This window comes from Myxocyprinus asiaticus, chromosome 34 (assembly GCF_019703515.2).
Source record: "Myxocyprinus asiaticus isolate MX2 ecotype Aquarium Trade chromosome 34, UBuf_Myxa_2, whole genome shotgun sequence".
NCBI classification, from domain to species: Eukaryota; Metazoa; Chordata; class Actinopteri; order Cypriniformes; family Catostomidae; genus Myxocyprinus; species Myxocyprinus asiaticus.
This window is the reverse complement of record NC_059377.1, coordinates 22030529-22102617: the sequence shown is the minus strand read 5'-3', so window position 1 is coordinate 22102617 and position 72089 is coordinate 22030529. Positions and strand designations below refer to the sequence as shown.

At 38.9% G+C, this 72089-nt stretch overlaps 1 protein-coding gene across 1 annotated transcript; it reads right to left on the bottom strand.

Moving 5' to 3' along the window:
- Nucleotides 1-23807: 23807 nt before the first annotated feature.
- LOC127425330 (neurexophilin-1) lies at nt 23808-69042 on the bottom strand. Its single transcript, XM_051671183.1, has 2 exons — nt 68681-69042; nt 23808-25795 (listed from the first exon to the last, which is right to left on the bottom strand). The coding sequence occupies exons 1-2, from the start codon at nt 68732-68734 to the stop codon at nt 25031-25033; spliced, it is 819 nt and encodes a 272-aa protein (XP_051527143.1). The 5' UTR covers nt 68735-69042; the 3' UTR covers nt 23808-25030.
- Between the last annotated feature and the right edge of the window lie 3047 nt (nt 69043-72089).

Below are 72089 nucleotides of genomic sequence, written 5' to 3'. Positions count from 1 at the left end.
TTTGTTTCTCCTGGAAAACAGATTGCATGGAAAGTAAATAAACACCAGAACTACCTCTTGGCCTCCTTTGGTCAGATGACAAGCAGATTGGGCACCTAAGTTTGTCTCTCTTGTGACTGGACCAGCGTTGTCTATGACTGGTAAGGTTGATGCTAGTGACGTGCACAGACCTTAGCAGGGACAGGGATGGAAGGAAGAAAAAGGGCACTGATTTATTTATTTATTTATTTTGAATGAGTAGTAATTATACTGTGTATACTTAAATCATTTCTTTGCTTTTTTTAGCATTTTTCTTGTATTATGTACTGTACATAATTTTTCTTTTTTTTTCCCTTTATCACAAGTAATAGCCATTTTCTGTTATATTTCTCACAAAAAGCACCACAGTATTGCACTTTATTTATTTATTTCCAGACATGGTCTGTGATAACGCCATGTTTATGACACATGTCATAGTAAAACCATGGTATTTGTTTAATTACCTTGGATGACGGTATCATCAATGAATCATTCAGTACAATGGTATTACCCTGGTAATGGCACAGTGTCTTTCTTTTTGTTATAGGGCTCTAATGTTTTTCTTGTCTCATCACTCTTTTCAATTTCTCTCATCTCTGCTCTCTCACTTCATCCAGTCATCATAACTGACACTTCTTATATTACTTTCTCTTTATTTCTTTTAATATTCATATAATGTTATTTTACTGTATTCTGTCATTAATATTTATACATATACAGGAACTTACAGCAATAATATGGCGGAACCATGGTACAGTGATGGTGTCAAGATGGTACCATGGCTTTGAATGGTTATCATGGAAGACTACATGTCTAAAAAATAGTAATCCCATGGTATTTTTCTGAAAGTGATAAGTCGAATGGCTTATTAGTTTCAACAAAAAACAAACTGGCTTTGGGTGAACCAGACAGCTCCTTCAGTTAATGGCAGTATTCTATAAAAGACTAATTTAATTTCTATCACTGAAAGCGACGTGACCATTTATAATCCCATTATAATTGCAGGTGCGCGATGTCGGAAATGTGGTAGCAATCGAGTATTATTCTTTTGAAGAACTTACAGCACAATACATGGAGTGGACTTTTTATCTGACCTGTTACTCATCTGAGGTAACGGCACTTCGATGCTCCTGGGTGAATTCCAAACTGCATTTTTTGCTCTCTGGAAGGGCACTGCTGAGGGAGGGGATGCCGCTCGAAAACTCATTCAAAATGAAAGTGAGAAAATTAATCTTTTCTCAAAGTGCCCTTCCACAAGACTGTTAGCGAAGGGTACATTCATACAGTAATGCCATGTTTCCTTCAGAGTACCCCCTTCAAGGGCTTTGCACTTCAGAGTGAGTATAGGGCATAGGGAGGATCACTTGCGATGGTGTCTGCCCCCAATCTGCTATTGCGTGCAAGGTTTAAGAGTGTTTAGTTTGAACTATTTAATTTTAATTTGTTAAAATGTTGTCCCTTTTTCTGGATGACCAAAAGGGGCACCTTTAGATTTGTGAATGAAAAGGGCAGGGGCTTGCACCCCAGCTGCCCCCGTTCTGTGCACATCACAGGATGATGCAGTACCTGCCACAACATGCAAACCTTGTGTTGTTTCATGGATGTTTTGGCACATTGCTTTTTTGTGGCTGCTCCTTTTGTCCTCAGCTTGGCAGAAGTTCCTGCTTACCCCTTTGTCATCTGTTATCTGTTGATACTTCCATGCTCTCTCTCACCAAACAGGATAATTGGGGGGTGTTGCGCTTAGCAGTATTTAGTCAGTGCCACACAGGTTGATACAGCTGGTAATGTATCACATCAGAGCATGCATGCATTACAAATTACTACAGAATTCATTAACAAAAGATTTTTCATACATGACAAAGGACGTCTTCTCTGATAAACCTTTTTCAAATTATTATTTCTTAAATTAACCTTACAGGTAGCCCCAAACTACATCAGTCCTGACTGATCTCCTTAAGCCACTAATAAACTAATAATATATTGATGACACTTTATACTTCCATTTGCCATTAACAAACATATCCTGTAGGTAGGCCTAATTCTTAACATATTAGTAGCTTTCAAATCAAACTTTCATGACATTCATAATTACATTAATGTATTTTCAGTTTTAACGGTCTATTAAGATTTGTTTAATGAATTAATGTCTAATGGGATATTCATGAAATTTATACAATGTTAATATATTTTATATGACATAAACTACCACAAAGAAGCAATTCTGTGTCTGTATATGCTGTTTTATTATTATTATTATTATTATTATTATTATTGTTGTTGTTGTTGTTGTTGTTGTTTTTCTATGAAAATATGCACCAGACCAATGGCTCCCAACCTTTTTACCTTGAAGCTCCCTCACCGCCATGGATGCACACTCTCTTCTAATGCTCTGCGTGTTTGCTCATGTACGCATGTGAGAGAGCACTATCATCGATGGCCGTGGGAAATGCAAAATTATGATTATAATATAATGATTTTTGGGAACGTGCATTGCCATAGATTTAGCATAACCATGATAGACATGATAATTGATACATTTCTAGCGGCTGACATTTCTACTGGTCTATTACACATTGACGCAGAGCTATGCAGCTGCTTGATGGTCTCATTATAAAGCATCAACAAGGTATGCCGTTTTAAGAGGTTTTTACACTCTTGCAGTGTGTGGTTATGATGTCATGACCATTGAAGATCCAAGAAAAAGAAACCCACAAGCACTTGTCAATGCGATAGCCAACGCACCTGCGTAGGAAGCAGAATACTGTGCATTTGGTATGTGTCATCCTCACACAGTTGTGCAAAGAGGCTGTTATTGGTAGAGTGAAATTTCATGATTTGTTTTATTTTTTTTAATGTTTGAGATTTTGCTTATCACGTTGAGTTAGACGAGGACGCTGACATGCTGTTTGCTGTTATTGCGCATATTATGGATTCGCACATTTTAATTTGACTCGCTATTTTTCTCAGAATCTTGCGTGTGAGCACGAGATTAATCTGTCATTATTCAAAATGCTGTCTGTAATTTTGACACATAAAAAACAAGCAAGAAACCCTGCTTAAACCATCTTCAAGTGGTATATCTCTCCCTCGGTTTCTACGTGTGCATGAAAGAAAGAGAGGGAGGGAGAGGACAGCCCTCGCGCTTTTAATGCAAAAATAACTAAAGCTCCTCTTTTAAAAGTATTTGGTATATGAGGGAAGAGACATTAGGGAGTTTAATTCTGATGGTAAGCTGCAATAATAAGTTAATAACTTTGGCCGTTAGATCAGCTGTCACTCACGCCATGTGCCCAAATAATTTTCTGCATTTGCAAGCCGTAATTTTCACTCGCAAATGCAAGTAAAACGCTCTCACTGTAGAGCCCTGATTATTGAAAATAATTCACTAAATTTACTGTATCCTAAATGTGTAAGTGAAATAGAATTTGTCATTATTATGTTTACTAAAATGCAAATATTTAATACAATATTTGGGCCCCCCCTTATAGTAGAGTCCCTCCCTCCAGCCCCACCCCCTCAATTCGAGCACTGCTTATGAAATAGAACTATTTAGTTTTTTTTTATGCACCTTTTATCTTAAATTAATATACTGCTTACCAATAAGAGGACTATAATAGGTCATATATATTGCATTGTATCTAATTATATGTTATCACTTTTCATGCCAAACAAAATACATAATCTACTTTTAGTACAGCTGGAGATTATGCAGAATTGCACAAAGTGCACAAAGCAGTATGTGGCTCTCCATGTAGGCATTATAATTAAAATTAGACAACAATAAAACAAATCAATTTATCTTTAATTGAATCTTATTAAGTGCATTGGTCCCTTTGCCTCCTGCACCCAAAACAGAGGTAGAGATTTGATTAATTTGAGTGGTGTCACTGAAGGAGCCGGAAACAGACACCGGGAACATAGGGAATATTAGCATTTATAGGGTTTGCTCAACACCTGGCTCTAATAAGCAACTTATGCTGTCCCATTCTTTTTGTTTTTATTTGCGTATGATGGAGAAATTAGTTCCTGTCCATCAAACCCAATGGAGCTGTCACAACCAATGAAGTAGTCCATTTGTTATTGGACATTCTTGCATACTGCATTCTACAGCACTACTAAAACAGGAGGGGGTGAGGTGGACCACAAATCAATATACATTGGACACAGTCCACTTCCCGCCTCACCAGAACAGAGTAGTATTTTGTGAAATCAACCGATGGGGAAAAAGTCAAAACAACCCAAAATAAGTTGCTGGATGTGTTTTAGCATAAAAAGGTCCTTCATCTGTCATTACACTGAAATGATTGACAGGTCAACTCAAATCCGTTCTTAAGGGAATAGTTCACCCAAAAATGAAAAATCTTTCATCATTTACTCACCCTCATGCCATCCCAGATGGGTATGACTTTCTTTCTTCTGCTGCACACAAAAGAAGATTTTTAGAAAAAATATCTCAGCACTGCAGGTCCATACAATGCTGTCAGAGAGCGAGACAGAGACCCAAGAGCAGAGGAACAGTTCAAAGGATTTATTCACAATAAATATAAATTTAGGCAGATTTGTGAAGAATTCTCCATTAACGTGTAGAGGGTGCAGAGGACAAGCGTACAGCAGGCTGGAAGGTAACCACTCTCCCAACATGTGGGCAGAGACGGGTAACCAAACAGATACACGAGACAGGACCAACTAGGCAGAGAGAGTGAGGTAAGTTACTTCAAACCAAACAGCTTTTTCATCATTACACACCATTCGGCTGCCTGTTAAATTTTGTATTAATTTTACAATTCTGTTAACTACATTCAAAGCTTTGAATGGTCTAGCTTCACAGTACTTAAGTGATTTTCTGACATGCTATATTCCGTCACGTTCATTACGATCACAAAACTCTGGCTTGTTAATAATTCCAAGAATATCAAAATCCATAAAAGGAGGTAGATCCTTTTCCTGTTTGGCTCCTAAACTATGGAATAGTCTCCCTAACATGGTTTGGGATGCAGACACACTCACTCAGTTTAAGTCTAGACTAAAGACGCATCTATTTAGCCAGGCACACACCTAATTTATCAATCAACTCACAATTAGGCTGCTTTAGTTAGTTCTGCTGGAACCAGAAACATCTATCATGATCTACAAATCTGCCTAAAATCGAATGGCATCTACGCTAATACTATTCTATTTGTTTCCATGTCTCAACCTCAGGATTCATATCCCGAAGTTACCAGAGCCGGCCAGATCCAGCTCCATTCCTGCTTTGTGTCAGACTCCACTGCTATGCGTCTCTGAGTGATGATGACTAAATGCAGCCAGTGCTAGCCAGACATCACTTCAGTCTTTTACGACGGACTTCAGAGGATGAACTGATGCCAACTCCAACTGTAAGACATCGGATACTTCATATGCCACTGCCTGAACCTTGGATTTAGGATGGACCCCACCGAACCTCACCTAAATGACCTGCCGGTTGAACTGCAATGCACCTTATTGATCTCTGCCTGCATCAGCTTTGTCTATTGATGGACTACACTCTTGAAATGGAATACATAGACTATCATTTAACTGCCAACAAAAGCCTTCATCAGCCAACTAACAAAGGACAATGCATCTATATGAACTTCTGCAGTTAATCCAGGATGGACTTCAAAGACATTAGTCATTAATCCTACAGTTCATAAAAAAAATATTTACTGGACCTTAACACTTACTTAGTTTACACATTTTTAACTATGACTTGCACTGCACACAAATAACTAATATTGGCATTATGTTCATATTGTTTAGCCAGAGGGGAACTGGCCCCCACAGTGAGCCTGGTTTCTCCCTAGGTTAATTTTCACCATTAACCAGCATCTTATAGAGTTTTGTGTTCCTTGCCACAGTCACCTTCAGCTTGCTCACAGGGGTTCTAAATACAATTATTATTTAATTATTTCATTTTTATACACAATTTACAATCATATTTAATCAAACTACATCATAATTACTCTAAGACTTTACAGATATTACAATTTAATTTTTTATTAATGCATGATTTTCTGTAAAGCTGCTTTGAAAATGTGTGTACTGTGAAAAGCACTATACAAATAAAAATGACTTGACTTTTTATAATGATAACACATAACAATCACTACAGACTACATTCAAATACATTCAATAATCCAGCAAAGAACATAACACACAAGGGGATTAAAATAGGCAGGAACAAACAAAGGACAGGTGCTGCACGCCAGCTGAAAGTTGGCATGATCAGTGTTCCCATGGAAACAATCAGGGTTCCCACGAAAATGCTGATTCCGTGTGCCAGCGGCACCTGAAACACATGAGGGAGAAACTTCAAAAGAATTAGACTAAAACAAACAGAACATGGAGCATGAGTGTCCGGATCCCTGACACAGACCGAAACCGAACCACACAGGAAGTCAGGATCCAGACACCATGCTCTGGACATGAGACAAGACCGACCTAAGAGCGCACAGCGGTAACTCACAACCAGACCCGTGCACTCACACAAAGAACGTACGCAAAACAAAAGACATGGGATGATGATGTCATGGTCCCGTCAGACAAAACCCCAACCTGACAGAGTGAAAGGACCGTGACATTATCGAAGAGTGCACGGCAGTAACTCACACCCAGACCCGTGCACTCAACACAAAGGGAGGACACGAAGCACAAGACAGAACATGGGGTGATGATGTCACGGTCCCGTCAAACAAAAACCCAACCTGACAAAGTGACAGGACTGTGATAAATGCAACTGAATGATAGCCAGATCTTTGAAGGTCAAAAACAGCATATAAAGGCAGCATTAAAGTAATCCATATGACTCTAGTGGTTAAATCGATATCTTCAGAAGCGATTTGATAGGTGTGGGTGAGAAACAGATCAATATTTAAATCCTTATATATATATATATATATATATATATATATATATAAATCTCAACTTTCAATTTCACTTTCACATTCTTCTTATTTAATTTTTGGTGATTTATTCTTTGTGCATATCACCACCTACTGGGCCGGGAGGAGAAATTATAGTAAAAAAAGTCTTAAATATTGATCTACTTCTCACCTATATCTACTTATATAGCTTCTGAAGACATGGATTTAACCACTGGATTCTTGTGGATGACTTTTATGCTTTCTTTATGTGCTTTTTGGATCTTCAAAGTTCTGGTCACCATTCACTTGCATTGTATGGAAATTCTTCTAAAAATATTTGTTTGTGTTCTGCAGAAGAAAGAAAGTCATACACATCTGGGATGGCATGAGGGTGAGTAAATGTAAAACTGTATTTTTTGGTGAACTATCAAAAATGAAAATTCTGGAACACAAAAGGAGATTTTATGCAGACTTTTTGCCTCAGTCACCATTCACTTTTATTCCAATTTCATTTCAAACATAAAAATAATCAAATTTAACATGGAAATACATACAAGTAGGCCTACTGTATGTAAATAATTCAGAAGAAGATGTTTTCTCTTATATCAGTTAATATAATGTGAGATGTGGCTTATTAAAATGTTCACAGTGGCTAAACAGATATGAATATTCAGCCCAGCAGTGATTCAGTCTGACTTAACTCCTGTTGATTGGAAAGTCATCACGAGACACTGCAGATCACCTATGATAATCAGACCACCAGCAAAAGCCATGCTATCATTTCCTCTCTTTACATCAAAGGCTCACTTGTCAAAGGTGTGATTTGATCAGAGGAACATCATCTTACCCTGACACTCTGTCTCATCCAATCCTCTCTTTCTCTTTCTTTCTCTCGTTTACTGCCTTCCTTACCTCTGAACTGCTGACTTAGACTAAGGTGAAAAATATAGAGCCATATTTCACCTCATTGAGTATCTTTTTCCCCCCAGTCAAAAGACATCTAATTGCTAATCTATAATCCTTTTAATATGCTCTTGCATTTTTTTCGATTGATCCTCTGCCAGGCGGAACAGCATGACTGGGGGCTGCATTAATCTTATTAAGGGTGGGTTTGGGATGGTGCGCTGCAAATCCAAACAGTTATTTTACCCATACTATATTGCATGTCCCTCTCTCTTCCTTTCTCTCTTTCTTTCTTTACCTATCCTCAATACATCTCAATGCCAGACTCACCTTGCTTTGCTTATCAGTGACAAACTTGACAAGCCCAGTTACAAAAGGGCTTTGTTGAGTGATGTTTTTTTTTATTTTTTATTAATATTTATCTGTACTTATGGCGATGGAGGAATATGATTACTGGGACAGTTTTATCTCTCTCTTTATATCATTCAGACACACATCATAATACATCTCTTTTTTTATTTATTTGATTCAGAGGGCCCTCTAACTCAACCATGACTGAGGACCCATTACTCCCTGGGATGAATATAGAGGTCAAGTCACACTCAAATAAGGTTATATAAAGTGTATCATTGGTGTTTGGTTGAGACTGTAAACTTTGTGTCATGAAATTTACTTTTGTGTAATAAAAATACAACAAAGACACTATACATGTGGTCACAATTTCCATTTTAACATATGCAAGAAGTATAATATTGTCCAAATTTCCATAACATAATGCTTGTGTAAATGTTTGACAACATTAAGGATGTTCCCTTACATTCATTTCAGTAATACACTGTAAATTATGGTTATGTGGAACTGTTCCCCTCCAAAGCTATTTCTATATTTACATTTACATTTATTCATTTGGCAGATACTTTTATTCAAAGTGACTGACAAATAAGTAAACAACAGAAGCGATTCATCCTAAGGAGTCAGTAATACGAGATTTGCTCAGAGAAGAACAAGTAGAGAGGAAGGTGAGAAACAGTGGAAAAAGAATAGATTGAGATTGATGAAAGAAAAAAGAATTAGATTGACTCTCAGCCTGACTCTTAATCATTACATTTATGGTGTAACCAACCAAAAGTAGTCAGGTTCATTCAGTCAAAATCAATTATATTCTTTTATTTCACTGCTTTAAGAATATCTTTAAGGCAACTTGACAAAACAATGTCATTTTGAAAAGACAAGGACAGCCTACTGTACTCTACCTAATATATTAGACATATAAACATGTAACTCTGTCCTTGTAACCTTGCCAAATAAATATACAGGGAAAAAATACAGAAACTCCATATATTTTTCTCTGTGATCAGAATGGTGTTCTATTAACAAAGTTTGGGTGGAGCAAGTTCATTTAATCCGACCAATCAGCCAGAGTAAAAGTATATAAACAGCTGCTTACCTCTGCGTAGCATTGAGAGTTTCTGGCATCCCACCACCTCCCCATCTCCTCCTATCTATTCCATCAATACTAATCCAGTCTGGGGGGACATTTGAGCTCAGGTCAAGTCTCGAGCCTCGAGCCCTCTGCCAGGGACAGCAAGCCACATATGTTCACACTATCTTCACTGCAGGATTACATTAACTTGCAAACTACTGAAATGTAGTTTGGGAAAATATTGGCCTTTCCTCCCTGGACCACTTCATTAACTCTAATCCAGAGAATGAATTGTGGAAAAGACAAGTGCAGCCATGTAGCAAAGACACAAAAGGCTAATTTGTGCATAATGGATCAGCAATTCACTTTACATGCTCAAAATATTGCTTCTGTAAAGGTTTGTTTTATAGCACTTTGTTCGTATGTGGTCACTGATGGTTTAACATCAGCACAGTAATATTTTGATGTCTTCAAAACTAATGCCATAAATAGTTTTCATTTATCAATTAACGTCATACAAAGTCCAGTAAACATAAAAAAAGCTAGATCAATATTTGGTGTGACCAACTTTGCCTTCAAAACAGCACCAATTCTCCTAGGTACACCTGGACACAGTTTTTCTTGGTTGTTGGCAGATAGGATATTCCAAGCTTCTTGGAGAATTCGCCACAGTTCTTCTATCTATTTAGGCTGTCTCAGTTGCTTCTGTCTTTTCACGTAATCTCAGACTGACTCAATGTTCAGTGGGGGGATCTGTGGGCAGGGTTGGGAGGGTTACTTTTGAAATGTATTCCACTACAGATTACAGAATAAATGCTGTAAAATGTAATTTGTAACGTATTCCGTTATTAAATGAAACAAATGACAATAAAATGCAAAGTAATCTCTTCAGTAATCAAATACTTCTTGAATGTAACTGTATTCTAATTACCAATGATTTTAATTGTAACTGTAGTGGAATACAGTTACTTATATTTTGTATTTTAAATACGTAATCCCGTTACATGTATTTCGTTACTCCCCAACCCTGTCTGTGGGGGTCATGCCATATGTTGCAGGGCTCCCTGTTCTTCTGTTCTATTCTATTATATTTGCAAAATGAATGTTTGGGAGTCTAAAATTTATATTAACTAATGACACACTAAAGCTGAAGATATAAATAACTATTTTAAGACAAATGGTTTTTTTTTTCAAATCTTATGTGTCTAAGACTTTGCACAGTACTGTACATATAACTAATATAAAAAAATAATAATAATTTAATTCATTTTAAATTTAATTTCATTACCCAAATAGATATGTCCTTAAAAGCAGGTAAAATGTGTTGAAAACAAGTTGGAATGAAATAGTTAGGTTAAAGCCAAAAAGATCCATATGAAAGTAAATGACTTTCTTTAATGTCATATATTCTGTAATAGTAGTAGTAGTAATAATAATAATAATAATAATAATAATAAAAATAATAAATTTATTTGTATAGCACCTTTTTGCAAACTAGCACAAAGTGCTTCACAAAACATAAAATTAAAACACGCTCAGTAAAATAAGCACAAAGTGCTTCACAATATATAAAATCAAAATACACTCAGTAAAACACAAAGTAAAAACAAAAATTTGCAAAGTAGTAAAAGCAAGTCTATACAAATGACTTTTTAAATGAGATTTAAAAACAGACACAGCAGATCAAATATCACAGAGCAGGCTGTTCCGTAATTGTGGGGCCTTCACTACACTCTAAAAAAGATGGTTCTTCAAAGGTTCTTTATTGACCTTAATAGTTCTATCTAGAACCATAGCTTCCTGAATAACCCTTTTGTGCTGAAATGGTTCTTTGTGTTGGGCATTAGGGGTTCTTTTTTCCAGCCCTTTTGGTTTTTATATGTAATTGTCAATAAATTATTTCAAAGCCACCGCGTCATATGTTCACTCTGAGCACTGGAGTCCTGGCAGCTCAGCGAACAATTTCATTGACTGTCAACACTCTGAAAAAGGTAAACTTGAGATCTTTTTTATTTTTTTATTTAACTATTAGTAGCTTTAGCAAGAAAGTTATCAGGGATTGCAAATCTCATCAGCACAGTTAAATGGGAGTAAGCATTTGCTTATTTTTCTTTCACTTCACTAGATGTTTTTGAAAGTTTTTGAAACCATAGCGAATTTAAATATTACAGTTTATTGTAAATGTGCTGTTTGGGAGCAAGAGGTTGGCTAAATCTGAAATCATGATTTTTAACACTTTTGTAACCGCTATGGCTGTAACTATTCATGTTGGGGAGATCACATTTTCTCAGCTCATTCATGTCATAAAAATTCTAGAAGAATATACAGTAAACTGTATGGCGGAACTTCCCACAAGCTGTTACTATTTTAAGCATTAATATTAAAATTATTTTTCTCGTTGCAACATTATCCTTTACGCATTTAGTAATTTTAAATTGTTTTACTCTTCTTCACCTTTAGATTTAGAAATGTAGCCACATAGTTCAAATAAAACCTACATCCAGTTATTTTTTGCAAATATATTTAATAATCCTGATGAGAATTCATGAAGATAGAAACAAGAGCTCATGACATCTGTTTTTCTCTCTCTGAGGGCATGAGACTGATGGACAAACTTTAGTGCTTATAATAACCTCTAATTAATAATCATAGAATAAATGAAACTATGCCTATTATCAGACAACAGACGGTTTTGTCACTGCTTGATAAAGACAGCACAGCACATGGGTATGTTTTTGCAAAATGCTGAGCAAGTCCATATTAAGCACTTTAAATTTTAACCTTTACAAAGTAAAACTTTCTGTAACTGGTGGTTTCCTAGCCATAAGATTGTCTTTTTTTATTTTATAGATCTCTACCAGAACACGCAAGTGTGACCATGTCAAGAGGTGAGCTGTCATTTTGTCATTTTGTTTAAAATACTGACATTATGTTCGGAAAAAAGGAGGTAATTTTGAATTTGTATTGTGATTTCAGGTATCCATCCCACTGGCGGTATGAGCTGTCTGCTCTGAAAACTGCATAGGCTATGCCTGGCTTAAAGCTATCAGATTATGTGAGTTTTAATTAGCCCTTTTTATCTCTCTTTCCTTTTTATATCTATTTTTTTTATTTTTTTTATTTTTTTGCCATTAATTTAAACACTATAATTATTTAATACAATGTAATTTCTTTGTGTCATAAGTTTACAGTTAAAATGCAGCCACACTATGTCTTCCAGCTGGGTTCGGTGAGGATACTTCTCTCCGCTTCTCCATTAAGCATGTGAGGGATAAAGACTGCATTGTGATCATATAGAATTTTGGAATGTTTCAATTATTTACTTGGGTTTATGCATAAACATTTTCCCCTGTCACACTTTATTTCACTTTTTCTTTTTCACATTGTGAAGGGCTCACATATATTGTCCACATTTACTGAAAGACTGACTCTGAAACTAATAATGTATTTCTACACAGACAGAATCGACCCCACAACCTCTTTACCTGCAGAGAGGGGCTGCCACTCAGTTACACCAAAATACACAGTGATGGATGGTGAAGACATCATAGAGGATTGTGCAGATATTTTAGTGAAATTTAGCATTCATTGCATCAAATTTTGTGTTTTCATGGGACTTTGCTCTTCCTTGAACGATTTGTTGTCAGTATGGAAATAAAATGCTCTCTATAAAAAGATAAAAGAATGTACATATTTCTGTCCCAGCCTTAATGTGTGGAGCAATGTGTGTCTGCTAATTCATATGAATATGCATTTATTGACTCTTTTCACATGCATTTGGAATTATCACAAAAATGTATTTAATCACAATCATTTACTAATGTATTCAGCTAATAATTGCTGTAAAAACATTATTTTTACTAAAACATTTCATTTAAATAGAAAATAAAAGTACTTAATTGACACATGCCTTTTATTTATGTATTTGTTTGTTTGTGTTTATATTTAAAATAAAACCATAATTGAGGCTATAATGTTTTATAGGAGCAGAAATATAGAGCATCAAAAAGGTTCTTTATAGCACTATTGAGGTTCTATATAACACTTTCAAAGGAAGTTTCTTTATGGAACCTTTAAAAAAGGTTTTTCTATTTTTTTCTATTTGGTACTGTTTAGAACCATTTTTCTTAAGAGTGTACAAGAGCTTTATCACCTTTAGTTTTGTATTTGGATCTTGGAACAGCCAATAGTTCACAACAAGAAGATCTAAGAGGTCTAACTGTTTCATAAGGTCATTTTGCACTGATTGTAGCCATGCTAAAGTGCATTAATTTAAAGTTGAAAACAGGGCATTACAATAATCAAGGTGAGATGAAATAAAAGCATGTATTAGCTTCTCTGTATCACTAAAACTCAAAACATGTCTCACCTTGAAAATCTTCCCTTACTGAAAAAAAAAACACACAAAAAAAAAAAAAAAAAAAAAGACTGAACTAACGTCCTGATTTGATATTTAAAATTTTAATTAGTATCAAAATAGACATTAAATATTTCACCACCTACTGAATATTTGGGACCTCCTGTTTAACTGCTGACTCAATCTGACTTTTTAAAAAACCATGACTGATAATAACAACCTCTGTTTTATCAGTATTTAACTGAAGAAAATTACATTCCATCAAATTTTTTATATCTGCTATACACACAAGAAGAACATTTAAATTAGTCAGATCATTGGGATTTAACGACAAATACAGCTGTAGGTCATCTGCACAGCAATGAAAATGTATGTTGTATTTACAAATCACAGAACCAAGCAGTAACATATATAGAGAAAACAAAATTGGCCCTAACAGGGATCCTTGCAGAACACCACAATTTATTGTTGAAGAGGATGACATCTCATCTCCAACAGACACCACACATTTCCTATTTGACAAGTAGGAAACAAAACAGTCTAAAGTCACCTCAGATATTCCCACTCACTCAATGTATCAATTAAAACTGAATGATCAACTGTATCAAATGCTGCAGTTAAATCAAGCAACACTAAAATGGAGCACTCTCCAGCATCCTCCACCATCAATTAGCCATTTGTCACCCTAAGGTCAGTTTCTGTACTGTGGTTATCTTTCACTACCTCTAACAGTGATTAATGATTACTTTTATATATTAATAGCATTTATCAAAGTCGTCAAATGTCCAACAAGCAGAAGGTGACTAAAACAATGCTGGAGATACCAGTGTTGTTGGAAATGCTGTATTTGTCTCAAATTACACCTTCATGCATAATGCCTAATGTGGCGTGCTAACCTTCTGGCTGTTGGAGAGGGAGATGAATCCAGACAGCATGCAGAAATGGTAATGGAGGTGCTTCAGCAAAGGTTACCATCTCTCCACAGACCCTGCCTGGGCTGCTCTCCCACCTTCTTGTGTAAAAATCAAAGGAAATGTTACATCTGAATAAGCTGTAAAAGCACACCAAGTTCATGTAGATGACCCGCAGTGCTGCAATGAAAGTGTGGAGTGCATTTCGGTATGCACCTTGAATGTGCTTTCAGCCACAAAATGTAGGTTTTGATTCATCATTAGGAGTGTGGAGACTCATAAATTGTACTCACAAATGTTTTATCTATACAGGCTAGAGTATTCTTCAATTTCTATGTAAGACACCTATAGCCTATTACAAGTATAAATTCCATCCTTATATCCCAATTTTCATGTTCTCTCCTTATAACTCATATTTCACTAACATTAAGAGCAACATCACATTTGAAAAATACCTGATTCCAGCACTGTCCTGAAATGACAGTGCTGGAATCAGGAAACTTGGCCATCACTGTGGTGGCAAACGTTTAGGAAACGATGAGTAACAATTAAAAGGAGGAGCCATAATGATGCGCTCACTCTCACAGTAGCGAAGATTCAGGAGTGATTAATGAAAACAAATTTTTCATGGCAATTAAAATTATTAAAGCCGGAGGGCCTTTTCCGCTGTTACCCTGAATTGCTTCAGGAACAAGGCAGTAACAAAGCTGCAAACTAAAATTGCATTAGTAGTGGAGGAGAACTATATTAAAATGCAAATGTACAGCTGTTAATAGTTCTTCAAAAACCAATAATCCCCCATAGTCAGTCATGTGTCAGAATGGTTAATGGAAAAATATCCCAGAGGCACACAGGGTCTTTTTCCAGTCCGCTTCTGATTAAAACAGAAATTCTGCAGAGGCAAACTCTGAGCTCAGAGTGGGATGGGATCGGCTGGGATGTATGGCTTAATGTCAGGCAGGAGACCAAAACCCATTGTTCAGTATTTCCCTGACTTTAAGGCATGCTTTGTCCCTCCTGGGATGGCTGAAAAGTGCTAAGCAGGGAAAGAAATCTGCTAAATCTGATCTGGAGGTATTAAAGCTATTTATCATCAAGGTGTTTAACGCATAATCTGTATTAAGCAACATCTGAATTAAATGTGCATGATAGTTAGGCCCCTTTTTGCAGAGGAAGCAAGCTCAGCTGAAGGAGGTGGCAGGCGGCTTTATAATTGAATAAATACTCTGCTTGGTTATTCTGTCACTTAATTATGAATCTGCGTCAGGTTATGATATTGCGATCGAAGTGTTCTTACCCACCAGAGGGAGAAATGCAGTTCTGTCTGTCATTTCTGCAGAGTGTTAATAGTTTTTTTTTTTTTTTTTTTTTGCATAAAACAATGGCTTACTTTTAGCTTTTGATGGATTCAGATTTGATTATTCAGAAAAGGTTCATAAGTAGATGCCCTACTTAACACATAAGAACTTTTCACACTACTGCCACTGTCCAGTATCACTTTAATAATTAAATTGTATGTACATTCACTGAACACTTTATTGGGAACACTATGGTCCTAATAAAGTGCCAGACATGGTCTTCTGCTGTTGTAGCCCATCTGCCTCATGGTTCGATGTGTTGTGCATTCTGAGATGCTATTCTGCTCACTACAATTGTACAGAAACGTTATCTGAGTTACCATAGCCTTTCTGTCAGCTCAAACCAGTCTGGCCATTCTCTGTTGACCTCTCTCATCAAGGCGTTTCCGTCCACAGAACTGGATGTTTTTCTGTTTTTGGCACCATTCTGAGTAAACTCTAGTCTAAAGACTGTTGTGCATGAAAATCCTGATCCGTATATGCATGATTTCATGCATGCACTGCTGCCACACGATTAGATAATTGCATGAATAAGTAAGTTTACAGATCTTCCTAATAAAGTGCTCAGTGAATGTGTGAACGGCTTGTAACACAACTTAAAAAATGAACCCTTCCCGGACTTCCTAGGTTGCCTATTAAAGCCTGCACACTGATTTTCATGCAAAGGGAGCAGGTCGCTTTTGCCGGGAAAATCCAAAGGATGTGACATTTATGCGCGCTTCCGAGAGCCTTGCCTCAGACAGTAATAGCTTCTCTTCCGCTATTCAACAGCGACAACAAACTGCAACACTAGGTAACGTTATCTTAGAGATGGAATCCAGCAAACATCCGGCTCCCAGCACAACACCGACTCCTACATAAACTCAGAGTAAGCCAAAAAAATAAAAAATGTATCTACTGAATCCAGTCTGGCTAAGCGGGAACGTGATCATGGTCTAGCGAAAACAAGAGTGAACATCGGCAGGGCATTTGATTCCTGGAGGGACCTTTGTTCAGTTTTGGGGATCAAAACCGACCCTGAATTGGCATTCTTCTTATTGGACAGGTAAGCTTACATAACTGCAAATCATTTGAAATATAGTGCCATAAGGATTGATCTGTGTAATTTTAGCTAACTTGATCTTGCCTGCTAACCCTGACGAATTGCAAGCTACCTTGCTTCGTAACTTTCAAATAATTTCAACAATCTTCTCTTTATACTAAATGTCAGGTATATAGGATAAATTTAAGTAAATATGCTGGTTTCTTATTCGTAGTACAACATATGACATACAAAACATACAATAGTGCAACATAACAGTGCAGTGCAACAGTAAACTCTCTGGTATAGTTTGGTAGTATGTAGCTGTATGTGTGTATCAGTATGCTATGTTAGTTGATAAGTAGTTTTAGTTTAGTCTCAAAGTTTGTAATAAAACAATCATAACTTCGTAATTTTAATTATGCTACCTCATCTGTCAGCATGATGAGAACAGAAGGTCTACTGTGGCACAAGTCACAGAAAATTGTAATGATGGTTATGGGAGGAATGTGTCACAACACACAGTGCATTGCACCCTCCTGCGTATGGGGCTGCGTAGCTGTAGACAGGTCAGAGTGCCCATGATGACCCCTGTCCACCATCAAATGTGCCTACAATGGGCACGTGAGCGTCGGAACTGGACCTTGGAGCAGTGTAAGAAGGTCCCCTGGTCCAATGATTCCCATTTTCTTTTACATCATGTGGACAGCTGTGTACGTATGCACAGTTTACCTGGGGAAGTGATGGCACCAGGATGCACTGTGGGAAGATGACAAGTCAGTGGAGGGATTGTGATTCTCTGGGCAATGTTCTGCTGGCAATGACCCTCATGAATGCCTATGTGCCGAAAAGCATTGGTTTGTGTTATTTATTTAAAGTCCAATAAAGTTTATCACTGCAAGTGTTGCTGGACTACTCTGCTCCATCAATGTTCTGCTGGGAAACCCTGGGTCCGGCCATTCATGTGGACATCAATTTGACATGTGCCACCTACTTAAACATCATTGCAGATCAGGTACATCCCTTCATGGAAATGGTAATCTTTCAGCAGGATAATGCACCCTGCCACACTGCACACATTGTTCAGGAATGGTTTGAGGAACATGATGAAGAGTTCAAGGTGTTGCCCTGGCCTCTAAATTACCAAGCTCTTAATCCGATTGAGCATCTGTTGGATGTGCTGGACCAACAAGTCCGATCCACGGCAGCTCCACCTCACAACTTACAGGACTTGAAGAATCTGCTGCTAATGTTTTGGTGCCAGATACCACAGGACACCTTCAGGGGTCTTGTAGAGTCCATGTCTCGGCGGGTCATGCTGTTTTGTTGGCACTTAGTGGACAAACTGCATATTAGGCAGGTGGTCATAATGTTATGGCTCATCAGTGTATAGATGTGAATGTGATACAGAGGAAAACTGCTCATGTTGGACACCAGAAAAGAAAGGCTTAACTCTGAAAGAACTACATATTAAAAATATATTTTAGGATGTCCTATCAATTAGAATCTATTGAATCTTTAGCTAATTTATTTGAGTTCAACTTGATCTAAATCATATGATTAGAGTGTGTGTGGTGAAGTGGGCATGGCTGAGCGATGTCTGTGGAGAGCAAGGCTGGGAGAGGAAGAATGGTAAGGATTGACACATGTGGGAAATCATCACTAACAGCTGTTCTGTGTTGCATTGAGAGTTGGAGAAGGATAAAAGAGGCAATCCAGACCACTGGAAGAGAGAGAGAGAGATGCACAAAGCTGACTGTCTGTCTGTGTGTGTGTGTGTGTGTGCAATGTTATGCTGAAAAGCAGATCTTTGTGTGTGTAAAATAAAAGACTACATGGATTGTTTATCTGGCTCCCGATTCCAACTTCAAGAAGAGAGTTACAGCCACTGTTGTCTGGGGAAGCCCAATTCATGGCCCAGCATCTTCCAGCGGTCAACCTCCTGGTGTACGAAGACTTGAAGAAGACCGTCCTGAAACGGGTCGGACACAGCCCAGAACAACATCGGCAGCACTCCCACTCTCAGTCCAGCTGGCTGAGGACTATATGGCAGTGTATTCGGGGGCTGTCGAGCCCTCTTCTCTCTCTCTCTCTCTCTCTCTCCCTCTCCTCCATCCCCCTCTCCTTCCCACTGTACTGTTCCAGTTCCCCAGAAACGGGGAATCATGTCCCCAAAACCTGTTCCCTAGTCCCGTGGACCGTTCAACCCACCAGGTTGCCCTATCCCTCTCCACTCTCCCCATAGGCTGGTGAATCCGCTGCCATGGGTGTGGGCATGAAATCTGGGCTGGTCTGCTGGAGCTGAAGGGAACTTGGGCACTTCCAGGACCGGTGACCTGCAATGGAGGTGGAGACACTGGTCCAGATCCCTGACACGCCACAGGCTGCCCCCGAATGAGCAGGAGCATACCGGGTACCTGTGAGTATTAAGAAGTGTACATACCAAGACTTTGTGGATTCAGGTTGTAATCAAACCTCCATTCACCAAAGCTTGGTTCAATCCGAGGCTTTGGATACAAACCGGTGGGCGAAGGTAAGGTGTCTGGAAGCAGTGCCCCTGCGCAACATTTCAGCATGAAGTGTTGCGGAGGCACTCTTTAGAATAATCTTCCGAGTGGGGATTCTGAAAGAAATCCTCACTGATCAGGGCACTACATTTATGTCATGTACACTAAGCGAATTGTACGAATTATTGGTGATTAAATTGATTCGGACCAGCATTTACCACCCCCAAATGGATGGCTTGGTTGAAAGATTTAATCAGACCCTAAAGAATATGATTCGAAAGTTTGTGCACGAAGATGCTCGAAATTGGGACAAGTGGCTCGTGCCCTTATTATTTGCAGTACTAGAGGACCAAAAAGCCTCCATGGGGTTCTCCCCATTTTAATTATTGTACAGGTGTCGACCACGTGGCATGCTCAACATCCTACAGGAAAACTGGGAGGAGGGACCTTCAAACAGCAAAAACAAAATTCAACACGTTCTTGACCTGAGACCTTGACACTGGGGAAATTAACAGAGGAGAATTTGCTTCAGGCTCAAGAACATCAAAGCCAGCTGTATAATAGGGGTATTCGACTACGGGAAAATAAAGTCATTGTATTGCTCCCCACATCAAGCTCTAAATTACTCACCAAGTGGCAAGGACCCTTTGAGGTCACACAGCGATTTGGGGAAATCGATTATGAGGTGAAATGAATGGATAGAGGCAGAGCACGTCAGATTTACTACCTCAACCTCCTAAAACCGTGGAGAGAGGCGGTCCCCGTGATTTTGGTGATGGTTGTTCCGGAGAGGGAGGAGGGAGGACCAGAAGTGAACTTAAAAGCCACCGATCAAGTCACCCCGGTCATTTGTGGAGACCACCTCTCACCATTCCAAGAATCCTCAGACCGCATGCTGCTTACGCCGCTGCCTATCTGAATGACAAAATTATTTTCAGTAATGATTGGCAGTGGCACCTGCAGCATCTGAGGGCTGTCCTGAGATCGTTGAGATGGGCGGGACTTATGGCAAACCCAAAGAAGTGCGCAATTGGGCGGGTGGAAGTGCGGTATCTGGGCTTCCACTTGGGTCATGGGCAGGTGCAGCCCCAAATTGATAAGACAGCAGTGATTGCAGCCTGTCCGAGACCTAAGACCAAAAAGGATGTGAGACAGTTCCTGGGGATGGCTGGCAATTATTGCAGGTTTGTGCCTAATTATTCGACCGTAACCAGCCCACTGACTGATCTAACTATAAAGGGGGTACCAGATCAGATCCAGACCAGCTGTGTCAGCAGGCGTTCATGCAGGTGGAAGCTGCACTTTGCGGCGGGCAGTTATTGCACTCTCCTGACTTCACTCTCCCTTTTATCTTGCAGACAGATGCATCAGACAGGGGGTTGGGAGTGGCACTGTCCGAGATGGTGGAGGGGGAGGAGCACCCTGTGCTGTACATTCATTGCAAACTCTCAGTGAGAAAGACTAGGTACAGCACAATAGAGGAGTGTTTGGCAATCAAGTGGGTGGTCCTCACCCTCCGGTACTATCTGGTGGGGCGTGCTTTCACCCTCTGTTTGGACCATGCACCACTCCATTGGCTTCATCGCATGAAGGATGCCAACAACTGGATCACCCGTTGGTATCTTGCTCTCCAGCCTTTTAAGTTCGAGGTGGTCCACAGGCTGGGGGCGCAGATGGCTGTTGCAGATTTTCTCTCCAGAAATGGTAGGGGAGTAAGTGACAGGCCGGATGGCTCCCCAGCCTGAGTCGGGCGATGGGGGTGTGTGGTGAGGTGGGCGTGGTTGAGTGACGTCTGTGGAGAGCGAGGACGGGAGAGGAAGAACGGTAAGGATTGAGACCTGTGGGAAATTACCTCTAACAGCTGTTCTGTGTTGCAGTGAGAGCTGGAGATGGATAAAAGAGGCAATCCAGACCACCCGAGGAGAGAGAAAGACGCACAAAGCTGACTGTGTGTGTGCGTGTGCAATGTTATGTTGAAAAGCAGATCTTTGTGTGTGTAAAATAAAAGACTACATGGATTGTTTACCTGGATCCCACTTCCTCCTTCAAGAAGAGAGTTAAAGAACCTGTCACAGTGTGATTTTTGACAGTCAGTGCCCCAACAGTTTATAGCCTCATCTTGTAGCCTGATTAGAAACAGAAAATTTAAGGCAAAGTTCAGACTGCTCCAAAATGAGTCTGTCTGCAAAACCCCAGTGGACAGGCAATGAGCACAAAAACCTAGCACCCTCATTAATTACTGATAATTTGCAAGCCAGCTAAACTCAGTGGATTGTTCCCGCCGGAGGCCCTAATCACTTTAAAGTGAACCAGTGTTCCTAACTGCTGCAGTGGAGAATCGGTGGCAGTCTGTGCTCATGAAACCCGACACTATCGGACTGCCATTCTCAGTCTCTCTACTTTTATGGCACTCAGATACATCTGCAAATGCAAAATCTCCCTCCTCAGTAAACTACTAAAAACCTGTTATGGGTCATTCCTGGGATTCGGTAATGTTTCAATCCCCCAGACTTTTTAATGTGGTGGTACTTTTTAAAGTAAAAATTTGAAAGCTTTTTATAATATGCTTATATGTCCATTGTTATGAATTAAAAGAATTAATGCAATAAAATAATCTTTATCATAAAAGAATGTCTTCTTTCTATCTTATATTAAGCATTTTGTCATGTCCCTTAGGCACTTCACTGAATTTGTTCCTAGAAAACAAAAGTATAAAATGTGCACACTGTCTATAATTTTTGTCATTAATGTAAACATTTATTTGTGTATCTTTAGTGAGAAAGATATTTGGTCAAAAAATTCATGATTTTTTTTTTCTTTTAATAAAAACCAGGCTATAAGTTTTGTGCCTCAGTCTGAACTCAACCCAGTCACACCAACCATTTTCAGCCCATAAAAATATTGGTTCCACCCATATGTGATTGTAACATTTTTAACCAGAAGTGACATCATTCAGCTTTCTACAACAGCATGGTGCAGAGAAACATAAGAAAAATCATAATTTGTCTTCATATTTTGAAGTTAGTCAGATGGGTCTCATCAAGCTCAACAACTGTCTCATGAAATTAATATATTAAATCAGTACTTTTCAAAATGATATTTATTTTTTTTTTATCCATATATATGCAATAGTCAATATATTATGCATTACAAATTTTATATATTTCCTTGAATGAAACATGGTGTTAAATAAATGTGGGTAACCTAGTAGTAGGAGAGTTGTGATGGGGTAGAGACAAGAGTGAACAATATTTCATAATTAAAATGGGAACACAATGAAAGATCAATGCATTGTTTGCTGAGCACAGCCTGACATGTTAAGGGCTAGCACAAAAAGTTGGGGTTTTAATTAAAAATCTGAATTTACTATATTTTTAACAAAAATAATGAGACCACAATCTGCCTACTTATAGCTTCATCACATAAAAATAGGAAAACTATCATAAATGTTATATTTGTAGTCATTAAATTGGCATGAGGGACACATGGGCAGTAGGTAGATGTTTTTTTTTATTTTTTATAACAAGTATTGTGTAGAATCTGTGATGGGGTTGAGAGCAAAAGGTGTCCAAATCAGAAATAAATATAGGAAATAATAAAAGTGCTTTGATGCCTGAGGTAGGAAAATATGAGTAGTTGGAGATTTAATGTGTGCCTAATGTTGTGGAGTATTCAGACAATTAATCAAATGTACTAATCCCAGGAATGACCCTTATACTATAGGTTTGTTTTGGGATGATATAGAAAAGATGATCAATGCACAGGGATAACATTTTTCTTGAGAGCATACAATTTGTGTTCAGCTTTAAATTCTGGGTTAGGCGAATTACTATTTTGGAAGGTGTGAGTAACAAATGATAAGTGAAAGATTGAATGATACATCTTAAAGGAGATATCATGCATGTGCTTTTTATCATTCTATTTTTTTCCTTGAGGTCCATTTATAATGATAGTCAAGGTTCATCATACAATCATAATTTCACTTTTATTATGACCATGTAAGCAGTCTCTCTTTATTACCTCACTGTGACTGGGTGGGCCAAGTTTCTGAACACCTAATAGTCTTTGTAAATGTGCAAATGGGGGCAGTCATGTATTAATGTATTCATCAATCTGACATTAGAACGTTGTGGAGGTTGTAAACAAGCTCTTTGGATTGGGTTGGGATTGGATCTGAAAGTGTTTTCGTAGTTTAATTTGTTTAATTGTACCCTGAACATTTTATTTCTCATGAAATTACCCCTTTAACTGAATATCACTAAATAACTGTAGATAAACAGACAGACAGACAGATAGATAGATAGATAGATAGATAGATAGATAGATAGATAGATTTACAAGTTTTGCATGACATTGTCAATAATATGCATTGCTATACTAAAAACATGATTTAAGAATAACTCACAATAACAAAACATTCACCTGATAAAACTTTCAGTATTTTATTTATTTGTACATCTCCATCCCCTTTGTTCCCCTGAAAGTAAACATGATCATACAGATGATAAGTACTTCTAATATATATTTTTGACAGTTTTACAGCCCCTCTGTACAAGAGCATGGATTTCATGGAGATCACATCTACATCAGCAACATCAGATTCTTCATCTGAGGAACCAAGAACAGGCATTATATGTGGATGGGGTGTTGAGAGAGAAATAGAGAGAGATTGCAGGGATTGGGTTTTAACAGACAATGAATGAAGGCATATACAGAAGCAGCTCCATCAGGATCAACTATGTACAATACAAACCATTCATACAAATTAGGCTCTAGGATATAGAATTCATTACATTACAGTGTATTATAAGTGACAATGAGCAAGCCTTCCAGCCCTTACTGGATCTTATTAAACTACAGGAGACGGTTTTGGGCTGAACAATCCAGAATGACTACAGTACAGCTTCTTTTTATAGGTAGAAAACATGCCTGTAGTTAAGGCCTGATCATAGCCAGCAGAACAAAACCACTCTCGCCACCTCATCTTCGGGTCTCACTCAGGACTCAGGCAGGTGCCTTTGACTGGGAGGAATTACTCAGGAAAGCGTGGGGACTCTTGGGATCTTCAAAAGTTTGTAGGTGGAGGGAACATTGAAATTCTGATTGCAAATAACTCTCCTGCAACATTGCTTCTGAGGCGAACTACTGACTACACGGGGAAAAAAAAGTAATATCTACAGTTTCTTGGCAGTTCTAAGAAACACATATTTACTAATACAAAAAAACTAATCGAACATGTATTCTGAGAAATCAAACACTTGCACTAAGACATTTTCTAAAGTAAAACTGAACATTTAAGGACAAAATGTCAAACTCAACTACAACCCACAACTGTGAGTTTTCATGGCCATTTAAGCAACACTCCAGTGATAAAACAATAGCCTAAAAACATGAACAGATATAAACAATAAATTACATTAAATTAATAATGACAATGAGTGCCTAACATCATGCCCTCAAATGAAAGTGTTGTGTGGTACTTGTGCAAATAGCCAATTTTTTTTTATTAATTTTTTTATATCTTAATTTGATCCGGTCCATGTAAGCATGGTAAGGACAGTACAGGGAACATGTATTTGTTGTGGATGGGGAGAGAGCTCCATCCTTTGCCTTTGCCTTGTTGTCCTTCACACCATCAGGCGCAACCATCAGCCAGACGGGAAATAGGGAGTATCGCTGTGGTAGTTATAATCTGGGCAGACTTTCTGCACTAGCTTGTAATCAGTGCTGTAGAAGGATATGTAAATGCAAATTACTTTGAAGGGCTTCGAGCAGAGCCAGGACACGTGGCTCTGCGTCTGCTCCTGGTAACATGTCTTGGATGGGTCGAAGTTGCAGAGTGTGTTCTTGGAGCCCCTCTCTACCTTCTCATATTCTATGCGGCAGTTGAAAGACTTGGAATCCTTTGCGTCAATGACAGACTGTTGGGCCGTTAAGTCAAACTCTACAATTTTGGTGGGTGGCACCAGGCTGACCGACACATTGCCTTGGCCTGTTGAGTTATGGCGGAAGTAGACGCTGAAGGTGCCGTTGCCGTGATCGACGATCTTTCCGGTGATCAGGAGATTGAGCTTGACTGTTTTGATGTTGGAGTGGAAATCTCCCCAGCCAAACATTTTCTTGAACTTGCCGGTCTTGACCATTGGCCGCCGTTTGGCTCTCGGCCTGGAGTCCTGCAGGTCCGTGGTATTCCTCAGCCAGTCCCACAGGTCCTGCTCTGAGTAAGGCTCTGGAGTATCATAGTGCAGATCCAGGGCTGTTGCATTCTCCTTGCCATGCAGAGTCTGTGATAGAAGTCGACTGATGGACAAGTCCTTACTGCTTTCTGTCCATATGTGCTTTAGTGTCGACTTGGGGCTCCCTGATTTGAGCAGTTCCGATTTCCCCGGGATTGAACCGTGGGCACTTGAAACCTACAAGCAAGATGGAGAGGAAGTTATTGAGCAGGCTTAACCTTAAAGAGCTACAAAAGACACATAATGCAAAACAAGTGAGGATTTCATCCAGTGCTGCATGACAGGAAAACAAATTAAGTGGATATTACACTTTCATTCGGGAGATATTGACCCCTCAACCACACACAATCATGTAGTCTCTCATTCAACAGACAGATCAAATGGATTAGGATGGGGGAAAAAGATAATCGATTGAGCCTGCAAGCTTCAATTTGGAAAGGTGTCAGCTGACATGAGCCATCTAGGAAATGGAATGGAGTATGGCAAATGAGAAAAAAAAAGAATAGAGCAAGCAGACTTGCAACACCAGTGTCTCATGTCTCCTCGCTGCACCTCCTCAACATTGTGTGGTAGCTGAGAGGATCTCCGCTGGCCCTCCCTGACAATAGAAGTGACTATTCTTTGAGTAAAGAGCAGACTATTAACCAGCCGGTGCTCCTTGAATTGATGATTGATGAAGCACTGTGTTCTCTCCATTTAGTGCAGATGAGTGGAATTAGGTCCACACAAGGCCTGGCGGAGCTCTATGACATTGATTGCCTGATTTCTACTGTAAGACTTGACAGCAGATCTGTCTTGCGGTGCTTTTTGCATCTCAAGGGCTACCCCTCAGATCGATATTAGAAAATAAGGTCTCGCTAACAATCAGGCTGACCCTTTGGACAGAATTGCCTCACAGCACATAGGAGTGTAAGGGCAATACAGGGCCACTTTAAACACAGCGCTGGGTGAGGGAGTAGGGCCACGTGGCTCACTTAAGGATCTCACATTGCGAAACTGAAAGGTAATCGATAGCTGACTTTAAGAGTGTTTCAAAATGCAAATTAGGAGAAGTTTGCCTTAAAAACTTTGAGCTGGATCAGCTCAAAACTCACTTACAATGTATTTTAAATACATTTAAATTTCTTCAATGGAACACAAAAGAAGATACTGTATTAGGCAGACTTACTGCTATAATCACCCTTTACATTGCTTGTTTAATTTTAATACAATAAAAGTGAATGGTGACTGAGGCTAATATTCTGCCTAACAACATTTTGTGTTCCAAGGAAGAAAGAAAGTCACACAGGTTTTGACCAACATGAGGGTGCTTACATGAAGACAGAAATGTATTATATTATATTATAACAATTTCATTATGAGATTTCTAAAGACTAGTCAAAATATTGGGTTCTTGGGTGGGTCAGTTTGTTATTTTTATTTATTGAGGATTTGCATTGAGTGAAATATCTGCATTGCCTGTGTGTTTTGATGCAGTTTTAGTAATATTTGATCTTTGTTTTCTGTGTAATAAGTTCAGAGCACTGTTGCCGAAATCTCTCTGTCGGGTGTCTTTATACAGTATATATTACATATATTTATACATCCAAACAAATTGCCAAACCCAACACTTACACATACTTTTTTTTTTCTTCCCTTAAAAGGTGCACTCAGTAACTTTTGTCTTTGTGTCATCTTGGACTTACACTGACACATAGAGGCTTGGATGCAGCATAATTTGAATAGTTTTCAGTTGAAGATGCAATTGTAGAAATGTAGTATTCACAGTCAACCAAGAATACTTGAATCGATGAGTGAAAGTGTCAAATAACAGGACGGTTACTGAGATTGAGTGAGTAGTATTTGGCTGGTCATGTGATCCTAACATGGCAGATCCCATGTGTGGACCCTCTTCATGTAGAATTAACGTCCTGGTTACTTGCATAACCTCCATTCCCTGATGGAGGGAACGAGACGTTGTGTCGATGTAGTGACACTAGGGGTCACACTTGGAGCCCGAGACACCTCTGGTCTTTGATAAAAGGCCAATGAAAATTGCATGCCACTCCCCTTGACATACGGGTATAAAAGGAGCTGGTATGCAACCACTCATTTAGGTTTTATGCCGAGGAGCCGAGACAAGGTCCGGCCATTTCAGCGGGTAGTTCAGCATTGTGGCAGGAGGGACACAATGTTTCGTTCCCTCCATCAGGGAACGGAGGTTACGCAAGTAACCAGGACGTTCCCTGTCTGTCACTCACTCAACGTGTCGATGTAGTGACACTAGGGGTCCCTATACAAAACGCCGCAACTGGCTGAACTGTGTTACTTGAACTGGCGGTGTGTGATGGGCAGACAACTGTGTGCCTCGTAGCCAGCGCACCAGGCCAACACGTAACCTCCCCCAACATAGTTATGAGTGTCAAACGGCCCTTTGAGGACAAGTCGACTACCCAAAAGATAGAGACAGGCTAACCCAGTCATGGCCTCTTTTCCCCTTCTTTTTTTACACACCCTAAAAAACAAGGGGGATTATCTGACTGGGCCTCCAGGTCTAGTTGGGGGGTGTCCCTACCAAGGGGAGGACACCGCGGAGACCATATCTCGCCCAAAGAGAGGGGGGATATTTAAATGGAAAAATACGTCACATGGTCTTGCCGGCCATGAGGAGAAGTCTCATGGTAGATCCTACCCAACGGGGGAGGAGTTAATACAAACATGGAGACTGTGGCAGAGGGGCTCTGCCCAAGGAAGATGCAGATTGCCAACAGGGAAACAAATTAGCGGAAGATATACATCGCATGGGGTTACCTTACAGGGAACTGCCACATGCGGAGCACATACCCCAGAACAGGGCTCTTAGTCAGCATGTGTACTGGGCCGGCAGCGAGTTTGTGAACACTACTGGGAATTAATGGTGCACGTCTTCAGCTCAGAGGAGTTGAAAGGCACTATGTGCAAGCGATACACCCGGCCGGCTATCCTAGGCTTATCCGCTTGTATTGCGTGCCACTGCCTGGGATGAAACCGGTTCCACCCGGAGGTTGTAGAACCTTACAAATGTGTTTGGTGTTGCCCAGCCCGCTGCTCTGCAAATGTCTGTTAGAGAGACACCCCTGGCCAGGGCCCAGGAGGCCGCTACACCCCTGGTAGAATGGGCTTATAGCCCTACCGGGGGTGGCACATCCTGGGCATGATATGCCATAGCTATGGCGTCAGTGAGCCAGTGGGCGATCCTCTGCTTGGAGACAGCGCTTCCTTTCCGCTGTGCACCAAAGCAGACAAAGTTCTGCTCAGAGATCCTAAAGCTCTGCGTGCGATCCAAATAGATGCGTAAAATGCGCAACGGACACAGCAACGGCAGGGCTGGGTCTGCCTCCTCCTGTGGCACCGCTCGCAGGTTCACCACCTGGTCCCTAAAAGGGGTCGTGGGAACCTTGGGCACATAGCCCGGTCGGGGTCTCAAGATCACGTGAGAGTAGCCCGGACCGAACTCCAGGCACAATTTGCTGACAGAGAACGCTTGCAGGTCTCCTACCCTCTTGATGGAAGTGAGCACAGTCAGGAGGGCAGTCTTCAAGGAGAGTGCCTTAAGCTCAGCTGACTGCAAAGGCTCAAAGGGGGCTCACTGTAGACCTTGAAGAACTACAGAGAGGTCCCATGAGGGAACGAGGCACGGTCTGGAGGGGTTCAGCCTCCTGGTGCCTCTCAGGAACCTGATGATCAGGTCGTGCTTCCTTAAGGACTTACCGTCCACTGTGTCGTGGTGTGCTGCTATAGCAGCAATGTACACCTTCAAGGTGGAAGGGGACAGCCGCCCTTCCTACCTCTCCTGCAGGAAGGAAAGCACCGATCCGACTGCACATCTCTGGGAGTCTTCCTGTCGGGAAGAACACCACTTAGTGAACAGACGCCACTTAAAGGCATACAGGCGCCTCGTAGAGGGGGCCCCAGCCTGAGTGATCGTGTCTACCACCGTGGGTGGTAGACTGCTTAGGTCTTCCGCATCCCGTTAAGGGGCCAGACATGGAGATTCCAGAGGTCTGGTCGTGGGTGCCAGATAGTGCCCCATCCCTGAGAAAGAAGGTCCTTCAGGGGAATTTGCCGGGGGCTGTCGCAATGAGCATGAGGTCCTAGAACCACATCTGGGTGGGCCAGTAGGGTGCTACCAGGACGACCTGCTCCTCGTCCTCCCTGACCTTGCACAGAGTCTGTGCAAGTAGGCTCAGTGAGAGGATTCTTGGGAGGCGAACAGGTCTACCTGTGCCTGTCCGAATCGACTCCAAATCAGCTGGACCATCTGAGGGTGGAGTCTCCGCTCTCCCCTGAGGGTAACCTGCCGTGACAGCATGTCCGCTGCAGTGTTGAGGTCGCCCGGGATGTGAGTGACTCACAGCAACTTGAAGTGCTGCTGACTCCAGAGGAGGAGACGGCAGGCAAGTTGTGACATACAACGAGAGTGCAGACTGCCTTGGTGGTGGATATATGCACCGTTGCCATGTTGTCTGTCCAAACTAACACGTGCTTGCCCTGGATCAACGACCGGAACCTCTGCAGGGCGAGCAGAATTTCCAGCAACTCGAGGCAGTTGATGTGCCAACATAGCCGCGGGCCCGTCCATAAGCCGGTGGCTGCGTGCACATTGCAAACAGCGCCCCAGCCCATTTTGGAGGCATCTGTCGTGACCACGACGTGCCTGGAGACCTGCTCTAGGGGAACACCTGCCCGTAGAAGCGAGAGGTCGGTCCAAGGACTGAAGAGACGGTGACAGACCGGCGTGATGGCCACGCAATGTGTCCCGTGATGCCATGCCCATCTCGGGACTCGAGTCTGAAGCCAGTGCTGAAGCGGTCTCATATGCATCAACCTGAGCGGGGTGGCCACCGCTGAGGATGCCATATGCCCCAAGAGCCTCTGAAAGAGTTTCAGTGGAACCGCTGTTTTCTGTTTGAACACCTTCAAACAGGTCAGCACCGACTGTGCGTGCTCGTTCATGAGGCGCACTGTCAATGAGACTGAGTCCAACTCCAAACCGAGAAAAGAGATGATCTGAACCAGGAGGAGCTTGCTCTTTTCCCGGTTGACCCGAAGCCCTAATCGGCTGATGTGCGAGAGCACCAAGTCCCTGTATGCACACAACATGTCCCGAGAGTGAGCTAGGATTAGCCAATCATCGAGATAGTTGAGAATGTGAATGCCCACTTCCCTTAACGGGGCAAGAGCTGCCTTTGCGACCTTCGTGAAGATGCAAGGAGACAAGGACAGGCCGAAAGGGAGGACCTTGTAGTGATATGCCTGACCCTCGAATGCAAACCGCAAGAAGGGTCTGTGTCGAAGAATCGAGACGTGAAAGTACGCATCCTTCAGATCTACCGCCGCGAACCAATCTTGATGCCGGACGCTCACCAGAATGCGTTTTTGCTTCAGCATCTTGAACGGGAGTCTGTGTAAAGCCCGGTTCAGTACTCGCAAGTCCAAGATTGGCCACAACCCACTGCCTTTTTTCGGTACAATGAAGTAGGGGCCGTAAAACCCCTTCTTCATCTCGACCGGAGGGACAGGTTCTATCGCACCCTTCTGTAGGAGGGTGGCGATCTGCATGCGCAAGGTAGCAGCATTTTCATCCTTCACCAAGGTGAAGTGGATACTGCTGAAACTGGGCAGATGCCTGGCGAACTGAATTGCGTAGCCGAGTCAGACGGCCCGGACCAGCCATCGCGACAGATTGGAAAGCGCAAGCCATGCATCCAAGTTCTGCACGAGGGGGACCAAAGGGACAATGTCGTCGGACGTACCGGCAGGAGGGGGGTTCGTGGAGGGGCAGAGCTCGAGGTGCCACACCATGTCGTGGCCGTGCTGAGTCTAGGGACATCGAAGCACTTACCTGGCTCCTTGTGACCACCCCTGGAACAGCCTGGCATGGGGGGAGGAAGAGGCCTGTCCTCACAACCCTTGGAGACTGTCACATCGGGGGCGGATGTGTGCCACAGCTGGGTGCGCAGGGGCGAGGAGACTGCCGCTGGAGCGCCAATCCTGCAAGGAAAAAAAGGTGGATGTGGTCGTGATGATGACCGTGCACACCGGGTCTGTGACTCAGGGAAGGAGGAAACCGCTCTTTTGCTGAACTGTTGGGTACCGCAGCCACTTGGGCATGCGGCGAAATCAAATGAAAATGCAACAAAAGATTCTCCACCCGTCCCTCCACCGGGGGATGGAGTGGTCTTACTACCAGCTCCAGTGCAGTGGGTTCCGTCGACCCTGGGTCGCCCGTCTCAGGGGTGCTTTGACGACCTTTGTGGGTTCTTGGGGCCGGCCGTTAAGACGGGTGTCGTCTGCTTCCTGCCTTGGGCTCCATGCCGGGGCCGGGCAGAAAGGGCGGGCTGTGGCAGAGCTGGTGCAGTCATTGCAGGGGGACTCCCTTGGCGACGAGCAGATGGGGTGCGGGATCTTGAGCCGCGCCGGGGCAGGATATGCCAGATAGCCTCCGTCTGATGCTTCACCATCGAGAACTGCTGGGCAAAGTCCTCGACGGTGTTGCCAAATAGGCCAGCCTGGGAGATGGGGGCAGCAAGGAACCGTGTCTTGTCAGCCTCACCCATCTCGACCAGGTTGAACCAAAGGTGGTGCTCCTGGACCACTAATGTGGACATCGTCCACCCGAGAGACCGCGCCATGACCTTCGTCGCTCGGAGAGCGAGGTTGGTTATCGAGCGCAGTTCCTGAATCAGATCTGGGGCGGAACTACCCTCTTGCAGTTTTTTTAGCACCTTGGCTTGGTGGACCTGCAGGAGAGCCATGGCGTGAAGGGCAGAGGCGGCTTGTCCAGCAGCGCTGTAGCGCCAGGTGGCGGCGCTCTGTGTGCATAGGTGCACTCGAGCGCTTTATCCACGGGTGGAATTGCCATATAGCCCCTGGCCGCCCCGCCATCGAGGGTAGTGAGGGCAGGGGAACTGAGAAATCGGGACTGGGCAGTAAAAGTTGCCTCCCACGATTTTGTCAGCTCCCACGATTTTGTGCACTTCCGGGAAGAAAGGCACTGGAGCGGGGCGCGGCTGCTTTGAGTGGCACCACGAGCCCAGGAACCAATCGACGCTCGCGGCCGCCCGGGAAAGCATGTCCGTCATCTCTGCATCAGCCTGTGACTGGGCAATCATCCCCGAAGGGGGGAGCCCAGCTGAGGCTTCTGCGTCCGACTGGACAAGCCCGCTCTCCGATGCTGTGCTCAAGAGCTCATCAGCTTCGTGGGCTCCGAACAAGAGGTCGAACTTGCCGTGAGACAAGCCGGCGGACTCATCCGGAAGCCCAATCGGGGCAGACGAGCGTGCTGGGGAATGGGAGGTCTGCGTGGGGATACCCAGCGGAGGCGGTCCCATTGGGGTCCCCAAATCGCCCTCAGTGCTAGCTGCGCTGGCCTCAAACCCGTAGGTTTCTTACGAAAGCAAGCCGCGACCGCAACATTGCTCTCGCAGTGAGAACATGAACCATCCACGAACGCTGCCTCCGTGTGGGTCGCGCCCAGACACGAAAGACAGCGATCGTGACCATCTGAATTTGAGAGGTAATAATAACACACAATTGGAAAGGCATCTTTAAAAAGACGTGTCTTTAAAAAGACGTTCCTTGTGTGCAGCTCTTTTAGAGAAATATACTCTTTCAGGAAAATATACTCTCTTTTTTCTACCGAAGCGCCCAGGGGCGTTCTTTGCAGTGCACCAGTGCAGAGGAGGGAGAAGCCGCTGAAATGCGTCATCAGATCCAGCAGAGGTGAATGAACAGTCGTGAGAATTCAGCTCAGTGAGCATGACCGTTCGGCTCCGAAGAGAAAATCTGAATGAGTGGTTGCATACCAGCTCCTTTTATACCCGTATGTCTGGGGGAGTGGCATGCAAATACCACTCGCCAATTTTCATTGGCCTTTTATCAAAGACCAGAGGTGTCTCGGGCTCCCAAGAATGACCCCTAGTGTCACTACATCGACACAACGTCGTGAGTGACAGATAGGGAAACAGCTTTTATAAGGTTACTGATATGACTAGAGTCTTCATCTCATATGTGTGGTCATGATTTCCAACATATATTGCAAAATTACAATGCATGTATTTAATGAGGAAAAAATTACTGAGTGCACCTTTAAAAAAAATATTAAATGCATTAACATGTAAAAAAAAAAAAAAAAGAAAAAGAAAAAAAAGATTAATTATTTAAATCAACTGACAGCCCTATTAAAAAAAAATAATAATAATAATAAAAAACACGAAACTCAAATTCCTAATCACAAGCACAGAGCACATTCTTAATCTGCAACATGCACCTTTACCTGACGACAAGCACCCACACTTCATAATGATGAAGGTCCTTTGGGGAGAGAGTTTAAATATTTTTCAGAGGAAACTAAGGCAGAACAATTACTCAGGCCTTGCTCCATACTGAAAGAGAGTAATATATGGTTTGCGCTCTGGGAGCATGATTAAAGACAGAGTTATTATTTATTAATGGCTAATTACTGAAGGGGCAATACAAACATTCCAAGGCTGAGCAAGTTTCAAGGAGCTATTTGTGTGAAGTTCACTACAGCTTGACCAAATGGGAGGGCACTCGCTTTGATAAATGGATCTTTATCGCGTGGATATCTGAGCTTGTTTTAACAAAATGCTGAGGGAAAACTTGCATTCACGTTTATGTATTCATCAGCCAATGGATTAGCACAGACAACTGCAATGACAAATTTGTATTAACAAACCTTGTAATCAATGTTCAAACTGATCTCTTGGGTCTGCATTACAGAAACATCATGAACTCTAGAATTTTATCTTATCTGTTTAGTAGTCATGGCAATTTCAGGTATGATCTAATTTCCAAAATGTAACAAGTTATGTTGAACCATACTCTACACAAGTACCTGAACGCAGATGCTACTAGCTACGCAAGCTCGCTATTATGTGTTGTTGCTTTCCAAAACGTGCCAGACCACAATGTAAAACACAATGAAAGTATGTGTTGCATTCTCAGCACTGCCACAAGGGGAGCTATAGTGGACATTATTGTGAACAGTCCGCTTCTATGGTGTTTTGTCTTTCAAGTCAACTACTGTTATGGCGGAGCAACAGTTTGATGAGAATATTGCTGAAAATGTAAGGTAAAGTCAATATATTTATAGCAATTTACCTAATAATTATGACACATCCAGTTTAATGGCGTTGACAATGCATTGGCCAAGCACTTTTATCTGCATACGCATACTTACATAAAATTTGTTTCTGGCCTAAGACTCAGGCTACGTCCACACAAATACATTTTCAGTTGAAAAAGTATACTGTTTTAGAGAACGTTGTCAAATGTCGCTGTTTTCGATGGAGTAAAATGTGTAAATATATAGCAAAAACACTGTGTTTTCATCCAAAATGTATTAGTATGGACATGGCCTTATGATAGAACATTTTTGTAATACAGTCCTGATATTTACATATTCATTCATATACGGTAAGTACACATCTAGTGTGCGACCATGGTGATATTAAATCTTAAGTTGTGCTAGTAGGGTATTAATGAGCATTAGTAAGTTAAAAAAGTGATTGATTTGCAGCACTGTCATTTAAAAAATAGTTGAAGTTAAAATCCTATGATCAACAAATGATGTCACACTAGGCTTTGAGCATGCTAAATGCCTCCGGACACTACAACGAATATCAGAAACAGGATTTGATGTCTTGCTCCAGGGCTTCTGTTTTTAACAAGAATTTCAACCCAAATAATCAATAATTATACATTCAAAATGTTAAAATATACCATCTAATCCACTTTCCCACAACACTGCATGCAGCTTTAAAGTTTTTGTTCTTTTTTATTCTGAGCCAATAGAAATCAGATGTTTAGATTGTCTAATTAACTTTCTCTATACAAATAGAGAGATAAAATTGTCCCTATATATAAAAATTGAATGTGAATGCAGTACAAAGTTCAGTGTGACTGCACATTAACTCTGTGCCTACGGCTAGTCTGTCCACCTTGGGCAACCTTAAAAAGCTCACTAACGGACAGCACCGGCAGCAAAACACTGGCCTGGAGTCAGTTTTCCTGGGCATAGAGCCTGCACACATAGAGGATGTCTGAACGTACGCTTGGTCTGTCCAGTCTGTCTTGTCTGTGTTAGGCTTGGATCCAGCCTGGCTGCTGTAGGTTTATGGAGCCAGCTGCAGTGCTCACCTGAGGCAACAGTGCATCTGGTAAACACATTCGGGTGGGAGTCACAGCCAAGCCCTTCCCACCTCACCCACTGACAGCCGGCCAGCCAGGCGCAAACAGCTGGGCTCCCCCAGGCACTGCACTGCATCAGGTCAGCAAGAGCAGCATGTGTACACGAGTGTGTGTGCATGGTGTGATTCTTAATGAGTCTGTCTACTTCTAAACTTCAACGCTCACTTGAGATCAGACCATATTGGTAGCATTCTAAATGGGACAGTTCACCCAAAATGAAAATGATGTCATCCTCATGCTGTTCCAAACTTTCTTATGTTATGACTTTCTTCTGAGGGACACAAAGGAAATGTTAGGCTGAATCACAGCCTCAGTCACCAAAACTGGAAAGAAGATGCATTGAAAGTGAATGGTGACTGTGGCTAACATTCTGCCTAACATCTCCTATTGAGTTCCACTGAAAAAATTAAATAAGACAGATGGGTTTAGCACAACACAAGGGTGAGAAAATTATGATATCATTTTCATTTTTGGGTGAACTACCCCTTTTATCTCAACTACCACAGAAGAAGCTGTACTTCTGCAACAAACTTTTGTAAATATTGAATGTTAAAATAGTGATAAAAATCAAATAAAAATACATATATAACAGCAACATCATGTCCATTAGTGTTTACATTGAATACTTGCAGTATATTGTGATTCAGATTAGTCACATGTGATTGACATGTCAGTTACATTTTGAATAAGTTCAAATCTGTTACTTTTCTGACTTTTAAACATTTATCGTGTGCAGATTGGTGTGCCAAATTATAACTGAAAATTACACACTGAAAAAGGGAGAATGAATAATATTGTGAGCAGTTCAGTACTGCTGACCGTATTTGACCTTGAAATACATGCTCTATGGCAGTGTTCATTTTTATGCAGTTTTTCGTTTTAGTCATAGTTTGTCTTTTGACGAAAATGTCCTTCAAAATTAGTAAATATTAAATGGCATATAAAATGACATATCATTTTAGTAAACCAAAATAATGTTTTTTAGTTGATAAGAATGTGCAAAGTAAAAAAAAAAACAAAATGTGTGTCAAACTAACAGAACAAACTTTATTCCGATATTCAAACATTTAGAAAAAAATATAAATGTATTTGATTAAAAAAAAAGTTTTAATTTTCTTAATTCAAACATGTATAAAACATAAAAGACAACATCCAAAATACTGTACAACTGTTACAATTGTAAATTGTAAACATACAATTTAAAATTTTTAATATTGCGTTGTGTGTAGTGTTTTTTTTATGGAAACAGTGAATTTACAAAGCAAATTACGCAACACAAATTAAACACATTATGACTAGCATATAATTTAGTTCAAGTTCACCTATTCATTCGCTTCATTGTCTGTGCAGATATAAGTTGTAATACTACACATATGTTGTGGTTTTAGTAAAAAATGTCATGTATAAACGGTGCGTTTAAGTGAGGCAAGTAACCCGTTTTAAGGCGGTTCATTTTGCCAGTGTTCAGTGCGTTTAACTCACGCAGCTCAAGCGGGGGCATCCCAACATATTGGATTATTTGATTAGATGAATCCATATCTAATATCTTCTGTTGTAAACAGATGTTTCTCTAGATACTTTGTCTTCTGTTTATATCTTAATATCTTGCAGTATTTTTTTTTCTCGTCATATTTTCGTCAACAGTATGCTTTAATAAAATCATTTGATTATTGTCATGATGCGTCTTGTTGACAAAATAAAATAAAAAAAACCCTTTGTCAACATCTGTTTTCGTCAGTGATTTCGTTGACGAGATTAACACTGCTCTATGGCTGCAATGCAGTCCCTACTAACAGCACAAATTAGACGTTGCTTATATTAAACTAGTTAGACTTTGGTGGTAATTAATGATAGCACATTAAATGGAATAATTACACAGACTAATTCTGAAAATGCAATTGTGTTATTGCCACACATTTATGTTACCATTTGAATGTTAATTTGCACTAATTAAGGTATTAATATGCATCAGTAAGTCAACCGCAGTGTTTATTGACGCACTGATTGCAATGCCAGGGATGTTTAAGTTACACATTACATTGTAGTTGTTTCAAACGATTTGTGCAGGTGTTCAGGTCTTAACGGGCCTTGAGGTATTCATCTTATTGTTGGAAAACATTTAGACTAGACTTTTTAAAATCACAGCTTCAAGGGGTTTCCTCTGAAATGTGAAATCTCAGAGAAATGTGTATGTTTTCAGAGTAGGTAGGTAAGAAAGAAGAAAGCAAGAAAGGAAGGAAGGTTCCAAAATCTACCAACAGTTTTGTCAGCTGAAATAAATATTTTCAATTTTCACATAATTTTAGTGAATTTTGAGCAAAAGAAATTGTGTAAAAAATAAGTGTTCATTTGATTTCTACGAATTAGTATGCATTACATTTGCTTGACTGACTTGTATAATATCAAATAAATATATACAATATACAGTACAGGCTATCGTCTACCCTGCTCTCTAGATATAGGTATCAACACTGACTGTTAAAAATCCCATATACTGTACAGTGTATACTGTATACTAACTGCTGTGCTACTGTGTCACATTTTTAAATTTGTTTAATAATTTTAAGCAGCTGCACATGTATTCTCTCTTTTATAGAGTTGGTATTCAAAATAGCAGGTGGACTAGATGCCAGCTGATAATGCCCACTGTGATAATAGCTTTTTTATATATATAAAAAAAAAAAAAAAAAAGATTGGTAAGAGAATGAGGGAACAGATATAAGAGAGAACGCTGTCAACTGTGACCCTAAGCACATGTTTTACCACTTCCCTTTATACTACAGAAATACACTACACACAAAGTGAGAAGGGAATTGCAGAGAACCAAATAAAGGATCATAATATATGTCAGCGATAAATGTTCCAGAGAAAACACAGCCCTTATCAATAAAATCGCTAAGTCGTGGCCAAAGCCTCCACCGTGCAAAACAATATGCTATAAAATGTTCAGCAGATCATTACAGTTCCTCCCATACAACATTTACAGCCTAGGAGATGAGATAAAATGATGCATATCTCCTTACTCCTCAGCAATTCACTTCTATTCAAAACCTAGATGCTTAAAAAAGGTACCCCATGCTGTGTCCCGGCCCAAGAGAAATGACAAGGAAAGGATGGATTCCAACTAAATCCACTTCTGCTAATAAAGCACTCATAGGCTTTAGCAAGCCCCCTTTCCTACTGCCTGCTGTGTGCATTTGGTTTGTAGGAGTGCGAGGTATTGCACAGGCCCATTAGTGACATAACTAAGCACCGTGTTTTAGGATGGGCCACTGGGGCAGAGACACAAGAGGCCTGCTGAAAGACATGGACAGCTGCTAAGCAGCACTGGAATATCAGGCTGTGACCATGTACTAGAACCGCCTAATGGTGTTGTAAAAAGGCTGTTAGATGCGCCATTAAAGCAGGCTGTCATGCTCTTTGTGGATATCAGCGAGTGTGTGTTTGTAACAATGACCGTGTACTCCCCTGATGCACTGTCAAGTCGGTATTGCAAAAGAAATGTTGCACAATAGACCATACAGAAACTGTCCAATGCTTCAGAGAATATGAGATGCCGCAGCATTTTCAGCATTATCTTATTGTGAAACACCCAAATGGAAATATTAAAACAGTGTTTCAGCATGCTCCTTTCAAACACATTTAACAACATGCATAATAACTATAGTTTCACATGATGACATATAAGCTCAAACAATGTTTTGAAGATCGAAATCCCTGTTGAAAAAATAAAAACAGTTACAACTAGCTTAAGATGGTTGGCTGGTCTTAACTTGTTTTAGAAAAAAAATAAATAAATAAATCGGACACTTTTCAGCTGGTCAGGATGGAAGACAAGCTGACCTCCAAACTAAACTAGCTTGGCAAGGCTGCAACACTGGCTTAAACTGGCAAAAAAATAAATGCTTAGGCTGGTTAAGATGTTATTTTTTCAGCAGGGATCACAATGAAAGAGAGCATATTATGGAAAATATACATACAATTTAGACATACTCAAGTATTAAAAATGAATTGTGTCATATCTGCAATAACTGTTTTCAAATAGGTTCCCTGTCTGCCACTGATCATAAAACAGATAGTCCTACCCCAAACTCATACCACTGGTTGAGCCAGTGGTGCTTTTTTCCTCCAAAGAAAGCAATGCTGAAAGTGCCACAGAGTCACAGTGTTTACAGTGTTCGGGGAATTCAACCTACAAATGGCTTACTTATAGGCTAGTTGTCTCTGCATATAAAGTGATATAGGATAAAGTGTTTTACAATTGAAAAACTACACACTTCATCTTTAACAATGCAAAACTTCCTCCCCAATCCAGCCAGATCATTTATTAACCCTTAAATGCATAAGTGTAAATAGACATACAACTTACAGAATTTCAGTAGCACAACCAAATGGCAGTAGTCATATCATACTGTTCATGTGTTGTACTTGCTATATTCCATGTTGTTCTTCAAATTGCGTTTATAATATGTATGTGTACACACATATGGGATATTGATAATTTAGCATTCTTTGCGCAGAAAATGCACATGATATAGTTGTCATTTGTATGAATGTATTACTCATTTGTCTTGTAATAAACAAAGAAATATATATCATGCGATAGTAAACTTGCATATATATACTAGGGGTGTAACGGTTCACTCATCTCATGATTTGGTTCGGTTCACGATACTGAACTCACAGTTCAGTTCACAGTTGTTAGCCTGAATCAAGAAATGTTAAATTTAGAATTTTTTATTATTATTATTACTTTATAGGAATATGCAAAACTTTAAAAATTTAGTTAAAAGCACTGTTATTAAAAGTGCTAAATGTCCATTAGAGATGTACAGGGATTGAAAATCAGCCCAGATCAGGGCAATGGTGACACCAAATGGAAATATTATCTAATAATTCTGATTACTGAAAATGCGGAATTCTGTTAGATACATATGCTGCTTACACACTGTCACTGATTACAAACATTTAAAATAGTTCAAATTAAAACTGTACTTTTCTAAAATAGTATTGTCTCTGACTATATCTAAATACGCAATTCAGAAATACATATTTAATGAAAGTGCATTATTATCCAGTTAAATAATAATATTTTACTGATGAAATCACACAAAAATGACATTAGGATTATATTCCCCCATAGCATTATTATTAAACATAATATTCAGCATTGTAAATGGTACATTGTACATTAATATGACACTCTCATTAAACCTCTGTAAACTATAATTTTCTCTCGTGCTGTCAGAGCAGATCACTCTCGTACTTCAAAAGGATAGTCAATCCCTCGTGCTGAAAAGGTGCATCTCTCTGCCGCTGCTGGACTGGTTTCACTTTCAGTTTTCACAGTTTCAGCTGAACTCACCGTACAACACCTGTGGCTACTAGTGTGTAATCATATTTTAGAGCTCCTTGTGTGCAATGAAGTGATTTCCATTTGTATGTATGTGTTACGTAGGCGTAGGACGTTGTGCATATTGCAAAGAACAGACGCTAAAATAAAAAATGTAAAAAAAGTCAGATCTCCACGATGCGCATCGTCACATTTTTGAACCGCGAGGTATTGTGCCACGATAAACCGTTACACCACTAATATATATACAATGATTAGCCACAACATTAAAACCACCTGCCTAATATTGTGTAGGTCCCCCTGCTGCCGGCAAAACAGCACCAAACCGCATCTCAGAATAGCATTCTGAGATGATATTCTTCTCACCACAATTAACCACAGTTATCTGAGTTACCGTAGACTTTGTCAGTTCGAACCAGTCTGACCACTCTGCCGCTCACTGGATGTTTTTTTTGTTTTTGGCACCATTCGGAGTAAATTCTAGAGACTGTTGTGCGTGAAAATCCCAGGAGATCAGCAGTTACAGAAATACTCAAACCAGCTCATCTGGCACCAACTGTCATGCCACGCTCCAAATCACTGAGATCACATTTTTTTCTTTGGTTGATGTGAACATTAACTGAAGCTCCTGACCCGTATCTGCATGATTGTATGCACTGCTCTGCTCTGCTGCCACACAATTGGCTGATTAGATAATCGCATGGATGATTGTTGGTGCCAGACGGGCTGGTTTGAGTATTTCTGCAACTGCTGATCTCCTGGGATTTTCACACACAACAGTCTCTAGAATTTACTCCAACAAAAAAGACAAAAAAGAACCGGTGAGGGGCAGTTCTGCGGATGGAAACACCTTGTTGATGAGAGAGGTCAACAGAGAATGGCCAGACTGGTTCGAACTGACAAAGTCTACAGTAACTCAGATAACCACTCTGTACAAATTTGGTGAGAAGAATAGCATCTTCTGAAGAACAGCATCTGCAGGCTGGCGCAGTTTTGACGGCACGAGGGGGACCTACACAATATTAGTCAGGTGGTTTTAGTGTTGTGGCTGATCGGTGTATGTGTGTGTGTATATATATATATATATATATATATATATATATATATATATATAGGGAGAAAGAGAGAGGAGAGAGAGAGAGAGAGATAGATAGATAGATAGATAGAGAGAGAGAGAGAAGAGGGCTCGCCGAACCCCAAATACGCCACCAAACGGCCAGCTGGACTGCCTTCGTCGGTGACGCCGGGCAATGGTACCGGACCAACTCAGCCTTCCCTTTTTTGCCAGCTGACGAACTGCTCTAACACCACCAAATTGGGTATCTACTTGGCGTCGCGATCTTCAGCCAGCGGTGGGGACTCCATGACAGTGTATCCTTCCTCCAGTTCCCGGGTTTCGGCACCAATGTGGCAGACCTCTGCCTTCCTTATGAAGGAGGAAACGGCAACTGGGTAAACATCCAAACTTAAGACATTTATTAACACACACACTTTTCAGTGTCACACATAATGGTGTGCTTTTTAGCACCCCCTCAACAGAGACGCACTGCTTTTCAGCAGTCATGTCAAACACATTGACACATAGAGACTGCTTCATGCGTATCTCTCTCTCTCTCTCTCGAACTGCGGCTCTGGCTCTTCTTTATCTCTCTCCCGGCTGATTGTGATAATTCTCCCCCAGCCATCCATCCTTATCGCTTGGCCACACCCTGCTCGCCATATATATATATATATATATATATATATATATATATATATATATATATATATATATATACACACTGATGAGCCAAATCATTATGACCACCTGCCTAATATGCTGTGGGTCCTCCGCATGCCGCCAAAACAGCGCTGACCTGCCGAGGCATGGACTCTACAAGACCCCGAAGGTGTCCTGTGGTATCTAGCACCAAGACATTAGCAGCAGATCCTTCAAGTCATGTTAGTTGAGAGGTGAAGCTGCCGTGGATTGGACTTGACTGGTATGCGGCTACACAGCCCCAAAATTTTCTGTGTCTTGTGCCACAGTAGACCTTATGTCAGTTTGGACCAGACAGGATAGCCTTCGTTGCCCTTGCGTATCGATGAGCCTTGGAAGCCCAACACCCTGTCGCCAGTTTGTGGTTTGTCCCTCCTCAGACCACTGTATGTAGGTACTCACCACTGCTGACTGGTACACCCACAAGCCTTGCCGTTTCAGAGATGCTCTGACATTGTCGTCTGGCCATAATAGTTTGGCCCTTGTCAAAGTTGCTCAGGTCTTTACTCCTGCCCATTTCTCCTGCATTCAACACGTTGACTACGAGAACTGATTGTTCGCTTACCATCTAATCTACCCAGACCTTGACATGTGGCCTTGTTAGGAGATGATCAACGTTATTCGCTTCACCTGTGAGTGGTCATAATGTTTTGGCTCATCGGTGTATATACGTACAATGTGTGTGTGTGTATATATATATGTATGTATATACATACTACCTGTCAAAAGTTTTGAAACACTTACTCATTCTTTATTATAATTATTTTTTTCACATTTTAGAATAATAGTAAAGTCATTAAAACTATGGAATAACATAAATGGAACTATGGGAATTATGTTGTGACTAAACAAAATCCAAAATAAATCAAAACTGTGTTATATTTTAGCATCTTCAAAGTAGTCACCCTTTGCCTAGAATTTTCAGAAATGTACTCTTGACATTTTCTCAACCAACTTCTTGAGGTATCACCCTGGGATGCTTTTTAAACAGTATTGAAGGGGTTCCCATCTATGTTGGGCACTTATTGGCTGCTTTTCTTTATTATTTGGTCCAAGGTTTGGTTATTTGTTTTTTTATTTTTTTTTATTAAATTTTAGATTTATAATGAATTAAATTAATATGGCGGCACAATTATATTTTTGTCTACAAAACTAATTTCAAACATTTAAGAATACGCCTTCAGAGCAAAAGATTTTTAAGATCATGAGAAACATTTCGGTCATGTGTTTCAAAACTTTTGACCAGTGTGTATATATATATACACCTTGATTTTTTATTGTCACACCATTCATAAGAGAAAGTTTTAAGAAGTTTGAGGAATAACTGGATAGGAAAATGGATGAGGTAAAGGGGGTGGAATGAGGTATGCATTTAAGGGTTAAATTAAACTGCAAAAATTGACCTTCCAAAAATAGTCATGGTTGTGATGTCACAACTGTAAGCACATTTACATAACATGTGAAATACCCATCAGTATTAAACAACCTGAATCACCCTGAACAACAGTGTGAATTATGTCAGTATACTAAGATTAACCAATCATAAAGGAGGTCGTTTACATCTAGAATCCTTCAAAGTACAGTTGCAAAAACTGTGGAAAGGGTGGAAATAAATCATATAAAACTAAATTACGACTGTGTTTGGGGTAAGTAACATTGACTCACCCAAAAATGTTGTCATGTCACATGTTTGTTCACAAGACACGATGAAAACCAGTGAAGTTTCAATGTTGCTTTCGTATTTTAAATACCTTTTTAGAGTGAATAACAATTTACAATTTGATTTGTTCATAGCTTAAAGTGATTATATTGCTTCAGAAGACTTGGAATAACATGCAAAAGATTGTATTTTTGTCCTCTTTTGAGCTTGACAGACCGGAGTCACTATTCAATTATATTATGGCGAATAAACCATGTGAAGACTTAAAAAAATAAATCATCTTTGTGTTCCATGGAAGAAAGAAAGTGACATGAGTTTGGTGCGACAATAGTAAATAATGACAGAATTTTCATTTTTGAGTGAACAATCCCTTTAACATTACAAGTAGACTGATAATGCTACAAAAATTTAGAATATGGCCACTTTAAAATGGCACCTCAAAATGTAACAGTGAAACTCTAACATCATCTCAATACTATTCCCAAGGAGGAACCCACAGTTCTCTTCCTGAGCAATGCAGATTTTACTGAGCCAACTCCACTGCTGAGCGCTGATATTTACTGTGGAAATCTTGAGACTAATGTGGCCTGAGACTCCATAAATCAAAGCAGGCTTCCCTTTGTCAGCATCGCAGATGGCCCCGCTGCCCAATCACCCCAATTAAGAGCCGAGAAGGCGAGAGAGAACACAGACGCAGCAAGATGGAGAGAGAAAAAGTAAGTGAATTTGAGAGAGAGAAGAGAGGACACCTGTCCTGCTGTCATATTCAAGGGGCCTCTTCTGATCAGTGAATCAGGGCCTTCCTCTTAGCCATTTCAGTGCAAAATTAACGATGACAAACAAAAGCCAGCACGACGCTGCTCACAGCTATTTGTGGGAGACTTCTTTCTATACACCTCTCCGTCTGAACTAATCCTCAATGTCACACTTAATGAGATTTTAGGCAGGAATAATACACTAAAGTTGTGCTGCTCTTCTCCAAATGATTTCTCCTGTTTTCAGACCTGTGCCATTAGACATCTGTGGTATCTACATTTGTAGTATATTGACAGAAACGGTTGTTCTGAATTAAGAGGACAAAAGTTGTTTGTTTGCTGAATGAGGGGATGTGGCAACATTTGGAGAATAAACTCACTATTTAGTATTTCGTAGTTTGTAACCTCGTGAAAATAATTCAAATAAGATGGTGGAAACAATTGAATTTTAATTTAGTTACAATAGAAATACTGTATTATGGATTAATTTAAGTTGAATTAATCATATGTGTGTGAGAAGGTCAGGTTTTGCCTATGTGTGTGTGTGTGTGTGGGCGGGCTTGGGTGGTTTACAAGGACATTTTTTTAGGTTACAAACTGGTAATTACAAGGGTATTATGCTATAAATGTGGGTTATGAGGACATTTCTAGTGTCCCCATAATTCAAATAGCTTAAAAAACATACTAAACTATGTTTTTTTGAAAATGTAAAATGCAGAAAGTTTTTTTTTTTTTTTTTTTTGTGAGGGTTAGGTTTAGGTGTTAGAGTTAGGGGATAGAATCTATAGTTTGTACAGTATAAAAATAATTATGTCTATAGAGAGTCCTCACAAGGATAGCCGCACCAACATGTGTGTGTGCGTGCGTGCGTGCGTGTGTGTGTGTGTGTGTGTGTGTGTGATGACTGGAAGGACTGACTGATAAAGTTACTTCCTGTTACTTCTTATGACATTCATAATCCATAGACAATTATGAAAAATTGCTGCAGATCTAAAATATCAACATCTACTAACATTAACTTTGTTTAAAAGACCAAACAAATGCATTATTGCATCTCAGACGAATGTGAATATCTTGTAAATGCAGTATAAGGGCTTCACATTAAAAAAAAAAAAAAAAAAGTTTTATGAAGTGTGAAGGGTGTTTACATGTGTATGTGTTTTCTCCCTATGGTTGAAGTGGTAGGAAGGTTCAAGAGTCAGGTAAAGAGGAGTGTTCTCCAGGGAGGCTGCCATTACAATGCACGCTCGTTGCTGAAAATCAAATTAAGCCTGTAATCCAATAAACTGCCATTTCTGCTGCAAGTGACCCCAAAGGACCTCATTTCAAATCCGTGACAAGCTTTAATCAACATGATTTAGTGGTTGAGGACACAAATAATTCAGCCGAGGAGAAATGAAGCAGTGTTCTGCCACTATCTATACACTGGAAATCTGCGGTGGCGTTTTATAGACGGCCTGTGGTGTGTTACAGTGCTGCATTGATTTGTGAATGTAATGTGATAAGCAAGTGAGGGAGAGAGAAAAAAAAAAAGAGTCAGGAGCTGCTATCATGAAACCCCCTCAAGGAACATTTAACTGAAAGTCAGAGATCAATATGCTCATGTCCATCGGAGTGGGCCATTGACAAGACTACTTACAGGTTACAGTATCTGCCATTGTCACTTTAACCGACAGGCACTCTGCTTCTTGATAAAAAACGACCAGTTTCATCTCACTCTCATCCGTTTTTTTGACAGGTAAACCAGAAGCAATCATATCTTCCCTGATAGAAGGCTGATGCTTTATTTACTCCTGTAAACATTATGAATAAACAATGCAATCATTGTTGCTTGGGCTAGATTTGTATAATTGACATTTTTTAACTGTAGGCCAAGCAATATGATTAAAATTGAAATGAACAGCAAACACAAAGATGTACAGTTGAGCCTACCATGTCGGTTTTATTTCCATTGTGATATTTTGTGATTGGAATATATAATAACCACATATACATAAAACACTGCATGAAAAAGAGTTTAAATTGGTATCTAGAACAGTATCACTTTATAATTACTTATTAATAAATAATTAATAAACATTAATTAATGCTCAACAGATCAAAAGTTAATGTGTATTCAGATAGTTTGAAATATAAAATTATGTGTTTGTTAATGTTTACTAATTAATTTAACTAACATTAACTAATGATCTGTTAAGCATTATGTAATGCAAATTCAAAAACTTACAAATGTTACTAAACTTTCATTCTTACATGGCTTTGCACTTTTTAACATCTATAAGCGATTTTAACAAATGTTACATAATGATGATCATATAATTTGTTAAAGTACATTTGAATGCTTACAAATATGTTTAAACTTTTTCATAAATTATTTATAAATGAGCTCATACACTTTTTTTAAATTTACAAATGATTTCAGAAATTATTATTATTTTATAATTATAATATATAGCTCCATAAAAGGTACTAAATAATAATTAGTAAACCTTTATAAACATTTACAATGTATGAGTCGTTTTATATTTCGATTGGGTACTGCATAAACATGAACAAATAATTAATAAATGATTTGTAACTATGTGTAAATAGTAAAAGCATGCTTACATACATCCTCAAACAAACAGTAAATGTGTGGCTTTTACAGACATTTGTTACTAATTAGCTGGACATTAATAAATCATTTGTAGACATTAATTATGGAGTGGTGGTGGCGTAGTGGGCTAAAGCACATAACTGGTAATCAGAAGGTTGCTGGTTCAATTCCCACAGCCATCACCATTATGTCCTTGAGCAAGGCACTGAACTCCAGGTTGCTCCAGGGGGATTATCCTTGTAATAAGTTGCTTTGGATAAAAGCATCTGCCAAATGCATAAATGTAAATGTAATAGTGTTTGAAGTAGTGACAAATACTAATAATTTCTGAAAAAAGTGCATGAGCTCATTTATAAATAATTTATGTTAAAAAGTGCGAAGCCATATAGGAATGAAAGTTTAATAGCATTTGTAAGTATTTGAATGAGTATTACATAATGCTTAACAGATCATTAGTTAATTTTAGTTAAACATTAACAAGCACATTATTATATTTCATATTTCGAACCATCTGAAAACACATTAACTAATGATCTGCTACGCATTAAATAATGTTTGTTAATTATTTATTAATGAAAGTTATTATAAAGTGTTTCCACTGCAGTATGAGGAATAGTTAAAGCCACCAACAATTGTAGACATAAATTTCACAGGATAGCGGCAACGTACAACAAAAGTTCCACATCAGAAATGTCTGCAGAATTAATTCAGTACCTAATAACTCTATTTGGAAACCTCTTGCATCCAAGGGCAAAGCAAGAAACGTTATGAAATGAGGTGTCACCTTCCACAACATTTCTTACAGCCTCTCCTACAGAGTTTACATCTGGAGAAAGCCAGAGGATGCTTTCAACCTACAACATCTGCTGCCAGCTTGTAAAACATAGTAATGTATCTGTAATGGTATGAGTAACAAGCTCATGTTAGTGATTAGGTCCAAAGATTGCTCTGCATGGTCGTAACGTTACCAATAAATTAGGCAATTTTATAGGATCATGTGCACCCTGTTGTGAAAACAGTTTTCACATAACATTCCCATATTGTATGATAATAAAACCCCATATTTTCCTTTATATAGTGGAGACCGGGGCTAGTTGTCACAGTTTTTACTACAGGGAATAGTTCTCAAAGTAGGTTTACTGTATTTTTGAAGGTCAATTTCTAAAGGGTGTAGTTACTACATGGTAAGAAGAGCCAAGACAGAGCACAGCTTTATTTTCAATTACGAACTATTGGAAATACATAAATCACAGAAATTTTAAACAACGTTAGTGCATGCTGAAATCAAAACTAGATCCTTCAGAAATATCTCTGATTTATTACATTGCTGTCATTTATCAATTGTCAGCTATCATTTATTTTAATTAATTTGAACAAAAAGGCAACAAATCCTTATTTGAGTTCTTCTCATTTGATTTGTTTTTGAAAAGAGAGAACAAGGGTGAGTGTTCTCCAAAAAGATGAATAATTCATTCATACTATAAAAGAACAAAAAGAACAAAGCCAGGTAAAAACAAACTCACAAGGTGCTTTTTTAAAGAGAAGCGAATAATCTACAAAGGCACTCGTGATAAACACTTTAGAAATTTCACACAAGTCACACTGGGAGAGCCTTCCCCAAAAAAACTAATGAAATTTAAGCAATGAATCCCGAGACAGCCGAGCTTATCACTTCCCTTCAATTACCCTCCACTAAATTGCTTTCCATTCAAGGCATGTTGCCCGATTGCACTTCTTTAAACAGACCACAGTATGAAGTTCATTTTGAAAACAGTGAAGACAGGCTTTATAGTACCTGCTTGCTTTTGGTCAGGTTCATGAATGCTAAGGGCACCAAAGACTGCATATATTCAAGCCTCTTGAAATGCGAGATACTTGAGAACCTGGAGGCTTAACAAAGCCTGGCACAAAGTTATGCATGTAAAACATTGTCAGTTAACTACTTACTACTAAAAAAATCTGTCATTTACTCACCCTCATGTTGTTCCAAACCTGTATGACTTTCTGTCTTTCGTGGGACACAGGAGATGTCTGGCAGAATGACAGCCTTAGTCACCATTCACTCTCATTCAGGGGTGTCACTTTGTTTTAAAACTTTTGTTTCACGTCACAAAGTGAAACTCATGAATATTAATTAGGTTATGTGCAGATAATGTCAAATAATATTTTATTATTTTGATAAATAGTCATTCTTCATGACCAAATCAAGCCCTCTAATGAATATTTAACATAATTAATATGATAACTTGATCTTTTCATCTAACACTGCCAGTACACCGATTTTGTTCGAATAAACACATGAAATACATGTAAGCTTTTGTTAAAACTGTCTGACTGATTGATCTCATGATAAATGTATTGCCTCTACTACAAGGACATCCGGATTCTAATCAACCCTTATATAACTTTTTAATTTAATAAACAAAGATTTGCATCTGTTTGTATTTTGCTTTGTGATTTAACTGGAAAAGAGCGTTGCTGAGCAAGAAGAGAGCATGAGAGAACGTCGCTGAATGCTGTCACTCAATGCCACTGATAACAGCCGCAACGAGTACTCATTATAACATTAAAAAAATAAACTCCAGCTCTGGATCGTCACTTATAACACGCACGAACAAAATGGAAACTCATGCTGTTTCTTATGCATTAGACACTTATCTGATGAAAGCTATTTCAAAAAGCGGTGGGGACAAAATTGGCAAAGGCAAAAAGTGGTAGGAACATGTCCCACCTGTCCTAACCGTAAATGACGCCTCTGCTTTCATTGAATGGATTAAAAATGCAATGCACGTAAATGGTGACTGAGACTAACATATTGCCTAACATATTCTTGTGTGTTCCATGGAAGAAAGTCAAAGGGATTTAGAACAACATGAGGGGGAGTAAATCATGACAGAATTTAAATTTTTGGTTGATCTAACCCCAAAGTTGAGTCACATTAACGCCCGACCCATCTGAAGCAACCCTCCGAAAAGCCTTCTACAGTATGAGATTACAAACCAGCCAATAAGTGATCATCATCACCCCATTCTATGTGTCTCAAAACTACTCCACACCTCTTTCATCCCCATTTACAAGCTTTTTTGAGAGAGGAGCACCATATGCATTCGGTTCACATGTAAACAATGATACATGTGGAGCTGTAAATCCCTCCATGCCAGAACAAGCAGTGTCTTATGTCGCTATCAAACCTGCATGACTTTCTTTCATCAGTGGAACACAAAGGGAGATGTCAGGCAGAATGTTAGCCTCAGTCACCATTCATTGTTATTGCATTTTTTTCTCTCCATTTAATAAAAATGTCACTGAAGATGTCAGTCCATAACATCTCCCTTTGTGTTACACAGAAGAGAGAAAATGAACATTAGATGAATACCAGTAACAAAACATGCATGAATGCTGAACAAATTAACAAATACTGATTATGTGGCTCTTGCTATAGTGCCAAAAAAAAAAAAAAAAAAAAAGCTCTAAATATTATCACAGTGTTGCTTTCTGTCTTTTTGCAAATATCCTCACAATTTAATGCATGAAAGGCACATTTCTGTAGTCCAAATCTATTTACAAGATAAACACATTTCTTTAAAAAGAAAGAAAAAAAAGAAAGAAAGAAAGAAAGAAAGCTTTCAAATGTTGAGCAAACTCAGCAAGACAGATCAACTAATAATACATCTACTGAAGTGACTTAACTTTGACAGGATGGACTGGAAACAGTGAATTCCCATAATGCACCACAGGAATAGAAATCCATAAATGGCCAGATGACTGACTTTCTGAGTTATTTAGAGTTGTGTTTCTCTGATTCTCTCTCTCTCTCTCTCTCTCTCTCTCTCTCTCTCTCTCTCTCTCTCACACACACACACACACACACACACACACACATAAACACAAAGATGGAGGGAGAGACAGAATGTGTGTGTGTGTGTGTGTGTGAGAGAGAGAGAGAGAGAGAGAGAGAAAGAGAGAGAGAGAGAGAGATTGAGAATGCAGGAGAGAGGGAAAAGCAGAAAAGATTAATTCAGAATGACTTGGTGCAGGAAAGCAGCAGCATTACAAATGAAAGTGGATTTTGTATGCTAGATTTAACCTTAAATGGTTTCGCCACACACTGCTATCATCGCTGACAATTTCACAGGGAGGGTCAATGCCTAGCCTCCATTCTCTATAGACAAATTTTCCTCATGTACATGTCCCTAATAGCACTTAGCAGATGACCCCCATTCCTAACACATTGGGTGGTTTATTTAAAGAAATAGCTCACCTGAACAGGAGGGAGAGAGATAGGAATTATGAAAATACTGTCATCATTACGAACATCAAATGATAGCTTTGTGTGATGAACAGAAACAATATTTATTTAGATATTCCCTGAAATTAAAGATTTCCACTGTAGCTATCAAATGAAATTTGAAAGGATTAGACACATACCATATTTGATTTGAGCAGTACAGAGACTTTTTTTTTTTTTTTTTGGTTTATTCCACACAAAAATCTCTTAAATGCCTTCAGAAAACATTAAATATGGTATACACGTTATATTACCCACTTTTATGATACTTTTATGGTGCTTTTATTATCATTATGGAGCTTTACAGCACCCATCCACATTCACTTTCATAACATGGAAAAAAGAGGCCAAGAAATTCTTCAAAAATTCACCTTTTGTGTTCCATGGAAGAAAGTAAGTTATGTGGGTTTGGAACGACAATAGTTTAAGTAAATGATGACAGAACTTTCCATTTTAGGTGAACTCTCCCTTTAATGCTGCCTAAGCTGTAATGTACTGTACACTGGAAGATATGCAACTGTACAGAACTGTGCAGTTCAATGAGGACATAAAGATAAACATATTCTTAGCCAAAAGATAAGCTCAAAAATCATTTTTGCTGTTGTCTGTGTTGTTCCCTGTGGTGATCTCTACATTTTTACAAGCTCTAAAGATATTTTTTGAAGAAGGAGTGTCTATGTTTGTGTGTGTGTGTTAAGTGGATATTATTCTAATTTCAAAAACCTCCTGAGTTCTCCAAAGCTCTGATTACTATGTATTATGTACTATGTACTTGCCGAGATTCACTGTCCCATTGTTCATTGTTCTTTCACAGACTAACAGCACATAAAAAGTAAAGCTCTGAAGATACTCATGCACGTGGAACACCAGCGTTCTCCATTTCCTACCAGCTAACATCATCATCTCCTCACTGTATTTCAAGTTTGTCCATGAGCGTGTACCTGCATTTATGGTCAAGCATATTTGTAAATTTTTTGCAATGTTTGTAACCTGCCCATTATGGCTACTTATGTGAACAAAAATGCATTCATACCCTCTCTCTTCACACAGCTAGAACCCCCCCCCCCCCCCCCCTCCAACACACACACACACGTTTACGCTACCTTACTAACATCCTATACCATAGTATTCTATTGTTTTTCTATCAATTTTTTTCTATATAATGTTATTATATTGTTATATAAACCTAATTATAATCACAACAGACTAACACTGAAATATTATTTTTTAATTAGAAAAAAATTTAAAAAAAATATTAATAAATCAAGGATATCCCCAAATAATATTAAACACGCGCTTGACTGAATATCTTCCGAGCAGGTTGATCGCTCAGTGTAGTGATATAAGAATGAAAAATGCTTAATATCACATTCTGATTCTGATTCTGATGATTGGGCAGAGGATCTCTGTGATTCGTTTGTGAACAAAATACATTAAAGCCAAAAAGTGATCTACTCAGAAGTGCCTAATATGCTGATGCACTCTCAGAAAAGGGCAGTCACTGGGATGGTATCCTCAAAGGGACCTTTTTTGTACCTTTAGTTCAAAATTATAACTCATTTTGGGTACATAATTGTAACCTAAGGATAGGCCTGTTGCGATTATTAAATAATCGTCTGATCGCGATTATTTAATCTAACCGCGAATATTGTGCATTTTAAATTCCAATCACATTTTAATGTGCAAATAAGGGAATTTTAAGCCAATATATAAATGCCATGAACGCCGAGTCATTCAATCGAACTCCAAGTGCCGCACCGCAGACATCAACCCAGAGCAGCTCTTGTCTGGAAGAGCATGTGGCACGCGGCATCAGCAGAGGCTCAACGTAACAGAGGATAAACGTTGATAGTAAGCGCAAAGCGCTCTGGTTTAACTTTATTTATCTGGTAATGGCAAATGTTCCTGGTCAAAGCGGGTTCTTTCACACATTGTTAATAACACAGAGTGGCACGCAGCACGCTTTATTTCTGTGGAGTGATAAAATGATTCAATTAGATCTCAAAGATTTTGCTTCATGAGAAATAATGGCTCATGGGCTTCATCAAAGACCATTAAAATAACATTTGAAAGTGAAGACATTAGGACAGAAATATTTTACTATTGCTTAATATAACATAATATTATATTATATGATATAAATACAATAAAAAAAATAAAAAAGAATAAAATTAAAAAACAAAATATATATATATATATATATTGTGTACTGTTAAAGGTATATTTATATGTTTTGTTCCAATGGAAAAAAAACAACAACAAACAAACAAAAAACATGCATTTTTGTCTCCTTAAAGGTACAAAAATGTAACCAAAACAAAAGTACCACCCAGCTTTGTACTTTTAAGTTTTTTTTTTTTTTTTTTTTTAGAGTGTATGTGGGCAGTGAAAAGCAGAAAACATTCATGCAAAGAAGAAGCCTTTATTTTTTTGTCACACATTATACATTTTGAACATACAGTGACATTTTTTTTTTTTTTTTGCACATCCCAGCTAAGCTGGGGTCAGAGCACAGGGTCAGCCATGATACAGCACCCCTGGAGCAGACAGGGTCAAGGGCCCTGCTCAAGGGCCCAACAGTGGCATCTTGGTGGTGCTGGGGCTTGAACCCTGACCTTCTGGCCAGTAACCCAGAGCCTTAACCGCTGAGCCACCACTGCCCAAAGCACATGTCTTTAAAAAATCTAAAGAGATAGTTACCCCTTTAAAGTTCATGAGGGTGAGTAAATGATGAGAGAATTTTCATTTTTGGGTGAACTATTCCTTTCATCAGCAGTCATCTCACATTCAACCGATTCACAAGGTAATTTTCACAGGGTCTAGAGATGTAATTAATGCATTTCAGTCAGGCCTGGTTGACAAAAAAGAAAAAAAGAAAAGAAAAATACAATAATAATCAAACTATAAATCGGCATGTCTACTTAAAAGGGAAAATGTGGGAATAAATGCGGCAATCCATGTCTTAGCAAAACAGCGATCTAGTGGAAAATCTGTTTACAGTAAACATTATGAGACCTTAATTGCTGTGCTACTTGAGGCCCAATGCCAAAATGGAAAACACTGGCTGAAGGTTTCAGGAGGCATAAAATGATTAAGATTTAATCACATGATAACTGATTTTGAAACATTTATTTTCTATTTGTCAAGCTATAATTCAGACTGTAACATGCGCCCCTCACTGAAGAAGTAAATAATCTAAAAGCAGCATTTATTGGTTTCCTCAAATCAACAAAACACATGGTCGACCGATATGGGTTTTTTAATGGCCGATGCCAATATCCAGAGAGCAGGGTGGCCGATAGGCCGCTACAATGCCGATATATAACACAATATAATATAGTAAATAACATAAACATAAAATTGCTAAAAAAAAAAAAAACCTTATTTAGCACTATATTTACTCAATTTCACACAAAACTTTAACTTTGTAAAAAAAGAATCTAAAAAATTATATTGTATTTTTAAATGGTAGATAGCAGTTTCTTCTGATTTCTGTTTAGTCATCAAATTTAATTTATTTGCACATGAATAAATTGTTAATGTTATGAAGAAGGAAATAACAGTACACACAGTAGTCCAACAACCATAGATTGCATGTCCACATTAGCAGTCGCATTTTCTAAAAAAATACAGAATCAAACCAATTGTACATACAGTGCATAGTGAATAAGACATTTACTTGCAGCACACGTGAAGCGTTTTTACCTTGAAGTTGCACCAGAGACTGTTTAGCAGAGACGGGCCACTTCTATTAAAATTAATGGAAGAAATTAGAATGCCTAACTGCAGCCAATGGTCAACGGATGTAGATAGGAATTCCCGCCTTACAGGTAAAAGAGCCAATCACCTTTTAGATACAGACATCGCCTGTCAATCAACTCTAGAACGCACATGCGCATTAGATATAAAAGCTAGCAAAATTGCGTTTTTTTGCGTAAACTTAGGTAAAGAAGCACCATTTATGATACCAGTGTTGTCAGATTTTACCAGTGTTGTCAGATTTATAATCTTGATCAAACATTTTGAAGATTTCAGTCTTTCCCCATTCAAGTAGATAGGAGCTGCACTGTCATGAGTGGAAATAGCCTCCCGAGAGCATTCCAAGCATGGCCGACAGTGGACTGACTTGCTAGAAAGACTTTGGTTGCACTCACATGCTCATGCGGATCCAGTGAAAGCAGCGATCTCCTGACAGTTTAAACAGCCTGGATTGCCTGCTTGGACTGTCGTCATGTTTTGTGAATCAGAGAAACTTTTGATCCTGATCCTGAAGTTTTGATTTTGGCCGATAGAATACGCACTTCAGAGGAAGATATTAGATGAGCACTCGATGGGAAGAAAACGCTGGATTTTCATGAGGTTTGTGAATGCCATCTGTTTAAATGAGATATCTATATATTTGCAGATGGTATATAATAGACGTTTTATTGATATTTGCCTTTTAACATTAGAAAAGAAAGTTAAAAGTGACAGGGAAATGCTGAGGCCTGTTAGAATACATGCTTTAGAGGAAGATTTCCACAGAGTGTACCACAGGATGCTGGATCTACTGAAGTTGTGTGAGGTTTGTTTATTACATCTGTTTAAACGAGATATGTGGATATTAGCAGATGGTATATATGATATTTGTTTTATTGATATTTGCTTTTTTCTCAGTAGATAAGACAGTTTAACGTTACAGGGAACTGTTGAGGAGGGAGCACTTTAACATTATGAGCTCAAACCCGTCTGCTGTGGCTCTGATATGCAGACCATTTAAATTACACTGTGTTGCACACATTATTACTATTATTGTAGTAACATGATGGCACGTAACAACAAAACGAACTGTGACTGGTCGTTTACATGTCTCAGTCGCTTCACATGCAAGCAGGCGATTCTCAGCGCCCTCAAGGAACAAATCAGTTAAAGGGGATAATTAAAAAAGTCAGAATATCGTCCGATTTATCGCCTCGGCGATATATCGGTCGACCACTAAAACATGTCTATGACCATCAACATAACTGGAGACAATGAACACAAGAAAATGACGACTCGCCCAAGATACATAGAACAATAACCAACAAAAGGACAATAGCAATATAGGGCTATACACTATACAATGGAGTGTGTTTACATGCATGATCTCACTGATTATACCTTATAAGCAGACAATTTGTAAGGTCATGTAAATGCCTTAAAAAGTTTTCTTTTATCAGGGCAAAGTCAAAAAAAGTTTAAGCATAAACCCATCGGCACACATAGATTTCTGCCCATTACCCCAATTTCGCTCTACAAGTAAACACTTTTACTGGTGTTCTTATCGACTTATCCAATGTGCATAATGGCTGGCTGTTTACATTTTGACTCTAAAAGCAGAGAATAATCAGATGATTTCAAATCTCATGAAAATCTCTTACGTTGTGAGTTTTCTGAAAAAGCTGAATTTGAATCGTTATCAGCATTTGCTGTGCATGTAAATGCACTCATTGATGAACTTTCAGAAAACACTGGAAAAATTAAGATGGGAAACAGGAACAAGAGGAACTTACAAAACATATTACTTCAAAATAAAATAAAATAAAAAAACACATGAAAAAAACCCCCACAAAACCCACTACTTAGACGTCCATTATTCAAGTCAAAGTTAATCCTGATACAGAGAACAACAAAGAAAAGTAGGACTCATAAATCTTATGTAAAGACAACGACTGTCTGAATTTTGATTTCATCTCTCACCATGTGGCCTTGACTGTCAGAGGGACAATTACTTTTTAAACAAAGGCTGCCGTCATTCACATTTTCAGAAATAATGCCTTTTCCAGCAGAATCAAATTAAATCAAACTGAATAGAACTGAATGACACTGAATGAAATTCAGCAGAGACAAGAAAGTAACACACATCTTAACACATCAGCCATTTAGGTGTAAGCAGTACTGTCAGTCACCGCATAAGATATCCACACACTCTCACACACACACACACACCGGCTCCCGTTCTGCCATTTCCCTCAGGAGCAGTGTAAGGAGAATCGCGCTTACCTGTCTGTCTGTGGCTGAGTGGTTGCTGCTATGGGGCCAAGCTAATGTTTTAAGTAATGGCTTTTTAGAACTGACAGATAGGCCATGCTCAGGCTGCTCTGGAAGAACAGATCACATCCATCACCTCGCTATAATGCGCCTGCCCTTCAGTCACTATCACAAGCACTGCTATCAGCTTCAAAAGACCCCAGAAATATTTCGACATGAATGGCACCCTCACGTCAATTAATTATAAGGATTTTCCTCTGTCTAGTTGAGATGGTGGGTGAAATATTGGAGATTGTAGGAATACAGGTGAAGTTTTGTCTTTATTTTCTAAAATTTGTTACAGATCAGATGGGTGTTGTACCGGTACCAGTGTATTGGTACTCAAGGAGTAACTTAATGTTGAGCAAAATAAGAAAAGATCAGAAAACTGGGGAGAGATTTTTTATTTTTTTTTTATTTCATTCTCTAAAGAGAACCATTGTCTTTAAATCATTTAGCGACCTTTATATAAAATTCCTATTTAATAATAATAAAAATAATAAACTTTGTTTCTCTGTTTCTTTCTCCTGCTCTAGCTTATGTGCCACTCTAGCTAATTCAACAACTTGGCATTGCCATACTGCAATTTGATTTTTTGTTTTTTTACTATTCTATGAAAATTTGCTTACAAATTCCTTATTTGTAAGTCACTTTGGATAATAGCATCTGCTAAATGACTAAATGTAAATGTAAAATTGATTGAACTATACACTTTTGAAGTTTAATAAAAGATTGTGTTGTTAATAGAAACACAGCAATAATATTCATCCAACAAAAGAACTATTAAGTAATTGCTATTCATTCCTCCATTTTGTTGAAAATGAATGAAATCAAAATGTAATGTCTATATTTTTCTATCATTATTGCATTTGCGCAAATATAGAGAAGATTTTAGACACTTGTTGAAATGGGTTGAGGTCATTACTGATGCAAGGCTTAAACGCTGTGGATTTTTGTCCTATATTGTTTACCATTGCTGAATATCAGAGCACAGTTACTATAATACAAAGAAATTAAAAAATAGTGTTATTGGAAATGGTAAAAGACAATTATACTGAAGCAAATGCATTTTGTTTTTACTTAGGTGCTCCTTTAAAAACAAAAAAAATACAGATGAACTTGATTAACACACTATGAAATAACTTTGGTAACTGTTTGACTAGTGTGTTTCACATTTTTAAAAACATTTTTATCTAACAAAATAATCACTGTGCAGTTTTTATCATCTGTAGACAATGTTCTTTTTACACACACACATATAAGCAAAGCCTTTCACACAGTACAGATAGCTGTTATGAAATAAAAAGTAATAGAAAGAAAAAATAAGAAGAAAAAAATAGATTGCTCTAAAATATTTGATATAATATAAATATATAATACTATTCTAAGTTACTGCTCAACAAAATCAGATTGTGAATCATCTGTGTTGCCTTCATCTTTAAAATATTCAGCATGTGTTCTTTTTTCCTTTACATGATTTTTCCTGACACCTTGCACTGGCTGCATGCCCACATGAACCGAGGAATAATTGTGATTCTGAAAATCAATAAAAATGAAATCTAGCAGGCCCCAACCGTGTAATGCAATACTGTCATTCACTGCATGAGGAGTGATAAGCACTCTGATTGGTCTGTTCCTCTCGTTAGCAGTCATGAAGCGTTCTCATACACTTGCACTCACATGCATTTCCTCAATCCTTTGTATTAATTTCTCTCGCTGTCTAATTCTACAGTTAAAAATGAGAAATATATAAGAAAAAGTGTTGCATTACTTATTGATTGATAGCCTCAAGATAAGTAAAACCTGATTTCAAGCAAACACACAATAAACATAGACACTCTGCAGTTAGTTAGCATATGCAGTGGAGTGGTGAGTTAACAATTGCAGGATAACGACTGAATCGGACAACGAGCGTAGCTTTTTGTCAAGTGTATGGAATTTTTTTCATGTAGTAGAGAAATTTTGTCTACATGCCAGCTAATTAACTTTTCAATTAAATAAACACAACATAAGCAACTATACTGTCAACATTTATTAAGGCTGAATGAGAATGTGCTGCTTTCGTATTTGAATTAAGAGGCAAAGCTTTATTATTGCAAATCCAAAAGGCAGCTTGTTTCATCACAATGTATTGTGATTGTGTTGACAGGTTGATGCATAAAATAACATGACTGTCATGCCATGAAACATGCACGAGCAGGGCCATAAGCTCAGATTTGCTGCAATTCCACAGATAAATATCCCAAATCTACTGAAAATATACACCAAACACATGGAAATAATCATACAATGGCTAACCAGAAAGACTAGATAGTGGCCTGACAGTGTTTCTCAAAGACTATCATACATGTGTACTCTATTGTGTACTATTTTATGTGGTGATTTAAGTGGTATTAATATAAGCAGATCACTTTGACTGACTTTTCTGGTCAATATCAGGACAAGAGGGAACAAAAGTCCCTAGCATAAAGACACTTAATGTAGTTCTCTTGTTGGAGCTTGCTACAAATTTACTCTTCTAAAATGAATCATTTAGACTGATTCCTTTCATTCTAAAATATCTCTGATGAAACATTGAGTACTTATAAGATTGCTAAGAAATATCAATATCAAGTCAGATTTAATAGTTCCGTTGAGTAAATTGGCTTTATTGTGGAATGTGAAAGCGATTTTCTTGTCAAAAAGAAAACTGATAGCAAAACCTACAAAGTGAAAATCCCCCCCCCCCCCCCCCCCAAAAAAAAAGCAAAAATTGGCATGCAGTATCATGTTCAATACTCAGTTCATGTAAATAAAAGTGGAACAATCACACAGAATAGGTCAATTAAATGCTCATTATTAGGGATGTCTACAATCATTTGAATTCTATCATCTTTAAAAGCATGCTGAACTTGTGATAGTGCTCCACCTGTAGGAAAACACAAGTAATTTAATTGAAAGTCAAGGAATGTCCCGAAATGGAATGGGTGAATCAATAGATAATGAGTACTGATTGACAGTGATTATTTTTATGTTGCTAAAGAGCAGTTTCACTGTGGAAGAGACTGAATGTCAATAAAAAAAATAAAATAAAATAAAATAAAAAAAGCCTGGACAGACTCAACATGCCTTTTTACATAATACTTAAAACATCTCTTGTTTATACCCACCTCAATTCAGCAGCATGACCATGAATGCGTTTCTAGTTTCTTTGAGAAACGACTGCAGACGTGTTTTCAAACAGTCTGGGAGTGCTGTTGGTGTAATCCATCACTATTTTTGTCTGACTGACGTTTATGGCTCAGAGATTTCTCTTTCATCTCTCTAATTCCAGCCTGTTTAATGCATGAAAGAAACTTCAGAGTCCCACAGCATTTTAAGATAGAAGGGAGGTAGGCTTGGGTTATCTGGTCCTTCCTGCCATTCCGCAGGCTTTGCATGGAGTATTTAGAAATGTTCCTTTCACCAGACCATACATCTCCACGGGGATGGGATTGGGGAGAATGCTTCTATAAATAGTGAAAAGGGCAAAATATCCTTTTGAGTTGAGGTTCAGGTCAGTCTGGGGTATAATTTTCCAGATCCACTGCCTTTCTAAGGGTTGTGTCCAAGGCTGACCTCTGACCTGTGTAGGTGACTGAAATTCAAGAGCAGTTTGTGGAGAGAAGAGCGGAGACTGTGGTAATAAATCAAACCAACCTTGTCCTGTCTCCACCTCGTAATGTGTCCTTAGCTTGACATTGAGTGCATGTCTGTGTATGTGTGTGGCTTTGTGTGTAAAGTGTCAGAAGAAGAACTAGTTTAAAAGTGAAATTTGACGAAGTCTGAGTGTGCAGGGCAGAGTGGATACTAAAAGGCCACATTTTTGGGCAAATAAAAAGCACAACAATGGTACTTAAATTCTAATATAAGCTAGTTATCTAACAAAAACTTGAAAAGGAAGAGGTAAACTAAGGTGAACCTATAACCTAGCCAACACACTTTCATCCCTACACCACCAAATCATCACCTGTGGTCTGTATTAGGGCAGTCAACAGGGCTGAAAAACTAAATAAAAATTAATATAAACCAATCAGCATCTTGTCATAGCTATTGTATATTGCAAAGAACATATCTGTCTGTTAACAAAAATGTGTAAAATGATGGAGACAAAAGATTTAGCCAGTTCATAAAGTAAAATGAGAAAAGAAACGCTTCAAAACACAGTTCTATGTTAAATTAGTGTTGCACAGTAGCCTATACCGGTGCCATAGTACCAGCACAGATTCAACCTTCATAAAACCGGCGCTACCACTGTGTTTTTCATTAACTACAGTTGTATGTACGTACCTAATGCTTAGTCAGTGAGACACTCATAAGAGCAAGCCAAGGCATAGTCAAGACACAACCACCAAATACCTTCACCTAAGGGGCTGTTCACTCTGCCCTCGTATATATTTTTCAGTGTGAGCGTGCGCAAGACGGACATTTTTGACTGTTGCACCTTGTCTCACTGTTTTTTTCAGTGTCTTGTGCAGGAGTGATGCACGAGCTTTTAAAATGTGTCTTGAGACACCTGGGTTCTGTTTTATTCGTTTTATTTGTTAGCCCAAGAATGAGATCAGTCTGAATGGTTCATAAGTCATTGTAGGTGCTTGGCACACATCCAAAATTAGAATGCTCATTTTAGCATTCGAAAGTGCGTTTTTATCTTAAATTAGATGAAAATTAGAATTTCAAATTTTAAGTTCACATCATGTAAGAATTATCATAATTATGAGATTCTGACTTGTAAAAAGCATTCATGTCTTCGAAGAACTAGTAATTACAAGTTGTGATCTTCTTTGAAAGCTCCGACTTGACAGTCATGATGTCATGCAAATGTGGTAGCGGCCTCAACAGTAAAGGTGCTGAACACATATTTCTGTTTGATATGCCATTTACAGTAATTATGCCATCATCACCTAGAGCATTTTCTTTGTTCTTAACATTTTTTCAACAATGTATAAAGGTGAATTATTGTAGCTATATATATTTTGCTGTTATCAACAACAAAGTTGTTTTGGTGAGTGTTGTCATAGAAACAAATAACTTCCAAGTTCCCAGCACTAAGCAGCTCCAACTAGAATCTCTGAGTTTCTATCTCGTAATAACAGTAATTCCGACATGACGTGAATGCACCACACCATAAGTCTGTATGTTAAATGTCACTCTAATGCCGTATTCAACTCATTTGGGAGCACCCCATTACCCAAGGCTACATTTTAAAATTAAAGGATTTGAAATTGAGTCATTTACTCATTGCTTTATCATTTAAATTCTTATTTTATTTGCTGGGGACAAAAAGAGAGTTTTCAGTATGTCAGAGTTTGAGCTGCGGCTCAAAAAATGAGAAAAGCATCATAAAAGTATTCTTTATTTAGGCACCGTATTACAGGTCTTCCGATGCCGTGTGATGGCTTTGTGTGAGGAACAGATCTAAATATTTCTAAGCATTCCCATCCGCTGTAACCAACCTGCACTGATTTAAACATTTAAAAATTGCTGCCTCAAAATGCGTTAGGACAGTTCTGACATCAGTGATGTCAAATGGCATTGGCTCTCATGTGTCTTCTGAGCAAATGCGACATTCTAATGTTTGGATGTGTATTTTTTAATGAGATGTGACTGCCTTCACAGAAAGAAAGATTTTTTAATGATAAAAACCTTCAGGTTTACTTTGTTCCTCACACAGAGCTAATGTGTGACATCGGAGGTCTTTGAATGCTCCATGAGTCGTTTGGAATACTTTTATAGTGCTTTTTTGGAATAAATTATTGTGACTGTACTTGTACCTGCTTGTTACGTCTTTTATAATGTTAAGAATTGGTCTGGTTAAGGCGTAGAGGTTAGGTACTCAGAAATATTTATAGAATAGTGTCATGTAATTAAATAAAATTGTGACTAAATTTACCTGCCTGGTGCATGTTTTACACTGTAGATAATTTTTTAGGTTTACAAATTGGGTTGAGTTAGGGGATCTAAAATATTGATATATGATAGTATGATGTAACTAAAATAATGTATTCCTAAGTGTAATATAAAACATATTGTGGTTAAACATGTGACAATATCAGAAGATTGCCGAGCCTGGGACGGATTCTTCAGAACTGAGGAGAGACCAACGTTTTCACGGTGTAGGAAAAACGTCCCTACGATAACACCTCGCTTATGACCTAGCACAGAACATAACATTTGGTCTAGTCTTGACAAAAGTACCACTAGTAAAAACAAATATGAGACTAGTATAATGACATCAGACCCCCACCACAGTTTCTGCTCTCCAATTAAGCTTGTGCTTGCCTGTCAAAGAATTTGTTCACCTTTTTTCACATCAACAGATAAAGGTTCTTCCATTCATTCATATCGTAGGAAATAAGCAGCAGTTTGCATCGTAGTACTTGTAGTTAGAAAGCTGTACTATACATGGCTAAGAGCAACACCTTTGGCATGGGTGTAGCACCACTGATCCACTTGCTGAATTAAGGGCACCTTCAGACGTCAATCCCTCAAAGACAATACATCACTCACCGGTCTCATGCTGCTATCAGCACATACTACATACACACACACTTACACTGTAACTCAAAGCTCAGCACATTATTATTTAAATATCATTTCAAATCAGGTAAGTGTTCCCAAAAGGGCCAAAAGCCAGTTATAGTTAAAGCATGCAATGTTTGTTGCATTTTGAGTGTCTTGTGTAGTCTGCATGTTTGGCTCAGCTCTGCAGTGATTATTACAGAATGTCTTATAATCCTGTTCCTCTAACTATCTGGTGCAGAACTGCTGATGGTACTATTACCTACAGAGGTGCATTAACATAATGCAGATGTCCTTAACTGCAATACGGATGCATTTCATGAAACCAGAGAGTTGGGATAAATGGACTGTGGCACTGATGTGAACACACGTCTATTAAACAGTGAATGTGTGTGTATGCGCCATGGGAGGAGGCTAGATTACATTGCTTTGCACACTAACTATACAGCCCTCGGCTCTCTACACTTCCTCCTCCCTCTCACAGACCTCACTGCTCCTCTTCATCACTTTAGAGCTTAACATCACTCAGCCTTAACACACTTCACTGACACTAACACACCCCCTCCACAGCCACCCAAAATCAAAGCCTATCCTGAAGGGGGAAAGAAATTACAGAATATATATTAAAATAGACACATACTGTATTTATTTCAGTTTCTACCAAAGGACCCCGTTTCTGTGCATATAACAAGTACAGACAATGCCTATAAATTACTTCTACAGAATAGAAAAGCTGTGCATAACATAGGTCGCCACTTCAGTCAAGTGCTGACATTTGTTAACCCATGTTTTATAACAAGACACTGTTGATTGTATCACTTAAGCTATAATTAATTCAAATGCCTGAAGAGGCTAGTTAAAGGCCATTTCTATATAACCTATTTAAAGAGACTGACTGCCAGTGTCAAAACGTCTCCCTTGCGACTCAGGTCACATGATTTAAGTGTGTTCTAGTGGTTTCTAAATCATAAATGAGGTTTAATATGCAAAGGACTGAGGATTTTTACTTTAACAATTTCATGCCCTTTCCGCCAATCATTAGACACAAGTAGGTAAGATCAGACCGTGACCATAGCTTTCCACTGAAAGCCAACTGCTGGTCAAGCAGCCCCTTTCAACACTCATCTGTGTTTGTAAAAATACATTTATTTCTCAAGTATATTAATAACAAGTGCATTAACAAGTGCATTTGTTGTGAGGATAATGAATTTGTACATCAATACATCCATGTAATTCTAGAACAGTATGTATGCGGCGCTTTGTATTATAGATGTTCGAAACGTTCGACCTTTGTATCAGACGTTGGTGATCGAAAAAAAAAAAAAAAAAAAAACCTTAACAGGGTAAATAACAAGTACATTTGTTTCTCTAAAGGTAGCCTTACGGAATATAACGGACACGCCGATTTAAATTTTTCTCACGTTAACTGGACCTGCGCTGTTTGGCTCGCGCACAAGCGGAGCGCTGTTCTGTCTTTATCGTCATGGCGAGCACAGACAAGAGGCTTAAACAAGAAATACAGCATCCAAGTTCAACTCTAATCCTCGTAGGTGCGGATGGGCCTAGCAGTTGACTGGCCGATGACTTTTTCAAGGAAAATCCACTGGCACTGGATGTTCAGCCATCCAGAGAACATGCCTGTCATTTTAAGAGAAATCCGGAGCATTCTAATATTTCTGGGGAAACTGAAAAATCCGATGAACGAGTGAAAAATGAACCAATGAATGATTTTGCTTAGCGCCATATGTAACGCAACTTTATTTAAAATGTTTATCTAAAAGTCCTGTGACAAAAGAGAGAAAATACAGGCCTAAATGAATAGGTTATATAAAGATAATTTGTGTGTGTGTGTGCGTGTGTGTTTGTGTGTCTGTGTGTGTGTGTGTGTGTGTGTGCGTGTGTGTGTGTCTGTGTGTGGTCCGTAAACTACAATTGAGGTAAAAAAATAAATAAATAAATAAATAAATTAAACAAATTAAAAAAAAAATAAAAAAATAAAAAAATACAAGGTAAATGTTTTCACGTGTTTTGCAGACATTAAGGGAACTTGTTACTGAAGTGGTGCTTAAACACTCCGAGATAGTGGCAGTAAACGGTTGCTATCCAAACTGATTAAAATGTCTTTCAATACATTACACATATACAAATAAAAAAAATGGGCAAAATGTAGGTGCACAGAGTAGCAGAGAGTGAAGTTTAATGAATTGTATGCGGAAGAGCGGTCGGACAGCGCTGTCCATGGTACTGAATTGAAGCACAAAAACGAGGGGACTCACATTTTCCCAAATTTTGTTTTACTGTTGTTTTGAACTCTATAAATTACAATATGAAATGGCCAAAACACATGACTATTCAAACTAATTTTCAAAATAATAATAATAATAATAAACAAATAAAAATACTACTATAAAATCAAGACTAGCATATATACATTTTGATAATATAATTGCACTTAAAACCCACTGGTGGCAGAGATGGAGTGACTATTCATATCTTATAACGAGCTCTGAAATGTATATATTACACTCAAAACGAGGAGAAAGTGAAGAAAATAAACGCAGGTTATACTGTGATTTACTGCTGCAAAACCATTATTCAAAGCAGAATTTTTAAACAGCTAACAATTGATAAGCAATTCCAAACTAAAAACATATTATCCAAATTATACAGAAAAAAAAAAAATAAAAATAAAAATGTTAGGACTGTTGCAAATCTTCAAAGAAATATAATAATCCCATATCTATCATCTGGAAATTAAATTAGAATGTTTTCTCAATTTACATTTTAATTAAAAACTTTATTATTTTGTATGGTTTCTTATTGCATATTCTTGTGTAGCAGCATCTCTACAGTATAACTTTTAGAATAAATAAAAAAAATAAAAAATAAAAAATAAAAAAAACGAGCATCATGACTATATAATTGTTGGACTTAGACCTATTTTTATATATATATATATATATTTTAAATCAATCAATTAATACAAATATATATATATATATATATATATATATATATATATATATATATATATATATATATATATATATATATATATATAACATTAAGTATTCAAATAATTAAATAAATAAAAGAGTGCATTTTAAAGCCTATCATACAAGTGTAGCGATTTAATTTAATTTATTGAAATTAATTTAACATTTCATTTCATCAAATGATGTGGTCACGGCTAGTCATTTATTTAGACCTACTTAGTAAAAGTCTGTGTTGTGGTCAATTTTCTTTTCTTTATTTTCATTTGACCAGTCGATTTGGAAAATGTCGTTTGTTTTGACACGTTTTGTGTGTATTCTCCGCCAGTGGCTTGGCTAGTGGAAATCAAAGACACTCTCATCAGGAAGAAGTGTCGCAGCTGTCTCTTTGACGCACCTGTTTCCATTTATTTTGGCTCCCCCGTGAGGCCAACAACTACAACACAACTTTTGTGTCTTTTACAAAAGATGTCGATATTGTAAGCTAGAGGCAGGTTCATCTGCATAAGACGCGTTTTTAGAAATAAAATCAAGTTAGATGTTTATTTAGTCATTTAGTAAGCTTATTTGGTCTGGAAGTTTTTCGTATACAATCTCGATGTAACAAAAGCACACGCACCAGGACGGGAAATGTCCTTCTGTGCGCACTACAGCAGCATAAAAGTTATTTTCATGATCATGACAGGTTAGCTATGAAGTGAAATACATCTCATACTGCTTATTATTACTGTCAGTATGTCATTCTGAAGTGCCACATTTTCCAAATGCGATGACTTAGACATGTTCTTTATGTAAATTCTGATCGTAAAGTGTGACACGGGAATAAAGGACACTTACCAGGTAGACAGCCGGAGTGAGGAGAAAGACGGCACACCAACACGTCGCCCGCATCCTCCCTTTTCTCAAACTTCCACTAATTTCCCTGCGCTGTTTATTTTGTCTGTAAGGAACATAGATCCACCTGGTATCCGCTTTAGACCTTTAGCCTAGGCAAAAATGACATTATAGACCCCATGATCACTGAAAAGGCTTTAAACTTGGAGTCAAATAAGGGAGGGAGAGCAAATTAACGATTACACAGGCATTAATCCAGACAAGGAGTGAAGCACAGTCATATTTCATTAAGATGTCATGGGAGATGGTCGATGGTCTTGCTGCCTGGAGTGGCTGCGGCGTAAGTCCTCTTAGAAAAAAGGACAGAGGCTTTTAACGCGCGCGCTGTCACTCAGAGGCGGCTTTATATCGCGCGCTTAGAGCCACAAGCGCCGTAGTACATCCGGAGAGAAACTCAGCGCCAGCCACAGGAGGAGAGGAGAGGGGGTGGGACGAGAGGAGAGTATGAAAAGATTACAGAACCGGACGAAATTGGGCGGGATCACACTACTGCGACGACTTAAAAGAGAGTCACAACCGAGTAGAGAAGCTTTTTTCGTGTTTTCGTTTGCGCGAGGCGATGTGTCGCAGTCCTCACAGAGAAGCGCGCCAACTCTCCCGCTCAAAGCGCGCGAATAATGTGTGCTCTTCTATATAGTACCTCATAAAATATATATATTTTTTTAAACATAACATTTATTTACTTATTTTAGATTATATATATATAATATATAATATTTACATATCTTCTCCAACATCGTAACCATCAAATATTGTTTTAGTCTTTTGTTTTTCTTTCTTTCTTTCTTTTTTTATTTTTATTTATTTTTATTTTGTCTGTGTGTGTGTGTGTGTGTGTGTGTGAACAAGGGCTATATGAGTTTGTAGAATTGAAGCGTTTTGGAATGGACAAGGCTCTGCGAGTTTCTCACAAGCAAACATATGCTGACACAAGTCACCCTTCTCCATTCTGGAAAGGTCAAGGGATTCATAATATCTTATTGTTTGGTTGTGTGTGCTGACACACACACACACACACACACACACACACACACAAACATCAAGACCTGTCAGTGGACAAGGTGAACAGACCTAACAAATGCTGACATTGGAATTTTTATTGTGTGGCGTTCATTATGCATGGATATGAAAAGAAAAAGAGGAAAGCAGAGGTGAAGAAAAAAGGGAGCATGGGTGTGGCTCCATAAATCTGTGGCATTCTCATTGCTGGAGCACGGCGGCAGTCCAGCGTGTCACTCAGGCAGTAACTCAAGCAGCAGGCTGAAATGGGATGAGACTATGAATGGCCGTGGTGGCCTTAACAGTCATAGCATGCAGCAGATTGGCCTGCAGGGATGTACTATATCATCCAGGCCCAGCACTGCTGGAACCTTTCCCACAGCTATGCAGAGCACCCTCATGGGTGAAGAGACATCCCTTACAACCAGCCTTTTGGACCAGAATGCAGAGCATATGGCCAATTCATGTTAAAACCCTGGGTTAATAACTTCAAATAACCTGAGAATGCTGAAGGCCACATTACCGAGGCCTGTAAAAGATCTGCAATATAAACTTGACCTCTCTGCTCAGTCAGGTCCACAAGACCAGTTAATTAATGACTTGAGGGCCCATTCAATATTAAATTCATTTTCTTCCTCATAATTTCTTATTATGATCATCTTTTGCCACACAAAATGTTTGTAAGTTTCACCCCCTTTTGAATAAAAGGATTTGTTCATTTAAAAAAATATTAACCCTTTGATGCACAACATGGGCCTAAAGTGACCCGACTGAGTTTTTATTTTCTATATCTTTGCAAGAAATTAACTTCATCTTTCAGTATTCCAGGTATTCCTCAATTAACCTGTTTCTGATCATCACAAATCCTTATTTTCATTTTTCCTTTCTTACTTTTTGAATAAAAATCATTTTTGTATCACTACCCTTCTAATGCACAACATGGGTCTAAAATGACCCGTATTCGTTCCCTATATTTTTTCAATCATGGCTGAGTGTTTCTTTGCTGAATCTTTGAAAGAAATGTATTTTATCATTTATTATTCCAGGTATTCATTAAATATCTTGTTTTTGATTTCCACAAATCATTGTTTATTTTTCCTTTCTTACTTTATAAACAAAATCAATCAATTTTACACACATGGGTCAAAAATGACACATATGTATTCACAATGGAATTTGATAAGAACCTTTTATATTTGTAAATATTTGCAATTAGGAACATATTTACTGCGGACAACTATTCACCTGCCACACATTTCACGACTCAACATGGCTGCTTTTGTATATTTGATGCAAGTCTTATTTTATATATATATATATATATATATATATATATATATTTTAACCACAGAAAATATTTGATATATTGTGAAAGATAACTGTACATACTATTTGAATGTTAGGCTAAGGTTACCTTGACCTTGACTTTGAAATCCATTACTAGTGAGAAAGAGAAACATGTCCAATACTATTAGCTAGCTTGCTGTTGACATATTAAGTACATACCTGATCAACTGTTTGATGTGCATTTGAAAATATTCTTGTGCTTTTGATTTTCTTTATCCAGAGTGTTAGTATGGCTGGTCCCAGTCATTCTAAATTAACGGCTGAAATGGTTGTAGAGATGCTGCATGAAGAACAGGATGAGGAAGATGAGGAGGCAATTCATAGTCCTGATTCAGAGTCTGAAATGTCTGATGCTGATGACTTAGACTATGTGCCACAGAGTCAATCTGGAGTTGTGGGGGTAAATCCAGCTCTCCTACATGAAGACTCCTTTGATGACATTGAAGACTTGTCTGATGAGTCCTCTGAAGAGGAAACTCAGACCCAGTCCAATAGACTGAGTAAAAAGGGGTCTTACTGGAACGAGCAACCCCCCCCCCCCCCCCCCCCACACACACACACACACACTCAGGGCAGAACAAGAAGCTACAACATCCTGAGGAGCTGCCTAGGACCTGCACCTGGTTCAACATGTCATGAAGCCATCTAAATTGAGGGAGAAGCATAGCTCAGAATTTGGATTCAATGGCAACATGACCATGGTAACTATGTGCCGAAGAAGGGAAAGGATGTTGTCCTCCTGAGCACCATGCATGATGACAAAGCTGTGGATGACAACAGTGTTACGAAGAAACCAGAAGTGATCCAGTACTATAACAAAACCAAAGGAGGAGTGGACACAATGGATCAGATGGTTCGCACCTACTCATGTAAGTGGAGAACACGGAGGTGGCCCATGGTGCTATGGCACAATGTGCTGGATGTTGCCACCCTCAATGCCTACACCAACTTCACTGCACAACACCCTGATTACATGGGTGGTGTGACCAATGCACGATGGCTATTC

Coding starts and splice junctions, on each gene's coding strand:
- LOC127425330 (XM_051671183.1), bottom strand. CDS start 68,734: ATGCGGGCGACGTGTTGGTGTGCCGTCTTTCTCCTCACTCCGGCTGTC. Junction 25,796..68,680: donor TCACTCCGGCTGTCTACCTG/GTAAGTGTCCTT, acceptor TCTTGCTTGTAG/GTTTCAAGTGCCCACGGTTC.